We start from the raw sequence: 72089 nt of genomic DNA on the forward strand, positions 1-72089 counted from the left end.
ACCATTTCAGTAAACAAAATTCTAAACACCAAAACGGCATGCATTGTTGTTGTTGTTGTGTTTCAGGAAACAATCATTTCTGGACGTAAAAGCACATACCATAAAAGGTAGGGAACAGATATGTTTCTTTGAGATACCAGTATGAATCTTTAATGTACTAATACGCACTCCTTAGGTACAGATGTGTGACGTTTGAAATGTTACTGCCCCAGTTACAGCTTTTGGACTGAGTGTACATCTGTGTTGTATTTCACTTCTTATTTTCTTATCTGTACATGTACTTACTACCTTCACTTGTTATACAAATCACAACACTATACAAATCACAACACATACATAGGAAAATGTTGGCGTTATTTTGTCACTGGCTCCAGCTAGCATACTGCTCTCAATAATTCCCTTCCAGTCTTTGTGCTAAGCTAGCGGGGGCTGCGTCAGATAGAGTTACAGCACGCATGGAGACTTGAACAAGGGCAGTCACATGAAGGTATTGTTATGATTCAGTCATAACCATTCTCACTGGAAGTTCTGACCATTAACAAAAAACAAGTTTTATTTGGTTACTTGCAGTTGAATTTTTTCATGTTTTTTTGTTGTTAGGTTTGCACTTCACCACAATTGCATAGTCTGCAGTCAGCAGGATCCGGTATTATGTATCCAGACCATATCATGGACCTGTTTCCAGAGACAACAGCTATATGCCAGCAAAGACCATGATATCATTCAAGTCCTTGAAACAGATGTACTGCAAAGATCCTGTCAACTAAACAGCCCTAAATTACAGATCCAAGAGGAGTACAGAGGTACGGAGGAGTTGACCTCCAAGTCCTTGAACAAGCACTGAGAATATTATGAAATCGACTTCCAAAATAATCGTATTATTATTTCTCTTTATATAGTATTGCTATAGCTAGGGACACTCTTAACGGCTTGACGTGTACTTTTTTCTCAAACGGCACATATAAAAATGTTCAGGGACACAATGAAAATGTATCAAGAGACATCTGCAAATCTTCATTTTTTCTCTTTTTATCATCTCTCAAATATGGGTAGGTTTCTTCAAAAAATACAAAATTTTTATAGATAGATAATTGCGTTTTTGTAAAGGACTTTTGATAGAGAACAGATTCAGATCGATGATCAAAACCTACAGAGTTTGAACTGTTTGCCCTAAAGGGCTCATTATAGATGTGCGTAAGGTCTATGGCATAGTCGTGATGCCGTAGATTATGCATCGGTTTTCATTTATACTTCTGCGTCGTCTTCCACGTCGACGTGCAAACACACACCACACGCAGACTGCTGGTAGCAGGGCTTTACACTAACTTTTTGCACTGGTGCGCCTAACTATTTTTCTTGGGTGCACTAGCACAAAAGTTAGGTGCACCCAGATTTTTGACCGCATCGCATTTATAGTTTACCCAAAAATAAAAATTCTGTCATAATTTACTCACTTTCATGTTGTTACAAACCTGTATAAATGTCTTCATTCTGGTAAACATGACTGAAAATATTTTGAGGAATGTTTGTAACCAAACTATTCATGAGCCCCATTCACTTCCATAGTATTATTTTTTGCTACTCTGGAAGTGAATGGGGCTCATGCTCGGTTTGGTTACAAACATTCCTCAAAATATCTTGCTTTGTGTTCATGATCAGAACAAAGAAATTTATACAGGTTTGTAACAAAATGAGGGAGAGTTAGCCATGATTGGACAAAATATAAGGCATTGACAGCTGAGTGGTCAGCAGTGTTTGAACACTCATAAGCGCTTATATTTATAATTACCTGATAAATTGGTATGATTGCAGTGAATCCAAAGGGATGTCCAAAAAAACTCAAGTAGAATGTTAAATGTTTAAAGTTTAATGTCTCTTTCTCGCCGCCCTATGTAAACCCAGTGATGGCATACGCGTGATGAGCTTGCATCTTGCATTACCTTAAATTACCCTAAATTATGGTCATAATGATTTTTTTTATTATTTATGTAAAGTTACACTCACAATAATAACAAAACATTGTGCTTTTTTAAAATTATTAAAAAAGTGTTTTGTGCTGCATTGTGTCAGGACTCTGCCTTGAAGTCTTGTTATATTTGTATTTTGTCATGGTGGCAGGGTTCTGGCAGTCCCAGGCTTTTTGTGGAGGCTCATGTCTTGTTTATTGTGTCATGTGCCTCCGGTGTCTTGTCATTTGTCTCCGCCCCCTCGTTCTCCTGCTTATTGTTAAATATTACTTATTCCCATCACCTGTTCCCTCCTCGTTATCTTGTTTAGTTTCTCTTATATTATGTTCTCTTGTCATTAGTTCTGTGCAGGTTCATTTTGTATTGTCCGTGTGATCCAGTCATGTCTATTCCATTCAAAAGATCTAGTCTAGTTTATCTGTCTAATTGTGAGTCTAGTTTAGTGTTTAGTCTTTGTCTAGCCTCTTGTTTAATGTGTATACCCCCTTGTGGGCTTTTGTTTTTGTGTCACATAATAATGTGTTTTCTGTTAAACCCCGACATCCTTTTGCACTTGGGTTCTCTCTGCTGTTCCTGACACATTGGTTTTGGAGCGTGTCACACAAAAAATAAACTCATATAGGCTAGGCTACTTTTGAATTCGTTTTGTTCATTTGCAAATTATTTAAGTGAAACATATTTCGTGTAGGCTTATTTATTTTATTATTTTTTCACCAAAGACATACGTAATCATCATGTTCTATTGATTTTAACTCTATTTGCACACTAAACCCTTGGGGGAAATTATTTATAAATGAGTCAACAACGCAAATCAGGGTATAAACTTATATCTCTATTTAAGCAGTGCTTTAAGTGGGCCGGAACGCCCCGGTACTCAGTACCGCCACTTCTAAAAATAGCTCTTGAGCGTACCACCACCTCTACGTGCGCCCAGAACGTGCTTTTAGCGTACCGGAACGCTCATCTGTTTAAAAATCAGAGGTTTAATTTAATCATTTGGCTGCGCTCCGCTTTTCAGAGCGCCCTTAATGTACGCTTCCTAATTCGTTCCACCGAGAGCAGAGACTACATTACCCATACACCCTTGCGTTTACAAGTTAAAAGCGCATGCGTCCTTCAGTCAGTGTCAACGTGCTCTGGAGAGGTGTGTGTTTGTGTGTGAAACGCGCAACCATAGCTTCTCGGTTAAAATGAAAATACAATGAACACGTAATATATGCCCTCCTTGTTTTACACTCTGAGTAGTAAAAGAACAAGGTCAGAATCAGAGGACTCGCTGCCTGACATCCCACCAAGCCAGAATGATAGCTGCAGGTCAGACACAAGCCTTGTAGGTACGTGATAATCTCCGCTGTCGCGGCTGTCAGTTTGGTTCCCCTCGACGCAACTTCGGATTTCCTCAGGCGATGTGCAGAAAACACTCTTGAAATTGTAATATACATTTAGTTTAATTGCTAAACTAAAAGTAAACGAAATTTCAATGAATTTAAACGATGTGCACAGTAGTTTTACCACCCGCAAAATGGAAAACAATGGGACAAAATAAATGACTTTAATCAGAATTTCAAATGGCCAGTATTTTGTTATTCTTGACCCCATAGACATGGTCTTGGTGTCATTTTAAAGTTTTTTTTCAAGCTTTTTCTATCTGAACCACTAGTTTTAGCATTTAACCATGCTGAAAATTTTACTCACATATCTACCTTTTGCACATTTTATTTATGTTCAAAAACTCTTTCTACAGTAGCTCTTTCTAATGGTATTTTTTTCAAAATCCTTTTGCACATTTTAGTTATGTTCAGTAGCTATTTCTAGCTCAAGCAAATCCACAAATTTATAAAAGGATTAATTATTTTTTACAAGGTCGTCTGTTGACTGCTAAATATAAAACCCCTTCAATATAGGAGTCGAGTCAGCAAAAAAAAAAAAAAAAAAAATAGAGTACCGGCACCTCTTTTGGGCCACTTAAAGCACTGTATTTAAGACAGTCTGGCAGGGCGGTAATAGCGATACAGCAAACACCGAAAAGTTTATAGGATTAGATTTGAAAGTAAGATTATGATGAAAACAGCGGTCATGGCTTTTTTTCTGTAAATTGGGCGCACGCGACATCATTACTGTTCGTGTTTATGTTTAAATAATTTTTCTTCATAAGAATTATGCTCTGGCTCGGACTCAATTGTAAGAGGCTCATTACCTGATGCCGTCTTCGGACCAGGGCTCATTTGACGGGAGGTTGATGTCAGAGCATTGGTTATGATATTCGGATGGATCAGGCCTTAACTTAACATTCTTAACGAAAAAGTTGTCAATCGTTTTTTCCTCTTTTCTTATCATCCGTGGCACAGAGAATTGTACTTGTAGCCTAATCTCTAAATCCCCCCTTTAAAAAAAAAGACAAAAACCATCCATTTGCTTTTATTTGTTTTTGTTTTTATTTTTATGAAAGATTTCACTCTCCTTGCTATAAGAGGTCTTAAGGAAAACACTCAAAACTTGTGTGATGCTATTTTGTTCTTAGTAATTTGCCTTTAAAGTTTTTCTTGAGACTAAAAAATCAGATAACAATGCCCTCTTCTGGCCAAATCACGACATTGCAAAAAAATTGAACGAAATGGTGACTTAGCCTGTGAATAATAATTTTTGACTTATTTTTATTCACAAAATCATCCAACATGAAAATACTTTTCTGTAAGTATAACCTCAATATCTTTGGTGTTGGGCCAACAAACCTTTTTACAGTTTAATCTATATTGTAAAATTGCAATGCTTTTGTTACTCTGTTTGTGAAACACGCTATAAATACATTTAAATTGAATTAAATTAACATTAGAGGTTAAAATTAATAGGAAATCAGTGATTAAAATAAAACTTTATGAGACGTTAGCCTGGATTTCACAGACAGCATTACACATATAAAAATTGTAGAGTAATATGATTAATTTATCCATGTATTGTGACAGTCACATACTGTATATTTAGCTTAAAATCACAGCTCTGCAAGTGAGCAAATTCAGGAATTAATATATTTTGTGTCTAATAGCATGGTGCAAAAGACAACACTAGGCACTAACAACATTAAATAATAATAATAATAATAATAATAATAATAATAATAATAATAATAATAATAATTTAATAATAAATGTTGATTTAATTAATTATTATGAATCTATTAATATTAATATTAGATATTAATATTATTATTCTTATAAAATAATAATGAAATAGTAATGAATAAAAAGTCTCATATCGTATTATGAGATTAGGAGCATCAAAGTTTGATCTCAATGATTAATTTTAATCTTTGACATGACCTTAGGCAGTCATTGTAAAGATATCAAGGTTATATTTTCACACATTTTTTTACATTATGTAAGAAGATTTAGCTGGGTTTCACAGACTGGATCACATTTTAGCTGGTATCTTAAAGGTTCGGTACTTATGAATGTTGATATTTCCTCAAGCACACAGACAGGTCTTCTATACAGTGTACAGATCTATAGTTTTAAATCACTGTTTTAAGACTGTTTCAAAGTATTGTTAAACAATTAGGTTATATGAAGAGACATGACACTATTAGTTAAGTGATAACATTAACATGCAAAACTTTATATAACTATATTTGAAGAACAAAGGGAAAAAATGAAGATGGATAACAAAATGGTAATGATTTTAACAAAATATAATTGGTATAGTTTATTCAAGTATCATAGATGCAGTAAAACATACCACCAGTTTTCAATTTTCTTTCACACAATACATTACATTGTAACCCTATTTTAACTCATTCCCCGCCAGCCTTTCTTAAAAATTGCCCACCAACATTTTTTTTTTTTGATTTTCACAAAAGTTTCACAAAATGCCTTTCAGGAAAATTTTCTTCTAAAAATATATAGGCATACAAATATTTCAAATGAATGAACAGACCCTCTGCTTTCCAAAAAAACAAAACAAAAAAAAACCAGGAAAAAACGTTTCATCCTATGTATATTTTTTCTCTGCTTATAAACTCTTAAATATGGATATTTTTCATCAATTATTTTTAGCAAAAATCTGAAATAATTGCATTTGTGATAGAAATCAGATTCAGAACGATTATCAAAACATACACAGAGTATAAAATTAATACATTTTTTTTGCTTCAGTTTTTTTAATAAACTGGGTAATCTAGTGGATAAACGCGGTAGTACAGAAAACCAGGATACCTCATCAGGAACACGATTTTTTCATACAAATGTTTTCTCTTAATTGACGAGATAACTGGTCAATGGCGGGGAAAGAGTTAAAGCAATTATTCCTGAAACTTTTGTAAGCCAAACTCAGTAACAGAACATCCAGTAGGATATAGTTTATTAACTTGATGAGACTCCTGTCTTGTATAATGGTGGTCTTGAGAAATGGTTGGGATCAGATACGTGGTAAACATCTGAAAATGGTAATTTATACTGTATGTTATTCACTCTATTACTATTATTTGTTGGCAGTACTGACAGTCTATTGAACCGTTTACCTAAATAATACATGGATCACAATTTCACTATTGCAGTGACAAATGCTGTCACTCTCTTAAAACAAACTGTAACTTAAAATATCTAACCTTAATATATTATCAACAATGTGAATAATTATGCAGCATGAACATTTCCTTTTCCTCAGTATTTTTTATTTTAAAAATATGAAAAATTACAATGACCATGTGAATTATTATAGCATACTATTTTAAAATAAAAGTTTGTAACTTAACAGAGAGTGTGTTACAATTCATTTGTATTTAAGGGGTTAACATTAAACTTTCATCATGTTTTACAAACTATTTTTAAAACAAAAATATTTTATTTTTACTTTGATTTCAAATTAATATGTAAAATTGCAGTTTTTTATATAATCTCTGTATATTCCTACACTGGTTTAAACATTTTTTACTTACGTTTACGCCGCATCCATCCAAAGCAACCTAGTTTGACTGTAGACGATGGTCCTGTAGAAGTAGTGCTCTGTAACTCAGAAATATTATATATAAATAATAATCAGCCAACATTAAAGGACTAATATTGAGCTCATGAGTGAAGTGTTGCATTTTACCTTGGTGGGTCAGAACTAAGGTTTAGCTTCAACTTTCCTGCCAGTGACTGTTGGACCTGCAACCACAGACAACTTTGTTTAATTCTTAAAAAGAGCCTTTCTTTTTAGGAATAGGATTAACTTCATTAAAAGATGATACAACAAATGAAAAACTGTACATGTGATTAATATGATTTAGTACTTAATGAATCTAACTAAAATAAATATTTGTGCCAATATTTTAGATTAATGCCTATCATGGCATTTAAAAATAGACTTTGAATATACCTTGCTGTCCAGAAGTGTTCCAAACACTAAAACAAAGAAACCCTGTAGCAAAAGAAAGGTGTTCTGTATTATGAAACATCATTAATGGATTATAATCAGTCCCTCCAAAAATACGTGATTATGCGATCGCATGATTTAACGCATAATCAGCCAAAGTCTGTATTTATGCGCACGTTCACAGCATAAATTGCAGATTTGTTCGCAAAATATGGGGGGCTTGCATGAATTTCGTAGCAAATAGCAGAAAGTTGAAAAATGTTGCATTTACCCCAAACAAGTGCAGCCATGTCCCCTTTTGCCATGGGAACGTTAACGTGATTATGTGACGTGAACATCATTGAAAAGCTGCAAAAGCTAAAATTTTTTGCAAGTTCACGCAATTTCATCGCATAAAATTGCATAAATGTCCCTCATATTCCATCGCATTTTTTAAGAAAACATGCTGCAAGATCAAGGATTTTTGCCCGAAACAATCACACAAAAAAAAGAGTTTTTCTGGAAGGACTGTATAATGCATTATACTTAAAACTGTATACACTTTCCTTATAAAGGACACATACTGTAACTTTATAATAAAAGATAAGCTGAAACAATAAATGTTACCTGAAATGAATTGAGGATGACAAACACCACATGAAGGCCATACTCATTTGACACCATGGTTCCCACTCCAAATCCCCATGTTAGGCCAAAAATAGGAGTCAGAAAGGCCACACATCGGACAATGACAACAAGGGCGTGTTTCTCATCTGTTTGAGTTGAAGCATTGACATTTCTCCTAACTATTTTATATAAAACCACAATCAAAACCACAATCAATACCAGGAGGTTAAAGGCAACAATGGTCAGAGCTGGAATCACAAATGCCAACAGGGCCTTAGATTCAGACCAGTTCAGCCAACATGCATCTCTCATCCAAATATATCTACCAGCTCCAGCTGTGGATGCGACAGTAATAACCGCTATGAGCAAAGGTGCACAATAACCAACTGTGAAGGCAATGACCATCATTTTAGCCCTTGACATCTGAGAAAAGACCATGGCAGTGCGGTAAAGGAGGTAAAGGGCTGAAGTTAACATCCAGAAGAAAAGAGCCAGGTAAAAAAAGTGAATGAAGAAAACTACTGCACTGCAGGGATTCACCGGTGTAGACTCTCCTGGTTTAGCAATTGCAGCTCCAATGATAAAGCAGATGTCTGCGATCAGCAATGACACAGAGATGTTAACTACTGAGACGTGACGCATGTACGCTGTGTCATTTCCTGTCACTGACTTCCATACGATTATCTCAATAATGAGACATAAAACCAAGCTGGCCATTGAAATAGCTACACCAATGTATGTGATATAGGACAATGCTTTATCATCCATAAAAAACGGTGACATGAGGATTGAAAAAGAGGTTGTGTGGTTGCATTCACATGTAACTTTGCCATTCTCTGAGTGCTTGACTTTACACCCATTGGAATCCCATCGGTCCAGATCAAAGTTCCAAAAGACACACTGAGGATTTCCCAGTAGCTCATTCGTAATGTCAAAAGTAAGAGAAACATTATTAACTGTTTGGTTAACCTTTATCACAACCACATCTCCATTGATCCGGTTTTCGAATGTACCGGTGTCATTACGAGTTGGTAGAACATTGTCAAGATTTGAGAAGATTATAAGAGTTACGAAGGTCGGTTCAAGAACGTCTGAAAACATGATCTGGGTATTTGAGTTTGGCTGTTGTGAAGTTACATTGAATGAGTTGTGAATTAAGGTTTTTTCCAGCTGAATGGAGGATTCATTTATAGCAAAATTCACATCTGACAGACGATTGCTTGTTACCTCAATGGCAAACAAAAGTACAGTGCTGGTATTTGATGGTGTGTTCCCATTGTTTAATTCTCCCCATATGTTATTAGTTTGATTTGATACAATAATATCCACTGTTTTAAGATATGTCTGCAAATACAGAAAAATACAGTTAGTAAATTGCGTATACTGCACTGATACATTGTCTGAAATAAAAAAAGTTACATTGCACACACAGTGCAAACATTATGTTTGTCTACAATTACAGTAGGTGTGTGAAGTTCTAGCTCAAAATACCATATAGATCATTTATTAAGACATGTTAAAATTGACATTTTTTAGGTGTGAGCAAGCATGTGCCATTTTGGGTGTGTCCTTTTAAATGCAAATGAGCTGATCTCTGCACTAAATGTCAGTGCCGTGGTTGGATAGTGCAGATTAAGGGGCAGTATAATCCCCTTATGACATCACAAGGGGAGCCACATTTCAATTACCTATTTTTTCACATGCTTGGCGAGAATGGTTTACCAAAACTAAGTTACTGGGTTGATATTTTTTACGTTTTCTAGATTGATAGAAGCACTGACCCAATTATAGCAATTAAACATGGAAAAGTCCGATTTTTATGATATGGCCCCTTTAAAGTGTTTTTCTACAGTACATATACAGTAGAGAATAAAACTCAATTAATAAAGCAAACAAAAAGGGCAGTTTCCTGGACAAAGTTTTTCCTAGTCCCAGACTAAAATGCATGTTTGAGCTGTTTTAATTTTAACATCTTGCACTGACATGTCTTAAAGGAATAGTCTACTCATTTTCAATATTATGTTATTACCTTAACTAAGAATTGTTGATACATCCCTCTGTCATCTGTGTGCGTGCACGTAAGCGCTGGAGCGCGCTGCTACACTTCGATAGCATTTAGCTTAGCCCCATTCATTCAATGGTACCACTCAGAGATAAAGTTAGAAGTGACCAAACACATCAACGTTTTTCCTATTTAAGACGAGTAGTTATACGAAAAAGTTTGGTGGTACAAAATAAAACGTAGCGCTTTTCTAAGCGGATTTAAAAGAGGAACTATATTGTATGGCGGAACAGCACTTTTGGGAGTACTTCAACTCGGCGCAGTAACACCCTCGCTCTCCCATTATGAGAGGGAGAAGAGGAGCGGATTTTTCAGGCGATTTGCACCTTGTTCTCTTCATGTGTTCAATACTTATTCCCAGTGTCATTTCACTTTATTTATTACGACTCAACTTGTATACTTAAATGTTTTGATTTCTTTGTATGAATTCAATATTTTGCTTAATGGCTACATCTGATGGAAATTTTATGTCAATAGCCCATTTAGAAATCCCCCTACTGATCAAAACGCTGATGTGTCAAACACATACTTTTCCGGCTGTATCAGTGCCATTGTTTTGTCTCAAGATGCACACCAGTATTTTTTTTTCCACTGATTTCACAAGAATTTATACATATTTAATGAGTTGGTTAATTTGTATGAATGAGTTTGATGTTAATTGTGCAAAAACATATGATTATCATAAAAACAATAACGAAACCCCGTCCCTAACCCCAATTCCCAGGGGTCCAGGGAAATCATACAAAAATTTATGAATATGGTCGTACAAATTAGCCACCTCGTAAAATACATACGAACTGGCATGAGATAGCATTAGTAAAAACTGATTATAATTAAGTCCTGAAATAATCAAAATCCTGTCAGTAAAACCGCCCATATATGAATAAAATATACAGGTATTTGTAAATGGCAGAAGAAAAATCAATTACATTCATCACAGTCTTATCAATGGTCATGCTTGTTGAGATGATAGTCAATTGATGGAGCATATCAACAATTGCTTTGACATCCGAGGCAGACTGTGATATCTCGATGCTGTTCTTCACAGTGGCATTGCTGAGGCTTTCCAGAAACCCTGGAATTTTTTCCTCAGTCAAGACCTACATTACCATATAAAAAAATGTGCATATATTATACATTTTAAAATGAAAAGTCTTCTTCTAACAAATACATAATTAATCGAGTACCTGAACTTCACTTTGAAGGGATGCAAGAATAGGAAGTACACATTCAATCTGTTTCTTCCTCCAGCCACCTAATTGACATTGATAAGTTATGAAGCCTATCCTGCCATTTTCACACAGTCCATTTACTTTATCATCTTTTTGTCCAATTCCAAGTGTTTCACTTGTACAGTCAAATTCTGGATTCGAAAAATATAAATTTAGTAAACATCATCCGAAGCAACAATAACACAAGAAATGATCTGAAGACTAAGAAACTAAAAGCTTACTTTTGTCACTTGTTTTAATGGTGACGCTTTTCCTGCTGTAACTGTAACCTTGTAGCTCTTTCAGGTCTTTGAGTTGACATGTAAAGGTTTCCACACTCCCACAATTTATTTTCAGAAGTTTATGTTGTAATATGATGCAGTTAGTTTCTGGTTGGTTAAACAGAGAATACAATGATTGATAAGTGTTTTTATAATGTTTTGATGAATAAGTTAAAATATTTATATTGCCTGTTTGCATGTACAACCTGAATTTTCCAGTTGATCACCATCAGGAATCAGGTCCCACTTAATACTGTAGAGCGCAGCACAACATTTAATTGGGACAGTCTGATCCTTGCACTCAAATACTCGATCAGCGTCAACTTCAATTTTGGGACGTTGTTCAATAACAACATCTTGCCACTGAATATAAGGCATAGGGTTCCTATTTATGATACATGAGTATCTACCTATTAGTGGATAAATGTTATGTTAATATTATGTTTCTCCATCCATCTGTCTATCTATTCAAGGATTTTCGATCAGTTTTTTTGCTTATAAAGTTTTATAACTTGAAACAAAAGAAATTGTATAACTGATTTTGATACCAATATCCGCATATAAAACTGCTGTTCTAAAATCAGCCATTATCTGTTATATTGTCATGAAAGATATGATAGACACGACTCACCACTGTCAATTTCACTTGCATTCTTCACAGTGAGAGTGCTACCTGTGTCACTGTCAATAATTGAGTATCTCGGATCTAGTGCAGGATTAATCTTATTCACGCTCCATGTTATTGCTCCCGCAACAGATGCTGGGTGTATACATCTCAGATCCAGCCTTTGCATTGGATATATTTTATTTGTGGTGTTGAAGAGGTGTGCTGGCACTAAAAGAAAAATGAACACAGCTATAGAGGGTATGCACGTGACGTCACCTTCGGTGAAAGAGACTGTGGTTACGCCCACTGAGTGGCAAAAGAGTGTGTACAGTGTGAAATCAGCGGAAACACGAGGAAAACGTGTCTAAATGGGAAAAAGCTATTGTGCGATAGACTGTACTAACAGATTAACAAAAATTCGGAGCTATTGTTTTACAGACTGTCAAAAAACACCAAAAGGAGAAGTAAATTAATCGTTCATGCCAACGTCCACAGACCACAGATTGGTTGACAAGTTGCTATCAAGCAGAGGTTTTACTTTCTACTTTAAAGTATTTTTTCAAGTATTTGTATTTTATGAGTGTTTTTCCTTTGGAAAACATACATTCCAAAGCATATTATCATAAGTTTTACTCTATTATATTTCTTAAATGCAAGTTTTTGTTTTACATTCATTATTTAAGTACATTAACGTATTTTTACACTGCAAAAATGATTTTCAAGAAAAGAAATCTTAGTATTTTTGTCTTATCTAAAAATATCTAAAAATTCTTAAATTAAGATGCTTTTTCTTTATTAGCAAAATGACCCAAGAAAATAAGTCTAGTTTTTAGACCAAAAATATCAAATTTAAATGATTTTGTGCATAACACAAGCTAAAAATTCTGCCAATGGGGTAAACATAAAATCTTGAAAATGTTTCTTAAACATTTATTTTAAGATTATTTTGCTTGTTTTATGCCCGAAATCACTTAAAGGAACAGTATGTATGAAATTTATATCAATTAATCATAAATTGGCATTGATATGTCACTAGAGATTAAGAAATCATTTTCATTTCAAATACTTATATCACTGAGAGAACAGTGGTCCGGCCAGGATATTGTCATTTAAAAAGTGGAGTTGCAGCCCTCAACTGATGTTTATGTTGTCATGTTGTGTATTGGCCACCAGTGGTGTGATTGCAGTACCAGTTTTAGCCACAAGTTTTGTGATTGCAGTAGCAGTTTTGGCCACAATCCTACATACTGTTCCTTTAAATTTGATATTTTTTTGTCTAAAAACTAGACTTATTTTTTGGGTCGTTTTGCTCATCAAGAAAAAACATCTTAATTTAAGAATTTTTTTATATTTTTACTGAAAACAAGAAAAAAAATACTAAGAAAGAAAGTCATTTTTTGCAGTGTAAACCATGTGCATCATGCGTCTTGTCAAAATATGTGCCTGCTGCACACACTTCGAAAGGATTTATGATAAAAAAAGATGCTCATGTTCACAAAAAACTAGCAAGACACTCACTTAAAACCAGTGTTGGGAACGTTCACTTTCTACATGAACTTCAGTTCACAGTTCATATTTCAAAAATTTAAACTAGGTCACAGTTCCAAAAATGAACGAATTTATAGTTCTTTTTCCCCATATATATATATTTTTTAATATTGCCTTTATAGCCCATATAGAACCACAGACAGGAATTATTTTATCAGTTTTAACACTTAAGCTAAATGCATCAGATTTCATCTTCATATCCAACTTTAAACCCTCATCCAACCAGGGTTTACGAGCATTGACTGTCTTTTAATTTTTATTTTTGCTTGCATATACCTTGAAAAGCTAGCCGGGTGCTTCAAGGGGTCGCACATCGGGCGAGGAGCACTGCGAGGCGTTGCGTGTATGACAACTCGCAGGTATTGCACACCGCACGTGCACGTTGAATAGCGTGAGCTTAGTCAAAGTCTATTTCAAGATCCAGAATATGCGTAAGCAGCCTTTGTTAATCGTTAACGATTTAGGACAAATATGATGTTATTTAATGTTAAACTATTCGAGTGGCGCGGCAGGGATTTGGGTTTCACCAGCGTCCAGTCAGTGTTGTTTTGATGACGTATGCAGCCTTGTGGCAGTGTTGCCAGATTGGGTGTTTTTTCTGCTACACATTAAGGCCTGTTTACAGTGTGTTTTAGACGGGTTTTCGCCTGGAAGACTCTATAGAAATCTGGCACCCTACTGAATGACGTTAAAGTGAGAGAACATGCCGTTCACAAGCCCCAGAATGAACGAGTTCACCTTGCGTTCATCAGGCAGTAATACAGTACGTTCAGTTCACGTTCGCCAAAAATATGAACTAGTTCATGAACTTTCGTTCAATGAACTCGTTCAGGCACAACACTGCTTAAAACTAAACTCTGAGATTAAGTGAGTATTCGGCAAGCGTCTTTTTTATCATAAACCCTTTGAAGCAGGCATTTATTTTGCTGCACATGGTTCAAATGACGCGCAGAACACATATTTAAAAATGACAAGCTGCACACGACGGGCTAAATACATGTTGTGACGAGCTTCGCATCGCCTTCGAAAAAGAAGTCACCGATTGCCATTGGTGCCATGTGTAGAACGTCAAAAATAAAAAGCAATCTTTGATACATAACAGCACAAAAAAAAACTATAAATGAATAAACTAGATCATACAGTAGTAGCATAATAGCTGAATTAAAAAAAAATCACTACCCTTACCACTTTCAGCGAAAGAATTGGGATCCACAGGGAGTCCTGCCTGCTTTAGACTGTTGGCAAGCTGTATGTTTGCAGATGTAAAATCGGGGCTGCTAGATGTTGCATTAATTGTGTAGTCTACTATAATGCTACCAGACCTATGGAAAACACACATTCTTAAGAAATCACTGTGTCAACAAGTTTTACAAAAAAATTGCACATATAAAAAACATATGTGACGCTTTCAAGCTAAAGTCTTCTAATGTTATATTTTCACAGAATGTTATTTATGCATGAAGATTTCATGTAGAAAACAGTAAATCACAAAAACTGATTTAGCTGGGTTTTTACTGACTGCATCACATATTGTAGACCTCACCTGAAATTATTGACTTTTGCAGACCCAGGAATGTAGTCAGGTACAGTTTTGTAACATTGGTCAATCTGTAACCAAAAGTATATACTTAAGGAAATGCACTACAGTACTCATAGGTATAATGGACAAACTTTGGGGAATTAAGAACCTTGTAAGACCATTGTAAGAAATAGGATGCCTTAAACTTTGATGGGTGGTTTCCCAGACAGGGGAGCTATATATATATATCGAATACATAGTATATCCTCTCTCTTATAGAATCAGCTGTGTCTGGCTCTTTCTCAAGGGGGTTCTCAAGGGTTTTTTTTTCAACCCCTGGGGAGTCAGCTGACATTGGCTTAACTTAGCACCCCCTTCTACATTACATTATTACCACCCTCGCTACGGTCTAATCTTAGCCAATGTATTCTGCTTATGTTGTCCATCGATATGTCTGTGTTTTCTCCTGCATCCATTAATGTAAAGCTGCTATGAAACAATTAACAATTGTGAAAAGCACTATATAAATAAAATTAAGTTGACTTAAAACTAGTTATATTTCCTAATTAAACTAAGGCCTAGTCCTGGTTTAAAATAATACCTGGCTGTCCAAGAAACCACCCAAAAAAGGTACAATCAAACTGGGTTTACATTTCAACTTGTAATATCAATGTAATGTAATATAATGTAATTTCAACTTAAAGGAACAGTATGTAGGATTGTGGCCAAAACTGGTACTGCAATCACAAAACTTGTGGCTAAAACTGGTACTGCAATCACACAACTGGTGGCCAATACACAACATGACAACACAAACATCAGTTGAGGGCTGCAACTCCACTTTTTAAATGAAAATATCCTGGCCAGACCACTGTTGTCAGTGATATAAGTTTTTGAAATGAAAATGATTTCTTAATGTCTAGTGACATATGAGGGCCATTTTATGATTAATTTATATCAATTTCTTACATACTGTTCCTTTAAATATCAATATTTATTTTATTATATATTTTTCTTTCAAATGATTGTACTTCCACTAGGGGTGGCACGGTTCACAAAACCCTCGGTTCGGTTCGTATCACGGTTCTATGGTCACGGTTCTCGGTTCAGTATACGGTTCTTGTTTTTCTTTTTTCTTTTCATTTTAACACTCCATAAATTTATTATCTTATTAATGTATTAATTATCCATAATTTAGGATACAGTATTAAAAAAGTTATATCATGTAATAATGCACAAACTGAATTTTACTTTAAGCACATTATTGGGACCATCTCTGAGGAAAGCCAGGTTGTCACGGTGATCCGTGTCATGTTTTGTGTCTGTTCTATATTGTCATCACCTGGACACTTGTTAATTATCACATCATTCATTCCACCTGTGTGTCATTAGTCTTTGTGTATTTATACCAGTGTTTGTGTCACAGTCATGCGGGAGGAGGATCGGCCCAGGCGGTCCCCCAACGGTTGAGTCGTCGTCGACGGTCCCTCGGAGGACCACCACCCTGCTCGCAGGGGGATCCGGAACGGACCACGCCCGATCATTTCCCCGGGGTGGCTACCGAGCGAGGGTCTCCATTTCCGCGAGGGGATGGGAGATGATTTCCGGGGGCATCTGATCGTCAACGATTCCCAGGAGGGGGGTAATTCGTCTGCCTCGGTTCTCGGAGCGATCGCTCCGGTTCTCCTGGCGCAGTCCGGCCCACTGTCCTGTTGGTCTCATCCCGGCGGCTGCCGGCTTCGCCAGGGTCCCCAAGCCCTCCACCCCTCCCTTGGACTCTCGCTACCAGACTTTGTTTTTGTTTTGTGTTCATGTGAGTGTCTGGTAGCCACTCGTAGAGGGAGGGGTTATGTCACGGTGATCCGTGTCATGTTTTGTGTCTGTTCTATATTGTCATCACCTGGACACTTGTTAATTATCACATCATTCATTCCACCTGTGTGTCATTAGTCTTTGTGTATTTATACCAGTGTTTGTGTCACAGTCATTGCCGGATCATTGTCGCTGTTCCACGTCTGTTCCTGTTGTTCTCTGTTTGAGTGTTCCTGTGTTACCTACCTGCCCGTTGTTTTACTCCTCGTGTTTTGTTTCTGTTGGTTAATAAATGTTATTTATTCATCGGAACCTTGCGTTTGCGTCCTGTCCTTACAACCCTGTCGTGACACAGGTGAGATTTTGATACAGCAAGAGGGAAGACATTGATGATTTTAACATGCTTTTCATTTATTTGGCAAAAAAGAGAATGTGTATTGCCATCTACATGAACTTTATGTGCCTTTTTAGCACACAAAGATAACTTGCATTTATCAAAATGCCAACTTCAGTGTAGCTTTAAGATTTATCACTGAGAGGCTGCTTAAATACTGCAGAGAGTATATGTGGACGAGAGAGAAATATAACGTTTACACCTGTAATATTTAAATCCGTCTCTTTTGTTCACTTTTGACCACTTCTGTCCTGATTACTTTGAGGGGCAATTTATGAAATAAGATCGCTCAACTTTCGCACGCTAGCAAAATGAAACTACGCGGAAATCAGCCGTTTTCGTTTGATCAATGAAAGGCTAAAAATAGAGCTGAATACGAAAAGACGTAAAACATTGTGTTCAGTACCTCAGATTAGATAAATGGTCGGAGAGAAGGCTGTCGCGTGTGGCTGTTCGATCACACATTCAACCCATAGACTGCAGTTCTATCTATTGTTTTATTTCCGCTGTTATCATAGGTAACAAGAAATAAAAAATGTTTCCACACACCAAACTAATACGAACCGTGCAACGCACACGCGCACCGAGAAAAGCGAACCGAACGGTTCGGATTTTTTTCATGAACAGTGCCACCCCTAACTTCCACTTATCAAATTAAGCACTTATCAAATGTAACATTTTTATAAGTTAAAGCAAAATTAGATTTTACCTAAAAACTTAGTGAACGTTATATCATGTAATATTTGTATTTAATATTTGTATGTAATATTGTTGGAGTGAATGGAAAATTAACAATAAGTACCTCATAGTTAAAAAAAACACAGAAGCTTATATTTATGGGTACACCGTTATAAAGGTTTTCCATGCATACTTACCATTGGTTGAATTTTATTTAAAAGAGTTCTCCTCTCTTCAGTATCAGCGGCAAGGCTGGTATCAAAAACTTGGGCTATTGTCATTGACAATGACATTAGCCTTTTAAATGCTGCAAGAAATAAAGTTATTAAGTATGATCAATGCTTTGTTGTGTAGTTGTCTACTTTATTTTCCAAATCCTGGTGTCCATATAGCAAAACTGATCTGTTGTTTATGTGTGGGTCTGTACTTTGTTTTACTAAACAGTAAGACATTCATAGTATTGCACTTATTAAAACCAAATGTCAAACATATTTTTAACTGGATTTAAAAAGGTAAACATTACCCTTACATGATTTACTAACTGTATGGTTTGTAGCTGATTGTGTTGTTGTTGTTGTTGTTGGTGTTGTTGTTGTTGTTGTTGTTGGTGGTGGTGTTGTTGTTGTTGGTGGATATGTTGTTGTTGGTGGTGTTGTTGTTGTTGTTGGTAGTGTTGTTGTTGGTAATGTTGTTGTTGTTGTTGTTGGTTGTGTTGTTGTTGGTGGTGTTGTTGTTGTTGTTGGTGTTGTTGTTGTTGTCGGTGTTGTTGTTGTTGGTGGTGTTGTTGTTGTTGTTGTTGTTGTTGGTGTTGTTGTTGTTGTTGTTGTTGTTGTTGTTGGTGTTGTTGTTGTTGGTGTTGTTGTTGTTGTTGGTGGTGGTGTTGTTGTTGTTGTTGTTGGTAGTGTTGTTGTTGTTGTTGTTGTTGTTGTTGTTGTTGTTGGTAGTGTTGTTGTTGTTGTTGGTGATATTGTTGGTGCAGTTGTTGGTGCAGTTGTTGGTGCTGTTGTTGGTGCTGTTGTTGGTGCAGTTGTTGGTGCTGTTGTTGGTGCAGTTGTTGGTGCAGTTGTTGGTGCAGTTGTTGGTGCTGTTGTTGTTGGTGCTGCTGTTCCGTTTAAGCCTGAAAAAAAATGAAGGACTTAAAGTTCATATGAATGCTTGGTCCATGTTTTGGGCAACACTTTATCCAGCCACATGTTATTGCAATGTAAACCTAGACGGCTACATAATTGGACACTAAATAGCGTTTTGAAATATTTCATTAGCTTATTTAACACTTTTAACATATATGAAGTATTTTTCATAATTATGAAATTAATTATTTAAGAGTATTAACACTTAATTTCATTTTAATGACACATTGTATTTGTACTACTGTAGTTGAGGTCAAGAAAAATATTCATAACGCTGTTATAAAATTATATGACTAAACGAGGGGCAACCTTCCGATCTCTCCGATGAAGCCAATATATAAGTGATTTAAAATGCAATTCATCGACTGGCCACTAAAGGCTGGCTCCAAAAGAGAGTCACACAGACCTCCATGCATTGCTTGCGTTTTTAAGAGTTGTTTTAACTGTCGTACTTTAAAGTCCGAAGTGTATTCTAGCTTTGAGATATTGTCCTTTCAACTAAAAAGGGACAAAAACCTGGCCTTTGCTGTTATATATCGCCTTCCAAAGCTAAACAGAGACTTTTTTAATGAATTTGCTAATTTTATAGGTTGTATCACCACACAGTCTGAAAGGCTACTGATTGTTGGTGATTTTAATATTCATGTTTGTTGTGATGCAGACCCCTTTGCCAAGGAGTTTAGTAGTCTTATTGATTCTCTCGGCTTAACGCAAATGGTCACGGAGTCTACACACTTACGTGGCCATATACTTGATCTCATTTTGACACATGGGGTTACTATTAACAATATTGAAATTGGTGATCTAAGTTTCTCAGATCACAAGCCTGTGATGTTTACGTGTTCTATTGTAGAACAGGTTGTTTAAGTCAAGAAGCCTATTATTTGGGCTCGTGTATTTAAAAACACCTTTGCTGAGGAGTTTTCTTTTCGTTTCAATGAGGTTTATAGTCTGGAGAATAATTCAAATATTGAGCAACATCTTATGCATTTTAATTCCACCTGCACTGAAATTTTAGACTCTATTGCACCTTTTCGAAGAAAGCAGCTTAAACCTAAGACAGAACCATGGTTAGATAATAATATACGGGAGTTGCGACGAGTATGTCGGCGTGCTGAACGAAAGTGGAAAAAAGACCACTTACATGTCTCCTTAGAAATACTACGTACCTCCCTAACTAACTATCAAACAGCCGCCAAGGAAGTAAAGCAAAATATTTTTCGGACATTATAACAAGAAATCACCAAAGTCCTTTTTTCTATTATAAATTCCACCTTGAACCCATCTGTGGATATACATTATGATGACCCACCCATTATCTGTGAAAGATTTCTTAAGTATTTTACAGATAAGATTAGTGATATTACACAACATATTGTGCATAATAATTATGATCCTTCATCTCCTTCAGAGTGTAATGTTTTTTTAAGTGTATTTGAACCAATTTCCTTAAATTCTCTGTACGACTTAATTATGAAGCTAAAGTTGACTACATCTGCCACCGATATTATTCCAGCGCGCTTGCTTATGCAGATTTTTAATTCTGTTGGCCCCTGTATACAATCAATAATAAACCAGAGTTTATCAATAGGCACTGTTCCAGAATATTTTAAGCACGCTACTATCAAACCTCTGCTGAAGAAAACAAATCTGGATGTGAATATTCTTTCGAATTTCAGGCCAATCTCTAATTTACCTTTTATATCAAAAATTCTTGAAAAGGTTGTCTCCCTCCAAGTACTAAATTTTTTGGAGACAAATAGAGTTTTTGAAAAATTTCAGTCTGGGTTCAAGAAACTTCACAGTACAGAATCAGCCGAGTGTCAAATGATATTTTATTATCTGTTGATTCGGGCCAGTCCATAGTATTGCTTCTGCTAGATTTGAGCGCGGCTTTCGACACAGTCGACCATAACATTCTTATTTCGCGGCTTGAACAATGTGCAGGTATAAAAGGTCATGTATTGGACTGGTTTAAATCATTTTTGAAGGACAGAACTTTTTCTGTGTGTATAAATGGACATTTCTCCTCTAAATCAGCTCTGAAATGCGGGGTCCCTCAGGGTTCTGTTTTGGCTCCAATATTATTTTCCTTATATATGTTACCACTGGGTTCAATATTTAGAAAATATGGTGTGTCATATCATTGTTACGTTGATGATACTCAGATATATTTGCCTATCAAGCAAAATGATAAAACTGGTATATGTAGTTTAACTGCCTGTCTGGCAGATATAAAGGCCTGGATGGCAAATAATTTCCTGAGTCTCAATGAGAATAAGACTGAGATAATTGTGCTTGGTGGTCCTTTAGCCATCTCAGGCCGCGTACACCAAACACTGGGCGATCTATCTACCTATGTAAAGCCATCTGTTAAAAATGTGGGTGTGGTTTTTGATTCTGCTCTGTCCTTTGATAAACAGGTTCATTCTGTTGTTAAATCTTGTTTTTTTTTTCAGTTAAGATTACTGGCCAAAGTTAAAAATCTGTTAAACCCTGCTGAGTTTGAGAGAGTAATTCAGGCGTTTATTCTCTCTCGGTTGGACTACTGCAATTCGATCTACATAGGTATTAGTCAATCCTGTGTGGATCGTTTACAAGTGGTCCAAAATGCTGCGGCCAGATTGCTTACAAGAACTCGCAAATACGACCACATTACGCCTGTCTTACTCTCCTTGAATTGGTTGCCGGTAAAATACAGAATAGAGTACAAATTTTTGCTTTTTGTCTTTAAAGCTCTTAATGGGCTAGCTCCTGTATATCTTTCTGAGCTCTTATGTATAAATGCACCATCTAGATGCCTAAGATCTTCTACCCAAAATCTGCTGAAGGTTCCCAGAACGCGGCTAAAAACAAAGGGAGACTGAGCTTTTGCTGTAGCTGGTCCCAAATTATGGAACAGTGTACCGCTACATATAAGGGAAATTACCCATTTGTCCTGTTTTAAAAAAAACTCTAAAACGATACCTACACTGTACTACAGAAAGCGTACAATCAATGAGCACGTAATGTGTTTTTAGAAGGATCTCTTGACAGAAATCCAAAATACTATACAAAACTATATTATCAGGGGTGTATAAAGACCTTTCATAATGAACCGTTATGCGTTTATTAACTTAGAACGAGACCTTTTTATCTACATACACTGAGGGTCCCCTTACATCAGGAGTGGGGAGCCCTGGTCCTGGAGGGCCGCTGTCCTGCGGAGTTTGGTTCCGGCCCTAATTAATCACACCTGAAAAAAACAAATTAAAGTCTTCAGGATTACTTGGAAATGAAATTCGGGTGTGTTTGATTGGGGTTGGGGCTGGACTCTGCAGGACAGCGGCCCCCCAGGTCCCAGGGTTTCCCACTCCTGCCTTACATGGAAGTTGTCATTTTGTGCCGCCATTTTTCTACAGAAGCCCTTAACAGACAAATTTTTTTGGACATGTTTATCCGGTGGCGGCTACCGTAGCTTTTCTATGTGTTTCAAAAGCGAGGGGTGAGCAGTGGATTAAGCCGTTGGTTGCAATTTGTAACCTCACCACTAGATGCCGCTAAAATTTACACACTGCACCTTTAAGTTTAACGTAATATCCAAGAGCGCTGATCTTTGACGGAATAGTCGCTTCCGATTGGGATTCACAGACTGATTTACGAGCTAGTGAGCCAATGAGACAGCGCGTCTGTGTTTGTCCGTGTGTGCGTGCAGTTTTTCCATTCAGAGATGAGCCTGTTTAAAGGACCTCCATTCACTAGGTGGCGGAATGATACGAAAGGTGAAGCGGTTACTGTGCCGTTATCAGTAGAATATCGCATAGCTCTTAGCCAATCAGATTCGAGAACCAGAAAGAACAGTTGTATAAATTATATATCAAACATGTTAAAGTGCACAGAAACCATGCAACAGGAAGAAGCTGTTTTTCTCTTGGTTGATGCAAGTTATTTTTGTACAGTATTGACACACTTTTACTCTTATGAATATTGTACTTGTGATTTCTAAAAGTTATTTTTTTGTTTGTTTATTTTGTGTTACAGGAAACTTCCACCTGCAGTAAGCAGATGCTGAGGCCCAGATTTCCATGCCAAGCACTCCAAGGCTCATCATGCTCGGTATGATCCCAGCACTCGACATACACAATAGATGCCAATTTTAAGGGTTACTTCATCTATAAAGCGTATTTGTAACTAGTCACTGTGTGTGAACAAAGTATTATGTCATCTTGCACGTACATTCCAAAAATCTCTAGTGGTTATTGATCTAATAGGAAAGAAAGAGGTAATATTTACCATAAATTTCACTGTTGTATCACTAACTGTAAACATGGTATTGTGGCAGAAATTTGGGATATTCATGTATAATTTTATAATAGTATTAATGTAGACAGTTATTAAATATTAAATATTAGATTTTACTCCACAAACCACCAACAGAGCACATAAAAAATTAAAATTGTTTATTTAAAAGTAAAACACTGCGAAGTAAACTTTTATGTTTATGTCATCAACCCATCTCTCTTGCTTTTACATTAATAGTCAATTTCTTTCATTACAGGGTAGAGTCCAGCCCAGGAAGTCAACTAGTCCAGATTTAAAAGAATAATATTTCTGAAAAAAAGGTCTTGGAGAAAAACAATATTCAGGTTTGAAATCCTGCTGTAAATGTAAATCATTTAATTTTTATGCATTTGTAATTTACCAGAAACATTTTAATAAATATTGATTGTTTTGTGTGTTCAGAAAAAAAGTGTTTTGTATGTTCAGAAAAGTGTTGAAATTAAATGAAACATTCACAGAAAAATGTTAACATATTAAAAAATGTATATGTTCAAAAAAGTTTTGAGATGTTCACAGAAAAAATGTAACACAAAAAAATGTATGCTATGCTATTTTTAATTTATGAATTTTTGTAATTTAAAGTGATAAAATAAGGCATTTTTGCGACAAACAGTGTCTTTATTTTACAGTACACAAAATAAATGCAGTAATCCCTATTACAGTAGTAGTTATGAAATATAATACTGTGATTATTACTGTAAAAGAGTTTACAGTAGTTTTAATTTTACTGCAATTACATTTACAGTAAGAATACTGTGAAATGAAGTACAGCAACTTACTTGCTAATTGCTGCCAGCAAGTTACTGTATTTTTCAAAGTATTCTTTTTACAGTGAAGTGCAAAAATTATCCAGAAACATTTTTACATGTCTATTTACAACCCTAGAATTTGTCACTTTAATTAAATGGTCTATTTTTGCCCTATTTGAAAGGGTCATGAATAATAATGTTGAGCTCTGCTCTGATTGCTCTGCTCTGAGGCTCATGCCAGAAGATCACATTAGTAAACAGACATTATATTTTGAGCCCTTTTCAGACAAAAATACATTTTGAGTAACAACTTACAACTTATCAGCTAAACGCTAGCATATGATATAGCATTTATTGACATGTAGCGCTAACTCAGCAGTCACATCTTTGTTTTTAGCATTTTAAGGTGCCCTTTATTTCACTTGAGCCCCTGCCCCCCAAAATGTCTGTGCACGTCCCTGGGTCTCATGTCCTTACAAATGAACGAAATTAATTTCTCCTTTATGGCCTCAAATTACAGTACAACCAATTTCATATATAATCTCTAAGAATGATAAGAAATGACAAGTATGCAAACACTAGTTGGCTTGTTCGATTAATTTATATTCAACTACGACGTCACGTCGTGACCGACGAATTGGGAACTCGCTTAGAGGGACCAATCTGCTTCGAATACTACTAAAACGCCAATGAACTTGGCATTGAGATATTTGCATAATGCTGGCGCCGCCCCGCCAGGTGCATATATAAGCCGCACGTGCAAATAGGGAAATCAGCTTTTTATCGCTTCGAAAGCCGGCAGTATCTGCTACTGAGAAGCTACTCTACTCTGTTGGGATCGATTGCTGAAGTTGGTTGGACTAGCAGTACCACAGCGGACGCCTCGCAGTATTCCACAACTCTGCATCTTTTGTTTTGAGTTTGGTGTGTGCGTTGCCTTTCCCTGTGCGCATCATCAACTGAGCATCTGAGTGAATTTCCCTAAAAGAGTGATACGAGAGAGCTTTGTGCCTTGTTAAAGGCAGCCACTCTCTCGTATATCCGGAGATCAGCGTCCTTTTCAGGATGGCTTTTCGTCCGTGCGGGAAGGATATGGGTCTGAAGGACGGTCACGAGCATTGTCTCTCGTGCTTGGGCATCGAGCACGCGGAGGCAGCGTTTGCTGGGGGTAAGTGTTCTCACTGCGAGAACATGTCCCTTGTGGATTTGCGGAGATGGTTGTCTTTCCTCCGGGAAAAACGCAACCCGCGTCCTGCGAGTTCTGAACGCCGCCACGGCGTGGCCGTGAAGCTCTCGAAGGACGATCTCTGCATCACTGTGCTGAGCCGGTCGGGGGATTCGTCCTCCGGCTCTCAGCCTCCTCATCCACAGCCGGTTGATGTGCCGATGGAGACTTCAGCGTCGTGTTCTACGATGTCTGTAGAATCTGTTGTGCCTCCCTCCGGGTCCACGGAAACCGCAGCATCCGAGGGTGGGCCCCCTCCCTCTGAGGACCCTGACGTCCTTCCCCCCTCCGGACGGGTCGTGACGCCGGAGTTTGATCCAGAGATGGTGGACGTGCTCCCTCGAGCGGCGGAGACCATAGGGTTAGAGTGGGTTCACCCCCCTCAGCCCGAACCGTCCCGCCTGGATGATTGGTTCTTTGGAGCTGCCAGGGTTTCACAACCCTCTCCGCCGGTACCTTTCTTCCCAGAGGTGCACGAGGAGCTGACTAGAACCTGGAAGTCGCCGTTTTCAACTAGATTACGGACGTTTCAGCCCTCCCCCCTCACCTCCCTCACCAATGGAGCCGCTAAGGGTTATACGGGGATCCCCCCCGTGGAGCGTGCGGTCGCGATGCAGTTGTGTCCGGCCACCGCTCCCTCCTGGAAGGACCGCCCAACCCTCCCCTCCCGTGCTTGCAGACAGTCCTCCGGTTTAACGGGTGCTGCCCACCAGGCATGCGGAGAGGCGGCTTCAGCCCTGCACGCAATGGCGTTGCTGCAGGTTCATCAAGCTAAGGCCTTGAGGGATCTGCACGAGGGAGGACACGACTTGCCTGTCCTTTCGGAGCTCCGGGCCGCTACGGATCTGCCTGCTTCTCGCCGAGGGCGCCCTCCGGCGGCTGCCTCCACCCCCCCGCTAGAACATCTTCCAGGCCACGGAGGGGGAACAGCCGTCGGCAGCCCGCCCCGCCCGCCCCACCCGCTTCCTGTGGTAAACGGAAATCGAAGCGGCCCTGAGACGGGCGACCTGGATTTGGATGGGATCACTCAGCGGGAGACGGTGATGGCACCGCTCCTTCCACCGGTAGAGGGCCGGGTGGAAAATCTTTGGTTTCGTTTTGTTTCTGTTCCGCCGGCTTCTCAGCCGGCACCCACAAAACCACAAAAAGAGTGCATTCCTATTCCTTCTCCAGGTCTCCAGAGGATCGAGAGAGATGTGAGCCGGCAGTCAGATGCTCTTCCTCCCTCTCCTCTATCGCCAGTGGGTATTCTGAGGAGTTCGAGCTCTCCACTACGGAGACCGGACCACCAGCAACCCCTTCGTAGTCTGCGCTCTCCGCTGAGGAGACCAGACGACTGTCACCCTCAGCGGGCTCAGGTCAGTGTCACACACACACATACTATAGATGCTTATGCTGTCACAGCAGATGCACCGGCAGTCCCGCCTGTCCCGCTTCGCTGCCCCACCGCGGGTACACCAGTAGTGCCGTTAATTCTTCTTGTACGGTCCCTGGGGGCTTGGCTTCAGCTTCCCAGTCCGTCTCGTTGGGTTTTACGCACGATCCACATCGAAATTCAATTCAACCGGCACACACCCAAATTCTCGGGCGTACGTTTCACCACGGTGAAAGCGTCCGATGCACATGTACTGCGTGCAGAGGTCGATATCCTATTGGCGAAGGATGCGATAGAGCCGGTCCCTCTTACCGAGATGAGGTCGGGTTTTTACAGCCCGTATTTCATAGTACCCAAGAAAAGCGGCGGGTTACGACCAATTTTGGATTTGCGGGTTCTGAACAAATCTCTTCAGAAGAGGTCTTTCAGGATGATTACACCGAAGCAAATTTTCAATTCAATACGCCCCCAAGATTGGTTTGCAGCAATAGACCTGAAAGACGTGTATTTTCATGTGTCCATTCTCCCTCGTCACAGACCTTTTCTCCAGTTTGCGTTCGAGGGTCGGGCATATCAATACAAAGTTTTACCATTCGGGCTGTCTCTCTCTCCCCGTGTATTCACAAAAGTAGTGGAGGCGGCGTTAAAGCCCCTCAGAGAGAGCGGTGTTCGCATATTGGCTTACCTCGACGATTGCCTTATAATAGCGGATTCTCGGCGGACGCTGTGCGAGCACAGAGATCTAACGCTTCAACATCTCGCCCGTTTGGGTCTTCGGGTCAACTGGGAAAAGAGCAAACTCTGCCCCACGCAGAGGATCTCTTTTCTCGGTATGGAACTGGACTCGATCGATTTATCGGCGCGTTTGACAGAAGAGCGTGTCCAATCAATACTGACTTGCCTCGGTTCATTCCGAGGGAAGAATGCGGTCCCTCTGAAACAATTTCAGAGACTCCTGGGGCGTATGGCAGCAGCAGCGGCGTGACACCGCTCGGACTGCTCCATATGAGACAGCTTCAGCGTTGGCTTCACGATCGAGTCCCGAGGAGAGCGTGGCGTGCCGGCATCCATCGTGTAACCATTACACCTGCGTGTCGCCTAACATTCTCCCCGTGGTCAGATACCGCGTTTCTCAGGGCCGGCGTGTCCATGAGACAGGTCTCCCGGCATGCTGTTGTCCATACAGATGCCTCCGACACGGGCTGGGGAGCCACGTACGACGAGCTCACGGCTTCGGGGGTGTGGACAGCACCCCAGTTGCATTGGCATATCAATTGCCGCGAGTTATGGGCAGTATATCTGGGACGCGTACGCTTCCCTACGGAGCTGCGAGGGAAGGATGTACTAGTGCGCTCAGACAACACTGCGACAGTTGCGTATATCAACCGTCAAGGCGGTTTGCGCTCCCGTCACCTGTCGCATCTCGCTCGTCATCTCCTTCTTTGGAGTCAAAAGCATCTAAGGTCCCTTCGTGCCATTTACATCCCGGGCTCGCTCAATACAGCGGCAGACGCGCTTTCCCGAGCTGCGCGCCCCGGCGAATGGCGACTCCACCCCCAGACGGTCCAGCTGATTTGGAGGAAGTTTGGTCGTGCGCAGATAGACCTATTTGCGTCGCCGGACGATACCCACTGTCGCCTGTTTTATTCACTAACCGAGGGCAGCCTCGGCGTGGATGCGCTGGCACACAGTTGACCGCGGGGCATGCGCAAGTACGCGTTCCCCCCAGTGAGTCTAATAGCACAGATGCTGTGCAAAGTCAGGCAGGACGAGGAGAGCCTTTTAATGATCGCCCCATATTGGACGACCAGGAATTGGTTTCCGGAACTAATGCTCCTCGCGACAGCCCCTCCCTGGCGGATTCCCCTGAGGAAGGACCTTCTTTCTCAAGGAGGGGGCACATTATGGCACCTGCGCCCCGACCTGTGGAATCTCCACGTTTGGTTGTTGAGCGCGCACAAGGTTTAAGTGATTTACCCCAGGCGGTATCTAACACTATCGACGCGGCACGAGCTCCGTCTACGAGACGGGCTTACGCGTTTAAATGGAACCTCTTCGTCACTTGTTGCTCTTCGCAGCGCGAGGACCCCAGAGAATGCCCTATTAATATCGTGCTTTTATATCTTCAACATAGGTTAGACGGTAGGCTGTCACCCTCCACTATTAAAGTTTATATCGCCGCTATATCTGCTCATCACTCACTTATCAACGGCAGATCAGTTGGCCAGCATGATTTGGTTATTAGATTTCTAAGAGGCGCTCGCAGGCTAAACCCCTCGCGCCCTCCTTCTATTCCTCCCTGAAACTTGTCCATGGTGCTGAAAGCACTTCAGGGACCACCATTCGAGCCTTTGCAGTCTGCGAGTCTGAAGCTTTTATCAATGAAAGCTCTGACCCTGCTAGCATTGGCCTCAGTGAAGAGAGTAGGGGATTTACATGCATTCTCTGTTGACGATTCGTGCCTTCAGTTTGGTCCTGCTGTCTCGAGTGTAACATTGAGACCCAGACCAGGCTACGTGCCCAAAGTTCCCACCACTCCTTTCAGAGATCAGGTGGTGAGCTTGCAAGCGTTGCCTTTGGAGGAAGCAAACCCAACCGAGGCTTTGTTGTGCCCCGTACGCGCACTGCGATTCTACGTGGACCGCACGCAGAGCCTCAAGACCTCGGACCAGCTCTTTGTTTGTTATGGTGGCCAGCAGAAAGGGAAAGCTGTCACTAAGCAGAGGATGTCTCATTGGATAGTTGATACTATCGCCCTGGCTTATAATCTTCAGGGTATTCCTTGCCCCTTTAATTTGAAAGCGCACTCCACACGGAGTGTTGCCTCATCTTGGGCTCTCGGTCGTGGTTCCTCGCTAACAGACATCTGTAGAGCTGCTGGTTGGGTGACACCTAATACGTTCATTCAATTTTACAGTGTTCGTATCGAGCCTGTATCCTCTCGTGTTCTTTCCTCACCAGGGAGGGCACGGAGAGCAGACTCGCAAGTCGGTTTGCAGCCTCCGACTGAGGCTCCAAATTGAGTTTCAGTATGGAAGGCCATCAGAGCAAAAATGCGTAATGGTTTGAATTGCTCTCCCTCCGCTGCCTTGGCAGCCTTTGTTGCGGAGCATTGGCTGTCAGCCTTTCACTAGCTGTATTCTTACGAACCTACGTGTTTGGCTTGGGCTCCACATTGGGTCCCATCGGGTTCCTTTGTGAGGATTATTCCGTGGGGTTAATCCTGCCAGCCCACGTTTCGCTTAGCAGAGCAATGCTTTGCTTACACAGCCACGGCTGTCCTTATTACTGTTTATTTAGTCCACCATTAGCCCTTAAAGGCGGAGTCCATGATGTTTGAAAGCCAATGTTGATATTTGGGGTCACCTAGGCGGGCACGCCCCTGCCCCGGTAGAATCTGGACCTTCTGTTGATGGACCCGCCCCACACATGCGCAACCCGGCATTTGATTTGATTTGATTGGCTGTAAGTGTGTTTTGGTAGTCGGGCCGTCTCCTTTTCCAACGCGTTTTTCAAACATCGTGGACTCCGCCTTTAAGAGGGGCGGTGGCTTCCGCAGCGTTCCTATCCCGCTCTGGTAGGGCGCTTCCCAGTCGCTGGCACTTCTGTGGGGTTAAAGGAACATCTAGTGCCCGGCCTTTCTGCCTTATCCTATTTCTCCATTCCCTTTAGGGGAGTTGGAGGATTTTTTGCAGACACTGGAAGAGGTCAGCCCCTAGTGGCGTTTTGGTAGAGATTCCCAATTCGTCGGTCACGACGTGACGTCATAGTGACCGACTGAAAGGGAACGTCTCGGTTACGGATGTAACCCTCGTTCCCTGAAGGAGGGAACGGAGACGTCACGTCGTGACCGACGAATTGGGAATCCCTACCAAAACGCCACTAGGGGCTGACCTCTTCCAGTGTCTGCAAAAAATCCTCCAACTCCCCTAAAGGGAATGGAGAATGGAATGGGAATGGAGAAATAGGATAAGGCAGAAAGGCCGGGCACTAGATGTTCCTTTAACCCCACAGAACTGCTGTTACGGCCGGTCATTTTCCGGCTTTCTCAGCGAACAGAAGCTGATTTCCCTATTTGCACGTGCGGCTTATATATGCACCTGGCGGGGCGGCGCCAGCATTATGCAAATATCTCATTGCCAAGTTCATTGGCGTTTTAGTAGTATTCGAAGCAGATTGGTCCCTCTAAGCGAGTTCCCAATTCGTCGGTCACGACGTGACGTCTCCGTTCCCTCCTTCAGGGAACAAGGGTTACATCCGTAACCGAGACGTTCTTCGGCTTGGATTTTGTGAAATAATTTTCTAAATAAACCCAACGTATAGTCCACTGTGACTTATACATGTTATTTCATCTTAATGATGCATTTTAGAATGATGCGGCTTATACTTATAGTCCGAAAAGTACGGTAAAGTATATGGAGATGTAAAAATCACAATTTAAAACAAAAAAGAATAAAGACAGCTACAGATGTGCAGTTTTTATACATTCGTAGGAACTATCAAAACAATAGCAAAGAATTGTCATATTCTGTTCAAATTTGCATCAACACTAAATCATATAGAACAAAATATAAGCAAATTGTTTCTAACTTTCTCTGGTATAAAACAGTGCACTGGAAATCAATCCATGTACAGTATAAAGCAAGGCGTCTGCTAAATGCCTACATGTATTTAAATGTAGGTTTATTATTTGTGATTAGAGAACAAGCAAACAGATGTGAAGCCAGATCTCACCTGTGCATGTGTTATTGATGCTGATTTTGAGATTTGGGGTTGTTGCATTAAATCCTTTCAAACACAAGCAATTATAACCTCCATTTACATTTATGCAGATGGAGTTTGGACCACAAACAGATGGATACAGGTGACATTCATCCACATCCAGTGTTGGGTGTAACTAGTTACAAAGTAACATGTTACTGTAATAATATTACTTTTTTCAGTAACTAGTAGTGTAAGGCATTACCCGTCTGAAAATGGTAATATTATCACAGTTTTCCCGAGCTAGTTACTTGAGTTACATTCGCCAGTAGCACCTTCATCACACAAGGCACACAACACAGAGAACAAAAGGGAAGGGGAGAAGGGCGTGAATGGAACAGTGATTGGTCTAAGTTTGGCATGAGGTATCATTTACCATCACCGATTGGTCGACACCCGGTAGCCAGCAGCATAGAGCGGCACACTCAAAGACAGATTGGGAAAATGGAAGCGTCAACAACGGCAAGCTCTTTTTCAGAGGAAGGTTCCCAGCAACAGAAAGCTAGTTTCGACGGGTGGAGATTCAGTCATAGTTTATTATGTTCAACGGAAGGAAAATAACTTGACGGTGAAGTGCACACTCTTTAATGTTTCTCCGAACGCTGTGCCCCGCGTCCGGTGTAGCAGACGATCCTGTTCCCCTCGGAATGTCTGTTCCCCTTGTCGCTTTTTGTACACCCAGCTGTTTTTTCTGAATATTTATTTTATAGTTTTAATTGTTGTAAGCTGTATTAGGTTGTAGAAACTCTGTAAATATGCTATACCATACTAAAAAAATTAAATAAATAAAAAAACACGCAGATATTTAGGTACCTGCGCCTGCGCTGTCAGCAGAAACACTTTATCGACTGGATGGGGGAACACAAATTCCGAGGGGAACAGGATCAGCTGCTACACCGGTAGAGGGTAAGAAGCCAGCAGTAAATTTTATGTTGTATTAAAAGGTGGTGTATTTACGGTGGGTTTTCTTGCTGTGGAGACCTTGATGAATGTAAGGTTATTCCACAGTCTCCCGGCGCTCATTTCATTGTTTGTTTGTATGTAAGCGGGGGTTGCGTGCAGGTTGTTTATCCCATCAATTTTGTATATCGTTTTTACTGTAATTAACGAAGGCTGTGTCTTTAGCTTGAGTGATATTAATGATATTTATTGAATTGATTGTGTATTTATTACTTTGCGGTGTTAAATTTATATATTTATATGTTTGGGTGTTGGATGAATTTGCTGTGCATTGCTGTGTATAGTGGGTGGGTAAATAATATGCACTAACATCATGGTATCCCCCTGCTAAGAATGCAGAATGCCTTGGAAGTCTTTATCAGGAAATAATTTATTGTGAACCGTCATTCTTTCATCAGCTGTCCATTTAAAAGTGTCCATCTAAAATGAATAGCAACCTGTTGTCATCCCTGTATTTTGAATTAGTAAAGTGTTGTCAAATTTAATCTAATAAAAGTGTAACTTTTTATTGATTTGGGAGTTTTGTGTTTGGATATTTTCTTGGCCGTGGCTTGCCCAAATAAACATTCTTGTCCAGAAAAAAAATTTACTAGTAATATAACTAGTAATATAACTAGTTACTTTCTCCAGGGAGTAATAAAGTAAAGTAAGGCATTACTATTTTTGAGAGTAATATGTAATACGTAATATATTACTTTTTTGAGTAACTAGCCCCAACACTGTCCACATCTGTAACAGGAATGACACAAACATTCAAAAACATTTCCTAACAGAAAACCCCTCTGAAACCTTAAATCAAATATTCAATAAATTACCAGCGAACATTGATAAATGATTTAAACACGTACCAGTGCATGGGTTATTGTTGTTGACAGATTCATTCATCTTTGTAACATTATATCCACTCTAACAAGAGCAGGAGTAGTTCCCTTTCAGTCGGTCACTAATTGGGAATAGAGCATGGATACCCGAACCGAGCCCGACGGGACCCGACGGTACCCGACGGGCCGGGCCGGGTTTGGACAGATATTTATAATTTATGTTCGGGTCGGGCTCGGTCTCGGTCACGTCAGCGGCTCGGCGCTGCATTGAACATTTGAAAATTTACATTTGAAATGTAATATTTTAATATATATATATATATATATATATATATATATATATATATATATATATATATATATATATATATATATATATACTAATATAATATTTTTTTTACATTCATGTGTGCGTAAATTTGTTTATGTTGCCTGTGACATGTGCAACATGTGCGTGGCTGCGTGCATATTACAAATTCGGCTACATGTGGCTGGCAGCGCAACGATGGAAGACGTTAAAAAGAAGTTGGCCTCAGGAGATTATAAAACCACCGAAAATGAAGGAAAGTCTACTGTATGGAAGTATTTCTACATAGTTGTCAAGGCCGATAGCAATGAACCTCTTGGTTATGTTCAATGTAAGGGTTGCGGAGTTCACATGAAATATGACAGCAAAAGGACCGGGAATTCCGCCCTGCAGCGTCATGTGGATAGAGTCTGTAAGTCACCTGGGTTACTGCAGCCGAGCATCACTGCCTTTGCTAGTACCTCAAGAAAAATTCCTCAGCAGGCCAAACAAAACTGACAGAAAAATGTGTTGAGTACTGCTGTAAAGATATAAGGCCATTTCGTTCGATTGAAGGAGGGGGTTTCATTGAGCTGGCTCAGCAGCTTATTAACCTCGGTGCTACATATGGTTCAGTGGCAGCGCAGGATGTACTGCCTGATCCCACTACTGTGTCAAAACGGTGCCGTGAGCTGACAATAGAGAAACGCACAAAGCTCGTCGAGCAGCTAAATTACACTTTGACTGAGGTGAATTAAATCGGAATGACAACGGATATCTGGACGGAGGACTACCACAAATTAAGCTACTTGACCATCACTTGCCATTTCGTGACACAATCATTTAAAATGATAAGCACCGTATTGACAACAGTCGCATTCCCACCAGAAGAGGCTAAGACAGGAGAGAATATTAGGAGAGAAATCATCAGACTTCTAACGGAGTATGATCTGGATATGAGTCTGCTAAATAAAGTGGTGTGGGTGACAGACGAAGGCTCAAACATCATCAGTGCCCTCAGACCATATCGAAGACTTGACTGCCAAGATCACGTCTATAATACAGTGATGCGACACGCACTGGACCCCACACTACTGGCCCAAGATGCTCCAACTGTTGCAGACTAGTGTTAATTTCGTCAGACGGGACGAGACGAAATATGTTCATCAACGACCTTTTTTTCCATGACTAAGACGAAACGATGACGAGACTGCGCCAATATTCAAAAACGCTGACTAAGACTAAATTAACATGCATTTTTGTTGACGAAAAAAGACGAGACTAAAATGTTTTGCATAAAATAAAAACTAAGATAAAATCTCTCTTAATTTTCGTCTACAATCGTCTCTACTACATTTTATGCAATGAGGTCATATTTAAATGTGAATTCATTCATAAAAAGACTGCGTGCTCTTATTATGAAACTGCGTGTCTGTCATAACTCACTCCAGACAAGCTCGCGCTGTTGAAATCTCCATGCTAAGCGTTCACAGTATAACATCCATTTGCAGTTTTAGTCCATAAACATATTCCATATGAGAAATATTGATATTTCTCTGTTGTTTCCATCGGATTTTGTATCAAATAATCTTCATATGGTTTTTCAACAATTGCACGGACACGCAGCGCGATTCTAATATGGAAAAGGCATACGCGATCAGGTCAGTAAGAGTATTATGAGCTCACACACATTATGATTAATATTTCACAAACAGCTAAAAAGTTTAGTGTTATGCAGCATTGTGTTGATGTTTTTGTGTCGTATTCTCGTGCACCTGTTGTCTTCAGTAACTTAGACGGCTTGTCTTTCTGATCCACATTCGCTATTTACCAACATTGTTGCTGTACCTAACATTATTCAAGTATTCTGAATGTACAGTATATTGTGAGGACAAAAGCTTATTATTAGTAACTGATCGCTGTCTGGGTGCTTTCCTATCGCCCATCACTGAATGAATGGTGACGCAATTTACATGCGATAGAGATACGTCACCGCCATTAACAAAGTTTCACTCAACAAAAATCATTCAACAATTGTATTTTGTCAGGTGGTTATGACATTTAACCAATATTTGAGATGTGTGTAACACTATTTGACTGAAATGGTTATCAGAAATAATCTCAGAAATAATTTATTTTTAAAAAGACAAAAATGTTTTAACTAAAACTTAATTTATAAATAAGATAAATTAAATAAGTCTTTTTTTGACTAAAATTAGACTGAAATAACAAGAATTTTAGTTGACTAAAACTAAACTAAAATGACGAGACTTTTAGTCGACTAAAACTTGACTAAGATACCTTGAGTTGTCTTTTGACTAAAACTAGACTAAAATGATGAGACTTTTAGTCGACTAAAACTTGACTAACAAAAAAAGATATGCACAAGACTAAGACTAAGACTAAATTAAAAATAGGTGACAAAATTAACACTATTGCAGACACTCTGCAAGCTACCAAGGCACTGGAAAAATATGTAAAAAAATCGGGCATGGCAGCTTTGCTGTCTAAAACATTCATTCAAATGGCAGACACGAGGTTTAGCACGGTATATCTGACCTTGAATTCTGTCCGCTCGGTTTATCAAGAACTGCGCGAAAAACTAAATGAACGCGCAGAGGGCTGGCGGATAGATGCCATATCTCCAGATGTCCTTGACTTTCTTATCGAGTTCCTGCAACCATTTTATGATGCCCAGCGTGAACTTGAAGGGGACCAGTACCCAACCATAAACCTGGTGTTTCTGTGGTTTGAGCGACTGAAGCGTCACTGCAACAAAAAAACGACTGACAGCCCCTATCAAGCCATCATACGCGAGCGGCATCTCAGTTGGATTTTGCGTAAAGTGGAGATCCAAGAATTCCAAAAAATTGCAACTTTCCTTTGGCCTAAATATAGTCAGCTCCGAATGTTGTCCTCCTCAGAGAGAGACAAACTTCACCAGGAGGTTCGGAGACAGCTCAGTGACCTCCGCAGTGAGGAGACCGCCACTGAAGGACCCACGCCCAAGAAAGCTGCCGTTGACTTTGAGGAGTGGGAAAATGTACCTGTGTCAGATGCCACGGATGAAGTCGAGATGTACTCAACTCAAAATCATACAATGCAGGACGACAGAGATGTTTTGGGCTGGTGGCGCGATCATCAACCCAACTACCCGAAGCTTAGTGTCCTTGCCCGAGGCATCTTTACTATTCCAGCCAGCAGCAGTAGCAGTGAGTGCAACTTCAGTGCTGCTGGCAGGACCATCGAGCAGAGGAGGACAGCCTTGAAGCCATCCACTGTTGATGCAATCCTTTTTCTGCACAAGAACCTGGATTAGCTAGCCTGGGTGCCAGCCGATCTTAGCCCCGCCCACAAGAATTTGAGAACGGGAAGATCGGTCTGGAGTTTTTCCGTTGAGGAGCTGCTATGCTAGGACTAGAGCTGGGCGAACCAATCAAATTGTCAGGGCGGGCTTTATACGATGATGGACAGATAATCAACAGTAACGTAATGAACCACGTCACCAAAGAGCGCGTGTGTTGAATGGCTGCTGCTGTAGAGTTCAGATGTGTGGATTCTGACATTGAGTCTGTTCTAAAAGATATCGACAGAGCATTGATTTTAAAAGAGGAACAGAGAAACGCGAGCAAGGCATTTGTTGATGTTTTTGCCGTCCTTTCTATTCGGCAAAAGTTGGTCGCAACTGAAATGGGTAACGTTATCACGGCAATGCAACTCAGCGTGCACGACGAGGTGGATATAATTAGCGGTCGTTGCCAGCTTCTTTTCGGAAGCCCGGACTCGTGGTTGCTGAATAAGTGGAGGGACATGCTAGGCTCCAATATTTTCAAGCAAACGTAATGGGTATCGTCGTGGATGAAGTTCACCTAACGTACAAACGGTAAGAGATAGTCTTACTCTATGACTTAGTAAATACTTCATGTTGTGATATAAACGAAATGTTGTAAACATAATAGGTGTTGATGTACATTCGCTAACTCAGTATAATCACAATGTTAGTGTCATTGTAGCGAAATACTTCGGTCAGGCTGCAAAGACGTAATTTCAAAATATACTCACACACACACTCCGTTGCTCTGATTGGTCGTAGGTCTATCCAATTGAGTGCAGAGGCATTTTTCGGTTGAGACACGCCTCATAATTATAGCTCAATGGAGCGGTATCAGACTCAAATTCTGACTAGAATTGAGTATGACAACGTCAGGCTATGGATTAGCCTAAACATTTAAAAAATGATTTATTCAATTTACTCATTTTTAAGGTAAGCAATCAATTTATTTAAGCTAAATTTAAACAAAAGTTTTTTAAATGTTTTTTTCTTTTTTTGTTTAAATGTAGCTTAAATAAATTGATCAAGTAAATTGAATGTATCATTCGTTTCAGTGATAGATTATGTTATAGATACCATGTTGCAGTTTTATAAGCCACACAGTTTTTGAGAAAAATTTGTATTTTTATTTCAATAAGCTGCATTTGTGTTACGTTAATATTTTGTTCTGTTAGCTTGGGCCATTTCAGGTAGACCTACCTTTGTTTATTTAATTTCAATTGACTATTTGTTTTGGCATCTTGTGCGCGCCTGTGTTCATGTGCGCTTTGTTGGCCGTGTGCTTTGTTGGCCGTGTGCGGCGCATTCTGAGCTGATGCGCACATCTGTATTTCCGAATGCCTTCCAGTTAATTAATAAAAGCGGGCTTTCTACACAAACAAATGTACATGTGTCATTTGTATGAAAAGAAATGATATTTTTAACGGTGTCGGACTCGGGTCGGGCTCGGACATAAATATCTTAATGCACTTCGGGCTCAAGTCGGGTTCGGGTACTCGGACAGAAAAATGCGGCCCGATCCGCACTCTAATTGGGAACTCGCTTAGAGAGACCAATCTGCTTCGTACTCTACTAAAACGCCAATGAACTTGGCATTGAGATATTTGCATAATGCTGGCGCCGCCCCGCCAGGTGCGTATATAAGGCACAGGTGCAAATATGGAAAAGCTTTTTCGCTTCGAAAGCCGGCATTATCTGCTACTGAGAAGCTACTCTCTGCTCTTCTGGGAAAGGTTGCTGAAGTTGATTGACAAGCAGTACTAACACAGCGGACGCTCGCAGTATTCCACTGCTCTGCATATTTTTTGTTTTGGACCCCATCTCGGCAGCGCAGGGAAACCGGTCGTCAGCAGCTCGCCCCGCCCGCTTAGCCGCTTCCCGTGAAAATCGGAAGTTTGTGGCCAGAGACGGGCAACCCGGAGTGGCAAAGGATCACTCTTCAGGAGACGGTGATTCGCTCCTTTCCCCGGTAGAGGGTGGGTGGAAAATCCTTGGTTTGCATCTGTTCCACCGGCTGTCCAGCCGGTACCCACTTAACCACACATAAGAGTGCATTCCTCTTTCCTCTCCAGGTCTCCGGAGGATCGAGAGAGCCGTGAGCGGGCACACCAGCTCACCCTACCTCTCCTCTATCGCCAGCGGGTGTTTTTCCGGAGTCTGCACTCTCCGCGCAGGAGACCAGACGACCGTCACCCTCAGCGTGCTCAGGTCAGTGTCACACACACACATACTGTAGATGTTTATGCTGTCACAGCAGACGCACCGGCAGTCCTACCTGTCTCGCTTCGCTGCCCCACCGCGGGTACTTCGGTAGTGTCGTTAATTCTCCTCGTACGGCCCCTGGATGCTTCGCTTCAGTTCCCAGCCTGTCTCGTTGGGTTTTACGCACTATCCACCTCGGTTACGAAATACAATTACCGGCACTCCCCCAAATTCTCGGGCATTCGTTTCATTATAGTGAAAGCGTCCGATGCACATGTACTGCGTGCAAAAGTCGATCTCCTGCTGCCGAAGGACATTTCGAGCCGGTCCCTCTTACCAAGAATGATGATAGGGTTTTTCCAGTCTTTATCTCATAGTACCCAAAATATGCGGTGGGTTACGACCGATTTATTTACGCACCGGCTCTACAAATGTGATCCTTTAGGATGATACGCCGAGGCTCGTATTTCAATATTCAGATCGGTTTGCAGCCTTAGACCTGTAGACGTGTACTTCATGTGTCCATCTCCCCTCGCCTTAGACCGTTTTTCGCTCTGCGTTCGTGGGGTGGGCATATTAATACTAAGTACACCATTTGATCTGTCTCTCTCTCCCCGTGTCTCCATGAAAGTGCTAGTCATGGCATTAAAATCTCCGTGAGAGAGAGCGTTGTTCGCATTCTGCTTATATTTACATCAACTTATAATAGCTCGTTCTTGGCAGACGTGCGCGAACACAGAGATTTAATGCTTCGGCATCTTGCTCGTTTAAGTCATCAGGTCATCTGGGAAGAGAGCAACTTTGCCCCGTGCAGAGGATCCTTTAATCAGTATGGAAATAGACTCGATCGATTTATTGGTGTGTTTTATAAGAGTGCACACCCAGTCTATTCTGACTTGCCTCGGTTTAGTTCGAGGGAAGAACGCGGTCCCTCTGAAACAATTTCAGAAGCTCCTGGCATATGGCAGCAGCTGCGGCTGTGACGCTGCTCGAGCTGCTTCATATGAGACCGCTTCAGCATTGGTTTTACGATCGAGTCTCGAGGAGAGCGTGGCGCAACGGCATACACCGTGTAACCATTACACCTGCGTGCAATTTCTATTTTACCCCGTGGTCAGACCCAGCATTTCTGATAGCAAGATATGCCCCTGAGTCGGGTCTCCTGGCATTCTGTAGCACATGCGTTGCCCCCAGCACGGGATGAGCAGCCACGTATGACGGGCTTGCAGTTTCAGGGGTGTGCATAGCACCCCAACTGCCACGAGCGGTGCGCTGTATATCTGGGACTTGTACGCTCCGCTATGGAGATGCGAGGGAAGGATGTAATAGCCGACACCGACAACATTGCGACTGTTGCGTTATTTACCGTTAAGGCGGTTTTTGCGCTCTCGTCACCTGTCACATCTCGCTCGTCATCTCCTCCTTTGGAGTCAGGAGCATCTGAGGTCCCTTCATGCCATTTACATCCCGGGATCGCTCAATACAGCGGCATACGCGCTTCCAGAGCTGCGCGCCCCGGCGAATGGCGACTCCACCCCCAGACGGTCCAGCTAATTTGGAAGAAGTTTGGTCGTGCGCAGAGATCTATTTGCGTCACCGGACGATACCCACTGTCGCCTGTTTTATTCACTAACCGAGGGCAGCCTCGGCGTGGATGCGTTGGCACACAGCTGGCCGCGGGAGACGCGCAAATACGCGTTCACTCCAGTGAGCTTAATCACACAGACACAGAAGAGCAGAGGATGTCTCATTGGATAGTTGTTATTATCGCCCTTGCTTATAATCTGCAGGGCATTCCTTGTCCATTTAATTTGAGAGCTCACTCTACTAGAAGTGTTGCCTCATCTTGGGCACTCGCTCGTGGTTCCTCGCTAACAGACATCTGCAGAGCTGCTGGTTGGGCGACACCTAATACGTTCTTTAGATTTTACAGTGTTCGCGTCGAGCCTGTCTCCAGTCTCGCAGGTCGGCTTGCAGCCTCCGACTGCTGCTCCAAACTGAGCTCATTATGGAAGGCCATCAAGGCAAAAACGCGTAATAATTTGTTTTGCTTTCCTCCGCTGCCTTGGCAGCCTGATGTTGCGGAGCATCCGCTGCCAGCCTCTCACTAGCTGCATCCTCGCGAACCTGTGTTTGGCTCGGGCATCCACATTGCGTCCCACCGAGTTCCTTTGTGAGTATTTTTCCGTGGGGTTAATCCTACTAGCCCACGTTTCCCTCAGCAGAGCACTGCTTTGCTTACACAGCCACGGCTGTCATTTATACCTCAACTACGGTTGACTTTCGCCCACCAATAGCCCTTAACATGGCGGTGGCTTCCGCAGCGTCCCTATACCGCTCAGATAGGGCGCTTCCCAGTCGCTGGCACTACTGTGGGGTTAAAGGAACATCTAGTGCTTGGCCTTCTGCATTAAAATCTAATTCTCTTTATCCTTAAGTGGAACCGGAGGGCTTTACGCAGACACTGGAAGAGGTCAGCCCTCAGTGGCGTTTTGGTAGGGATTCCCAATTCGTCGGTCACGACGTGACGTCGTAGTGACCGACTGAAACAGTCCCGTCCCGTCGCCACAGGGCTGCTCCCTGCTGTTTATCGGCCGGTCACACTTTCCGGCTTTCTCAGCGAAATGAAGCTAATTTCCATATTTGCACCTGTGGCTTATATACGCACCTGGCGGGGCAGCGGCAGCATTATGCAAATATCTCAATGCCAAGTTTATTGGCGTTTTAGTAGAGTACGAAGCAGATTGGTCTCTCTAAGTGAGTTCCCAATTCGTCGGTCACGACGTGACGTCTCCGTTCCCTTCCTTCATGGAACGTGGGTTACATATGTAACCGAGACGTTTCCACTGTTATTGTAACAATATGCATTTGGCCCACAAACCAAAGACGAGTTAAGACATCCAATGCTAACTGAAAGCAATGAAAAGAAACTTCACAATCAATACAACTAAAGAGTTTAAATGTGTTTCTGCAAGATGTATTCCCTTGTGGAGGACACAAGCATTTCACTTCATTTTTGTTCAGCCAACCCAAAGATTTGGCTTAAATCTTTGTATTTGATATATAATGAAACATAACTGACTATTTGTGTTTGTACACTGTAAAAAGTAAAAAAAAATTAATGCTTCAGTGAAAAAGTTTGCTTAAGTTGAATTTTTTTTTACCTTAAGTTTTTCACTTAAGTGAGAAATGGTAAGTTTATAAAACAACGTTTTTATGTATTCCACTTAAAGTAGGCTAAGTTATATTAAACAACAGGTCTTTCTGGTTCTTGAATCTGATTGGCTAAGAGGCGTGCAATATTCTACTGATAACGGCACAGTAACCGCTTCACCTTTCGTATTATTTCGCCACCTAGTGAATGGAGGTCCTCTAAACAGGCTCATCATTTTTTTTCTGGAGCTATATCTCTTATCAGAACGCGAAAACACCGTGGAACTGCAGGTAAGCACCGCAGCTTTTAAATGTGGACATTTATTTTATCGTGACGTGACTATTAAAACATGTTATGAGATATCGCCACTGGTATATTTATAAGCAGCATGCAAAAACATCTCTCTGACACTTATAAAAAACAGTTTTATATAGTACTGACAAGAACGAAGTCTAATACTAACCTAGTGCTCGTATCGCGTTAAGATGAAATGGTAAACCAATAGTAATATTATAGAAGTATAGTTTTATTAACTTTTACCTCGCGCCAAAACAATAACAACACAAAAAACACTAAATATGAATAAGAAAACAAGTAATAGTTTTATCATGACACTAAATACTGCTGATTTGATCTCATTTTTGACCATCAAACACAGACAAGGCCAACATGAGAGCCAGGGAATCCCTGTCAGAGATGTAGCCCAGAGAGGGCGGTGGTCAGCGGGGCGAGTGAACACTGAGGTCCGCTCATGCTTTGGTTCTCATACGTACCGAATCTCACTAAGCAAACGTTCAAACAGGCGCTATCTTTACTAATCGACTGTAGATTTAAATATAATACATATATATTCTCGACTGAACTAATCTTAAAACTACACTTTGTGACCAAGAAACGTTAATATAAAGAAACGCCTATCCGTCCATTGAGTTATTATGACTTATGAGATTCAAAGCAGCCGAAAGTGTTACCTGTCATTCTGGCCGCCCTCAAATCAGTGGCAGAAGAAGTAGTTCCCAAACAAAGAGGCTTTTAAAATAACTCTGTTGTTGTTTTCTAGTTTTCGTTTTTCAAACGTGTGCCGTCGAACTGTTGTATAAAAGCAATATCGCTCTCGGAGTCGTGTGATATAGCTCTATATCATCACGGCTGTGATTGCCTACGGCCTCGTGCCTCTGACTGGCCTAATCACAGCCTGATGATATAGAGCTATATCACACTCCTACTCGAGCGATATTGCTTAAGTACAGAGCAGCATTCACTTTTTACAGTGTAAGGACACATCTGATTTTGCTAAATAGTACACACTTGTTGGTGCTGTCATAAATATGTTAAGGATCTTTACATTTTTAAGATTTTCCTCTGATGTTGATTTGTTCTCGGTGACCTAATTAAAAAATGTCTTACTGCCTGTGCAACATTGTGTTTAATATTTTTCGAGGCGGACACTACTTGAGTATTTTAAGTAAAATTTCCAAGCATCTGTGCTTCATCAGAGTGTTTGTCTTGGGAAAAAAATACTTTACTAAAAATGTTCACTACATTCTAAAGCATACAATCATACTGTGTTCTCCATTATGTTGCATATTAAAATGAATTTAATACCAAATTACATAAAAATTGTTCACTTTTACTCAAGAAAAGTAAAAGTACACAATTTTATGTAATTAGGTATTACATACATTTTAATATGCAATATAATTGAAAACACAGTTTGTTGAAAAGTGCTTTTCACTTAAGTAAAAGTAAAAACAATACTAGGTGTTTAATGTACTTAAATATTAAATATAAACCAAAAACTTGAAATTATGAAATGTGGTGGAGTGAAAATGATGATGCTTTGCTCTCATTCTTTCCCTCAGGGGGGTGGCAGAGAGTGGGAGAATATTGACCAGCAGGATAAGGTCACTTCTGACATTGAGATTGTGTGTATCGAATTTTTAGCCGACAAAATGTAAGGAAAGCGAGCGGCCCTGATGGGATTTCACCTGCCACCCTCAAGTACTGTGCTAGTCAGCTATTTCCAGTTTTTACAGACATTTTTAATCAATCAATTGTTTTATGTAGGGTTCCGAGTTGTTTTAAGTCATCAACTATTATTCCAGTGCCGAAGAAAGACAAAGCGGTGGACCTAAATGATTACAGACCAGTGGCCCTTACATCAGTGGTCATGAAATGTTTAGAGCGGTTGGTTCTGTCACATCTTAAACCTATCACGGCACCTTATCTTGATCCACTACAGTTTGCTTACAGGGCAAACCGTTCGGTAGATGATGCGGTCAATTTAGGACTGCATTATGCTCTGGACCATCTTGACTCTCCTGGCTCGTATGTAAGGATGTTGTCTGTGGATTTCAGTGCAGCCTTTAATACCATTCTACCCGAGCGATTGTGGGAAAAGCTGTTACTGTTGGGCATAGGACCCTCTATCTGTCGCTGGATTATGGATTTTCTTAGTGATAGACAACAGTATGTGCGGCTTGGACAGCACATGTCTGATTGTCGGACTACTAATATCGGAGCTCCTCAGGGGTGTGTGTTGTCACCATTTCTCTACTCACTGTACACTAATGATTGTACTTCTAATAATGATTCCATCAAGCTGATTAAATTTGCAGATGATACCACATTAGTCGGACTTATTAAAGGGAACGACGAGTCTGCTTACAGGCAGGAAGGGTCCAAATTGGTTGCCTGGTGTGATGACAACAACTTAGAGCTTAATCAGCAAAAGACTGTGGAAATGGTGATTGATTTTCGCAGGACACCAGCCACCCTTCCTCCTTTAATTATCAAGAGTACTGTTGTGAAAAAGGTGGAGTCTATTAAATTTTTAGGCACTGTCATTACAAATGACTTAAAATGGGAAGAAAATAGTTCCTCCATTCTTAAGAGAGCTCATAGTGGACTGTTTTTTCTAAGACAGTTAAATAAATTGAACGTTTCCAGCTCTGTTCGGTCCAGTTTTTACAGAGCCACTGTGGAAAGCCTTCTCTCAACATCCATTACTGTTTGGTTTGCTTCAGCACCAGCCCTGGCGAAGGTCAGACTACAGCGTATTGTGCGCACAGCAGAGAGGCTGACTGGACAGAGGCAGCTGTCACTTAATGGCTTATATGAGGCCAGAGTTAGGAAAAGGGCAGCTAAAATTGTTGCTGATCAGTCCCATCCAGCAAGTGACATTTTTAAGCTGCTTCCTTCAGGAAGAAGGTACAGAGCAGTGAGGACAAGGACCTCACGCCATCTAAATAGTTTTTTCCCAAGAGCCATTTCCCTTATGAATAGCTGATTTAGCACTGTTTTTAGTACCATTTGGACTATTTTATATTTAATTGATTGTCTCTGTCTTTGTGGCATGTTTTGGTATGTTGTATGTTGAGTTAGCCATATCAATTTCCTGTGTATCTGCTGATACATTTGGCGAATAAAGTGATTCTGATTGTGATACATACAGTCTTAGTCAATAAACTAAAAAAAACACAATGCAAATATACTGTAAGTTAATTCAGAGTGGAGTGATGTAGCGCATGAGTTTTGTTTGGTTTCTAAAAATGATATAAAAAAATATTGTGCACCTGTTGTGATTTCATAAATTGAATAATCTCAAAAATTTATTCAAGACAGTTTGTATAAGTAGAGATCAAAACAGACCTGCACGTTTGTTAAGCGTCAGTGGTTCACTTCTGATGTTTAACTGGAATAAAATAAAAAATTAAGTTTATTATTTCAATAAAATAACATAGACGGAATTTATTATTCACAAACACACTATTATTATTATGATGAATATATAACAATTTAGCATGTAAATTTACACTACTCTATGTTTATGTGTGTTATAAATGATAAAACATTGTAAATCAATCTTACATAGACAAGCAGGATTATAGAGAATCCCAGTAAACCAAATATTATGCGCGTTTCTGCGAAATGAAGACATTATTACAATCAAATCATTTTAGACAAAGAAAATATTTGCTCTGACAAAAAAATATGTAGCTGTCTACAAACATGAGTCACATGTGAAAAGTACAATTCCTATATTAAGGCTACTGAAAAACGTATTTCTCTCTACATGTGGGTTTAATCTACTGTAGGTCAAAGAGAGACAAAAATTATTCTGAGCCAATTTTTCAGATAAAGTAAACAAGGATGTTTTCTACTGTATCACTGGATAATACTGGAAATCATATAGAAAAATGTCATTAAACTGACCAAAGAAGACTTGTGCCTAAAAATTGCTGCAGAACTCATACAGAATTAAGCATACAGCAACATGCAATATAAAAATATTGTACCTCCACCGGCCATGTCTTTTTTTTGTTAAAGTGTGGAGACAGGATTCCTTGAGTGTACTTTTATATGTGTATCCGTATTCACTGTATCTGTAAATAGGAAAAGTCTCACATTAATTATAAACAAAAATAAAATGGCTTTTTTGTAAAATATACATAAATAGGCATAAACAGCATGACCCTAATATACAGTAATAAGAAGTTATTTACAGTTATCATTACAGCAAAGGGACCAATTATGCGTTTATGTTGTTTTTTATGTCAATAATAAACACAGTCATGCATAATAAAGCTGTATTTATTATCAAAGTAAAGTTTTTTGTAAAGAAGTGGTCATGTACAGTATATAAACTAAAATGCAAATGCATGTTTTACAGCAAACATTACCAAACAAAGTGTCATAATTTTGGCCAAAGAATTAACAGTATGCACATCCAACCAAGTTTAAAGTACAATTCTGTACTTCTACTTTACAGCACAATTCATAGAAAAAACCAATTCATTGGCGGTCTTACCTTGCCTCTGGAAAATATTCATCTGTCATCTAGTTTCTCACTGACTAACATTTGCTTCTCATCGCAACCATCCTAGAGTTTATTTATATCTGACAATTCAAACACGACTAGTATTTATTACCTTCCTTCTTCCTTGTTTCATAACCTCCATGTGTGACCCGGTGTTTATTCTTGCTCGAGAACATGACTGTGATAGTAGCATCCCCTTTTGAGAGAGTTCATGTGATTTTAAATGATTATGTGTGCGTTTCTTGAGCATGTTTGTAACAATTGGATCTCAAAAAACTTGTTTTTTTTTAAGCAAGTAAAACTTACTGCCAGTAACAACACAAAGAGCAGGGTTGACTCTTAGTTAAAAAAAATTTTGGTTTCACATTCTTTGTTACCTTGTTCGTAACATGTACTTGTGCACGAGACCATTACAGATGAACATGACAGCAGTTGAATGATTTTAAAGATAGAGGATGGTTCTGGCTGTTTCTTTGATTATGATACAATAACCAAAGTGTTTGGTTTTCACCTCAGTGTTTTAAATGTGAAATCATCTTAAAGCTATATAATTTATCCATCTGCACATTAACAAAAAATGTTCAGTTGTTACTTTAAGAAGCTAGACAGCTTCTAACGGACCTGACTTAAAAAAAATAATAAGCTAAAGGCAGACCAGTGATTTAATAGATGTGGTGAACACACTTTGTTTCTCTATCTATGCAGCCAGACAGCAACATTCCTTCATGTTTAAGATAAAGCCAAAACTATTGGCAGGGGATATGGTACAGTATGTAACAACAATAATGATAAATCATGATAATACTCTTACTCACTTAATACTATTAAAATGATGTTATTTGCAAGTAAGCTCTGGGATCGATTTGAGGGGCAATCCAAAGGGATCGCATCCCCTTTGAAAATAAAAACAAAAAGCATCCGGTCTGAACTGTCAGAAAAATATGACAAAAAATGGTCACAAGCTGTTACTGGGTCTCATATCTAAAAAGGCAAGAACCGACACCTGTACAAGCCCTCTATTTATTCTTGCTTTTAGGAACAAATGATGAGTTAAGGCATGTAATAATCACAAACTAATAAAGTCATCATCAATAACTACAGTACAATGTGACTTACTGTATGTGGATTCATACATGAAAAATTTCCACCTTACACTCTTAGAAATAAAGGTGCTTAAAAGGTTCCCCACAGCAATGCCATTGAACCATTTTTGTTTCTCACAAAACCATTCAATCAAAGGCTCATTGAAGAACCTTGTCTTTCATATATGTTCCCCACTCCCACAGAGAACTTTTTGTAAAAAATATTTATTCTAAAGATTTACTTTAAACAGATAAACAAACGTGAACAACAGTGGTCTCCTGTGGTCAAATAACACAATTGCAAAATATACAGTACTGCGTAAAAGTCTAATGCTGCGTTTACACCAACCGCGGTAGAAGGGTGAAGTCCGAGTGATTTCAATGTTAAGTCAATGTGAAGACGCGTTGACGCGCGTCCGGAGGTCCCGCGGTGCCGATGAGGCGTTTGACGCGGATGATACGTTTGACGCGGCGCGGAAGACGCGTTTCCACCTCATTTGCGCATCTAGCTCACGCAAAAGGCGCGAATTAAGCGTTGTGCGCGGTACGCGCAAATGATGCTTTTTGAGCATTTTGTGTTTGACGCGAATTGGCGGCTGACGCCCAAGTTGAAACATTTTTACTTTTACCAGGTTGCCTAATGTCCTCACTGACACTCTTCCAAGCGAGGTCCTTTTTATTCCTGTCTCAATAAAAATAAGAACTTGTGTTGTATAGCTCCGGGTGACTGCTTACGGACAATATCAAGCGTTCCTTCAGGTTGAATGAGTGACTCCAGACGGGGCTGCCGGCACAGCAGCAAGCAGGCTCCTGATTGGTTAACGCAACGCAAAATTCCGACAAAGTTTAAATGTTGGGCGTCAGTCGCAAATTCGCATCAAATGCACAAAAAGCACCATTTGCGCATACCGCGCCAGACCCTCAATTCGCACGAACTAGACGCGCGAATGAGGCGGAGTCGCGTCTTCCACGCCGCACCAAACACCTCATCCGCGAGACCTCCAGTCGCGCGTCAATGCGTCTTCACATTGACTTAACATTGAAATCACTCTTAAGACATCATAAGAAATAACTCAATAAGACATTGTTGATAACACAATTGCATGTACACTGTAAAAAAATTCTGTAGAAATTACAATGTTATTGCAGCTGGGTTGCCGGTAATTTACCGTAGATTTACATTTATGTTATTTACTAGCAAGAGTTTGTTCAAAGTTAAATGAATATTAAACATTTACAAGTCTTTATCTTTACAGAATAAAACTATACAATAACAGCCTCATGCAAAGCATTCTGGGAAAAAGAAATCATCATCAACCTTTTTCTGTTTTTTGCTTCAGATTTTGTTTCCCAGAATGTTTTGCCTGATGCTGTTTTTTTAGTTTTACTCTGTAAAGACAAAGACTTGTAAATGTTTAATGTTCATTTAACTTTGAACAAACTCGTGCCAGTAAATAACATAAATGTAAATCTACGGTAAATTACCAACAACCCAGCTGCAATTTCTACGGAACTTTTTTACAGTCACTGTAAAAAATTTGCTGTAATTATGCAGCTGGTTGCCAGTAACTTACTGTAGAAGATAAAGACTAAAAAGGTTTCATGATCATTTAACTTTAAACAAACTGTTGCCAGTAAATTACAAATGTAAAATCTACAGTAAGTTACTGGAAACTAGTTGCCAGTAATACCCAGTAATACCGTAATTTCTACAGAAATTTTTTACAGTGTTTTAATGATCTTTCTCAAGTGTGTAAATATTCAGAATGCTTACTGTATGCTGATGATATTGTGATTTTTTTACTCATTTCCTGTTGTCATAAATCCTAAATTAACATTCGACCTTTAGTGCTTACATGATTGGTTAAATAACCCTAACATCAATGTAAATGTAAAAACAACTGAATGTATGTATTTTCACTCACCTAGAAAAATTCTTTCTTATGCTAACCCTTACGGTGGCCGTCAGGGGTCACTGCCTTGCAATGAAAGAAAACACATGCAAGTAGAAAAAACACCAGCAAATCAAGAAAACATCTTCATCAGTTTGATAACACATACGCTCCAGATATCGCAACACATCCAAATACAAATTCTTACAACACGAACAAAAACAGAAACGTGTTCCAAATCTCACAACACGAACAATAACAGAAACGCGTTCCAAATCTCACAACACGAACAATAACAGAAACGCGTTCCAAATCTCACAACACGAACAATAACACAAACGCGCTGCAAATTGTTCAAACCACAACGGAAGTGTTTTAGGGGGATCACAAAAAGTGACGCACCGGTCTGAGAAGTGTTTGCAGTTTACATCGATCAAATGTAAGTTTTTCTTGTTTATTTTAATATCCTAATTGCATTTTTTTTAGCCTTTTCATTATTATTAGCCTATAGACTCAAATAACTTGACGAAATACATAATAAACTGTGAAACGTTGTGCTAGCTGGCTTAGTTACACAAATGTCACTAGATAGTGTTCTAGGAGGACAATAAATACCACATTCTTCATTAAAACAAGTAAAAATAACGTATGTGTGTGTGTTTACACACGTGTTTCTATGGGAGGTTTTTTGTGCTAATAATAGCTTATTGAACGTCTCACCAAACGTTTTGTGTGTGTGTGTGTTTTATTTTCAGGCAGCAAACATACTGTTTATAACTATATACAATAGTGTTAATTCAAGTTGTTTTTCATATTTTATGTACACATCTATCAGTTTTATATAATCTCTTTTATAAACTCTTTTATTATGTCTCAAACTTGTTTAATTTATATTGTGTGCTATGTGATTTTTCGAATAGTTAACATAATTATTTTGTATTTTGTCTTTTTATTCTTCTAGGAAAGCTAAAGGACCTGTTATTACAATGAGAGCATCCTGCCCAGATGCATAGTGTGATATGGTAGCATGATAGAAATGAACTGCAAGAGCCTGTAGAGAGGGATAAAGTCTACTACTGAGAGGAACACCACTGCCTTCCTTTACACATTTTACAAACTAACGCACCAAAATTAACCAGAGTTTTGGTAGGTAGGTATAAATTTGAGCTTGGGGCTTGGGTTAGACTGGTCTATCATTGTATCTATTCCAGAGCAAACTAAATATAAATTAAATTGTATTAAAAAAAACATTTGTTTACCAGCTTAAAACAACATAACATATAACAAATAACACATTTTCTAATTGTAACACAATTTTAAGTTAAAGTTAAGTATCAGGGCCATAATTTGTATTTTTCATTAGGAACAGCTTATGTTTTGTAGCCCAACTTCTGACGGTTTTGGATGCTGGTAGGTGAAAATCTGGTCATACAGATTTACAATGTTAATGCTAATCTGAGAATGGTGATTATTTGTAATTATTTCTCTTGATTCTTTGTAGACCACTGCATTGTATTTCATGTCATATCAGCGGCATATGAAGATGCATAAATCGGATTGACATTAAACATCTTGTTCAAAGATTTCTCTCCTGATTTTCTTACTGGAATCTGGTCCATATTTAGCCACCTCAGCCAGCTAAACCTTAAATGTAGTGAAGTTTACTACAACCAGAACATCAATCTTATCACTTTGACATGTACTTTATGACTTTTATTTGAATGAATAATACAGTTACTATAACACCTTACAATGTTGATACTTCTTTTTAGTTCCTGCTTAGAACTTCTCATAAAGGACAATGCTGTTAATAAACTTGCAGTAAAGCTGATTGATTGCCTATTTGTTTACTACATATACCATGGCTATATGCAAATACAGTAACAAAACTGTTTCTTTTCTATCATCCTTGGTAGGTTGTTATTTTCTATTTTTATCAAATTACTTACATTTTAAGATTATAAATCTTGCTGTTTCCTTTTCTTCCCTAAAATGAAAGAGTGTTTTTAAAGGAATTAAAGAAATTATTTTAAATATTCTCTCTTGAAAATGCAAATGAAAAATGCATTTGACGTTTAAAGCCTTTATTTTCATATGTATAGATACCTGTACAATGACATTCTTCCTTTTTTATTACCACATTGCATTCAACTGTGATTGTCATTAAATAATGAAGTAGAAAGAAACCTGTTATACAATATATGTTGTCTGTGCAGTGTAAGTGTGACATGCTTGCCAAGTATGCAGCGCATAATCAAAATGTGACCTCTGCATTTAACCCATCCCAGTAAGTGGTGAACACACACGGAGCAGTGGGCAGCTATTCTTTCAGTGCCCGGGGAGAAATTGGGTTTAAGGTGCCTCGTTTCAAGGACATCACAGTCGCAACCTGCCGGCAGAGACGGAAACTGGAACTGGCAACTTTCGGGTTACAAGTCCAACCCTCTAACCACTAGGCTATGACTATGTGTATCAAAACCTGCAGTATTGAACTAATGTTTGTGTAGAGATTAAAAAATGACAGTGATATTGTGGTCAATTAATGTTTTTGACATATTGAACACTGATGGCTGCTGGATAAAACTGTTCCTCAATCTTTACGTCCTGTAGCTTACACTTCTGTATGTATTGCCAGAGGATGTAGGTGGAAACAGTTTGGTATAAATGGGCATTTTAACAATGGAACCGGCTCCTTTCTGTACTGGTAGACCTGCAGGAAGGCAGTGGTGTTCCTCTCAGTAGACTTTATCCCTCTCTACAGGCTCTTGCAGTTCATTTCTATCATGCTACCATATCACACTATGCATCTGGTCAGGATGCTCTCATTGTAATAACAGGTCCTTTAGCTTTCCTAGAAGAATAAAAAGACAAAATACAGAATAATTATGTTAACTATTCGTAAAATCACATAGCACACAATATAAATTAAACAAGTTTGAGACATAATAAAAGAGTTTATCAAAGAGATTATATAAAACTGATAAATGTGTAAATAAAATATGAAAAACAACTTGAATTAATACAATTGTATATAGTTATAAACAGTATGTTTGCTGCCTGAAAATAACACACACACACAAGACGTTTGGTTAGACGTTCAATAAGCTATTATTAGCACAAAAACCACACGCGTGTACACACAAACACACACGTTATTTTTACTTGTTTTAATGAAGAATGTGGTATTTATTGTCCTCCTAGAACACTATCTAGTGACATTTGTGTAACTAAGCCAGCTAACACAACGTTTCACAGTTTATTATGTATTTCGTCAAATTATTTGAGTCTATAGGCTAATAATAATGGAAAGGCTAAAAAATCCAATTAGGATATTAAAATAAACAAGAAAAACTTACATTTGATCAATGTAAACTCACAAAAGCTCTACGGACGAATTGAATGTAAACCGCAAACACTTCTCAGACTGGTGCGTCACTTTTTGTGACCCCCCTGAAACACTTCCGTTGTGGTTTGAACAATTTGCAGCGCGATTGTGTTATTGTTCGTGTTGTGAGATTTGGAACGCGTTTCTGTTTTTGTTCGTGTTGTGAGATTTGGAACGCGTTTCTGTTTTTGTTCGTGTTGTGAGATTTGGAACGCGTTTCTGTTTTTGTTCGTGTTGTAAGAATTTGCAACGCGTTTCTGTATTTGGATGTGTTGCGATATCTGCAGCGTATGTGTTGTCAAACTGATGAAGATGTTTTCTTGATTTGCTGGTGTTTTTTCTATTTGTATGTGTTTTCTTTCATTGCAAGGCAGTGACCCCTGACGGCCACCGTAACCCTATTACTTTTGCAAATCAAGATCTTGTTGTGACAAAGACCTATAAATATCTTGAAGATGTGACTTAATACACATCTTACATACTGGGATCACATTTCTGCTTTAACAAAAAACTGAATCAGAAATGTTTTGTGTATAACAAGATTAGATCATATCTTTCCTTTTCTGTTTCTGAAATTTACCTATAAAAGAAAAAGTAATGGTCCAAGAATACTGCCTTAAGGAACACCTTTATCACAGGCTAAAGATTGAGATATTACATGGTTAATTTTAAAAGATTGCGACCTGAAAAGAAAAAAGCATTTCTATCACAGATGAGGACAAATTAAATAAGTTTGTGATTCACTGTGTCAAAGGCTTTACGAAAGTCAATAAAAACAGCTCCACTTATGTGACCTTTATTAGGTGCATTACTATTTTTACAGAACAAATACGTAATGTCGACACAGTAGATTGCTTCGCACGGAAAGGGTGTTGACAGTGGTTGAACCAGTTATAAATTTCTAAATAATAAATTAACTGGTTATGCAGGTTTTTTGTCAAGCAACTTAAACATTGCTGGAAGTATTGATATAGGTCTATAGTTTGACACAAGAGTAGGATCATAATATATAACTATTTCTCAGTCTCTTTATTAGAATACAACCAGAAAATACAGGAAATGTGTATGTAGTATTAAAAACAGTATAAAAGTATAAGCTGAAGTGTATTTAGGGTAAACTCCCCTTTCACTTGAGCAATAGCAGGCAGCTGCAGGATCTCCTAAACTTAAATGAAATCAAATCCTAATTTCTAATCGAATGACTTCAGGATTCAGTCTCCTCAAAAAAAAGCTAAAGATGTGTTTTATGCCAATAGAGGTCACACTAAATACTTATATATATATATATCGTCGCTGTCCGATGAAACTCACGTATGTTCATTTTGCCGATTTTGAGATTTTTCGCCAGATTGAATGTCCAGGTTCATTTCCATATACAGTATGCGTCACATACCTAAATAGCCAATGAAAAGTTGTGAAATCATGTCATCTGATTTTCACGTACCCGTTTGGTGTCAAAGCTGTCAATCACGCCGCATATCTTCCGCCTGTGAAGCATCTCGCCGGTCTCGTAAAGTTTCATCGAACCTCAGCACTGGATATAGCCGAATAAACATGACAATAACTTTCCTTCGAGGTAAACGTTTCACCCGGACGCCAGACTAACATCTAGGAGTTACTTAATTACGGTAGGACTGTGCAAACAAAGTATCTGTCTAGCATTGGTGATATTTACGCTGGGGATTTCCCCACCACTTTTTGAAAGCATTTGGTTAAAATATTCTGAAAAATCAAGCGATGCTTAAGACTGGTTTTGTTTTCCAGGGTCACATATGTTGCGTTGTATGCTTATGGTGTGTTTTCTTGTACATATGTAATGAAATTCATTGTAATCATTTATTAAACGCGCTGCTGTTTTCTACGGTATGGTGCTTTGGCACTGTTCGGTTGAGCTGGTGTTGCAGGGACTTTGTTGAGTGTTTTATGCTGAGTATTTTCTTGTTGTTGACTAGCCTACGCTATGCCCATTTTTGATGCGCCGTTATTCAATATTTTTCCCATCCTGCAGTAATGTTTTTATCTGAACTTTTGTCCCCACAACTTTTCAACACAAACTGACGCCCCTGTTGTGTAGCATTACCATGTCAGTGTATTGATTCATTGTCCCTTAATGGTTTGCAAGAGACATTTAATACACTTTTAATTAATATTAAATAAAGTAAGCGTATTTAACCAAGACGTAGGCTATTTAATAAACTGAGCGTATTCATCTGTCAATACGAAACGCGACTTGGGCATTCTAATTAATGATCGGAAGAACGCGTATCGATCAATGTTACTGTAAAATATGCACGCATGTCCATTTAAACTCAATTTTGGTCAAATGTGGATTATATCATGACACTGGCAAGAATTTGGTTACATGTAAATATGCCGTACCAAGTATGACAACGCTACATTCAACTGCTTTTGATATACGGTGTTTTATATATATATATATATAATTAAAACAAACAATCAAACAAACAAAATATCTATTAAATCATTTGCCAGTGAGCAGGTTCAGAAATTAACATGTTTAATATTTAATAGCATTGTACAAAGAACAATATTTTATTTAATAATAAAATAATAATGAAAAAATAAAATTACACATCGGTTGCCTTATTAACCCTCTGGGGTCTAAGGGGTTTTTAGGGCCTGTAAGATTTTGTTCTGTGTTTTCTTGTATTCTGTGTATTTTTGTTATTTGAACTTGTATTTTGTTATCCTGCTCTGTTCTGACTTTTATTTTGAAATACATCATGCCATGTCACAGTTCACACTTTCTGTCTGTTTTGTATTTAAGTCACTTCCTGTACACCTGTTCCTGGCTGAATATTACACTCGTAAGCCCAGCCTGTTATTTTGCAACCTGTCTGAATCTGTTTATCTGTATTTGTATCCGTTACCTGTTAATCTGTTTTTGTATCGATATCTCTTCCTGTTTTGACCATTGCCTGTATTCGGGATTTTGCCTGTTTTGCCGCCTGCCTTGATATATTGCCTGTCTCTGGATTACGTTTTGTGGATTACCCTCTGGATATGTTTGCTGGCCCTTTTGGGATTTTACAATAAAACACCTTTTGCACATGGATTCACCTTTTCTTTGCTTTCTTTAAAGCCAATCCGTTACAGGGCCCTGGGGAAGATTTGACATGCAGTGACATTTGTGCTTTTTTCAGTTGCTTAAAAACATGTTAATGGCAAAATTCTCATAACACTGTGTTCATCACAAACTGGGCTACAATATCATATAATCAACATGTACGCACATGTTTGTATTTTTGAGAAAAAAATGTTTATGCTTGGTTTTTGAAAAAAAAGTCACTGATATAAGTCCACAAAACTAATTCTAAACATGTTTTCCCAAGACTTTTCAAAACAGGATCTAGTAGTCTAGAGTTTTTTCTTCAAAATGATGTGAAAATCATTCGGCCTACTCATTCACACATATATATATATATACATGTATATATATATAATGTGTGTGTATTTACATTATATTGAAAAGTAAACCATATCATGGTTTTACTACAGAGAAAGTTACATTCCTGATGAACATCCCCACAAGGCTCATTATGTGGCTCATTATGCAACCCTTTTGTCTCTCAGCTGTCAATCACTGATTATTCAGGAGCTTTTCCCCCTCCACGCATACAGCCTTTCCAAAGCAAAAGTGTCTTAGAAATTGTTAAACATTATCTTGCTTTATGTGAATGAGTAGGCCGAATGATTTTCACATCATTTTATATATATGTGTGTGTGTGTGTGTGTGTGTGTGTGTGTGTGTGTGTGTGTGTGTGTGTGTGTGTGTGTGTGTGTGTGTGTATGTTTATGTATATATGTATGTATATGTATATGTATATGTACATATATGTAAGTAAAAATGAATGGAGCAGCTCGCCAAATTGGTTGCAAGGCCACCGGAGTTTCTTTCTGTCTGACTGCTGCGCGTGGGTCTGCAGAATGCACACACGTCAGTGCCGTTTACATTCGGTTCCAGTCGGGTTAAAAAAAAATTTCACTAGTTCGGGTCGGACTCGGGTCTCGGGTTTTCTCGGGTTTGTCTCGGGTCGGGTCTTTCTTTTAAAAAAAATTATTTATGCACGTCGGGTTCGGGTATGAAGTGATTCGGGTCATTTCGGGTCGGGGACATTTCTTTGGACCCGAGAAGACCTCTACCACACAGTCAGTAGTAGATCTGCAGTCTATAATCAAATAAAACCTACACATAACAGAGCATCTAAAAAGATGTAAGACAACTACAAGCAAAAAGCACAGGTTCTTCACTAATATTCCCTGGGCTCAAATTGATAATGCAATATTGATCTACAATACACCAGAGCACATGCAACTACCTGTAATGGTAAGGGCTGTGACGTTTACCGACAACACGTGGTAGGTGGTGTGCGAATCGCAACCCACTGGGCCAGCTAACCAATCTGAGCATATTACGTATTTCTGAAAGTTGATTAAACTTGCAAATCTAAGTGCAACATATATTTTATTTGACAGTGTGTGAAAAATAATGTTTTTTTTAATGAAGCATGAGCATGTTACTGTGCGCCCCATAAACACAATCAAACCATCAAAAACAGCCGGTTTACTACCCTTTCCCAAGGTTACTTTCCCAAACATTTACAAGCAACAGACATGGCCTCCCATGCATCTGTGCTAATCCCATAGAGAATCCATCGTCACGTTTCTCATCTCAATTATGCAGCTGGGAAAGCAGGTGTTGCCCTGTGACTGGCTGTTGGCCACGCTTCAGACAAGCCTTCCGTCAAGCGTTAACGCTTCCGTCCCGCGCAAATGTACCTTAAAGGTGACATAGAATGATTGAACGGGGTATTTATCCTTGTTCTGTGATGTGACATGTAGACAAAAATGTTTTTGTTTGGGTCTGTAATGCCTTAGAAGCTTCCTAAAAACCTCTCTCAGATAGCTCTATTAAGGTGGGGGATTTTAAACAAGTGGTTTTGCACCTATTTGGCTCCCCCTACTGGCTTAATTTGCAATCTCATTACTGATTGGCTGACTTTGCTGCCACTTTAAAAATGTAGCCAATCATTTTAAAGTGAAGGGGCAGCAAGATGCCTGTGATGTCATAAGCATCAGTTTTTCAGATTGGGCTGTTTTATGGCTGACATTTCTAAAAGAGGAATTTCTATGAGACTGAGATGTTTAGCATGTCTAGCACTTTCTGTATGTTTGTGAATGCGGGTAGACTACCATTATTTAACAAAGACAAGGTAAAAATGGTTTTTCATTCTCTGTTCCCTTTAAGCATTTGGCATCTGACTATTTGGCTTCATATACCTGAACAGGCTTCGTCCAGCTCGCTTTTGCCAAACCAGAGCTGAGCTCCGTGTATGGTGCATGTGTGGAACTGAAGTCGAAAAACGGTGTCCCTCTCAGCAGCCTGAACACGTCTGTGATAACATTTTACTTACAGGAGAGAGAGAGAGAGAGAGAGAGAGAGAGAGAGAGAGAGAGAGAGAGAGAGAGAGAGAGAGAAACAGACGTGATGTTAAAGGAATACTTCACCAATTTAGCATTCAGCTTTGTATCAGTAGAAACCTGGCAGTATTTCTGAATGACCGTGTTTCCCTACCTCATGTCCCCGTGAGAGGAGAGATATCTGTATTCTGGTTGTGCAAAAAAAGTCCTCCGATGATGCAAAATGACGATTTTTGCGTCATCGGAGGAGATTTTGGCCAGAGGCAAAGACTACAGCCAGTATTAGGAGCTACTTCTGCATGTTTTTTTCCCCGTCCATAGGGGTTGGACTGCGAGTCCATTCGGAAAAGCCCGAATCAAAACGAGAGTCAGCCATCTTTAATCTTCGCTAAGCTAAGCTAACCTGGATCTTGCTTTGTGGAGAAAGCAGAGTAAACAAACCACGACGGCAGAGTGTAGTTTTGAAAACGGATGGCAGAAGGGGATTTTGTTGCTCAGGATGACCTGTTGCTCGAATCTGATGGTCGTGGTTACCTGTACGAGCCGCAATACAACGAGGAGCAGAACGGATGATCGAGGAACAAGAGGCTGCCACCGCGGCTGCTGTAGCCGAGGTGGGGCCGGTCTGGTGGTTTTACGTGCTCTCGCTGTGCGCCTCGCTGTTGCTCGAATCTGATGGTCGTGGTACCTGTACGAGCCGCAATACAACGAGGAACAGTTACGGATGATTGAGGAACAAGAGGCTGCCACCGCGGCTGCTGTAGCCGAGGTGGTGCCGGTCTGGTGGTGTGAGCGCTCTCGCTGTGCGCCTATGGACACCGAAAGAGAACCATATTGCTGTCGCGAATTTCAGCGATGGCATTTTCTTCTTGAACCCCGCAAGGAGAAATGGAGGCATGAGTATAAAGTGAGTATTTTGTTTTTCATGTCCGTCAGCTGAGCTATGGTTGTTATATTTACACCTATGTTAGCCTATTGTATGTGAAAATAGCTTGCATTGCTAACGTCATGCTTGCTGTTTTTAGACAATCGACTTACATCCTATCGTCATTTCTTGGAATGAGTTTTGCAAGGCGAAAGACTGGGGAAAGGACATCGACTTGTTTTACCTGCCTGTGTTCGTTGTCCAGGACATCAGACGTAGATATCCAGCTCCTCACGGACATTATAGCGAATATAAATAAACGAATGAAGCTCTGGACGAGCTATAAGTGTGAATTGTTTATGTTTTTTAATAAAAAGTTAAAACTCACATTGATTGTGGTTCGTGTTATAGTCCTTATTGCTGCTACATTAGAGTGACTGCAATTTGAGGAAAGCATTCTTGCCTTTTTTTTAAAGTTTAAGTCTAAATTGTGTAACAAACATAATATTTGGCTTTATTTTTAACCCAAATGATTTTGTAAAGTATGTAATGACAGCTAAATCACAGTAACAGTAATCATTGCGCCTCTACAAGTTTATAATGTATAAATTTGGTGTACAAAAGACAGAGTTAGATGAAGATATTTATTTTCTATTATTCACAAAGGAAAAATATTGTGTCACCAGTGAAAAGAACACATTAAAATAAACAATGACATAATTTACATCTAAAAATGTCCTGCACAAAATAAAAACAAAGCAAAAATATATACAAAAACATTGTGTATATATACACACAGTATAAAATAATATAAATATAAAGAGTGGTGGCAGAATCTGATTAGACACAGCAATAGGACTCAGGGAAGAGGTGATTATTATTATTATTATTAGAAAGTGTCAGTCTCAGAAGCGACTTTTGAAAGAAGTCGTGGCAGCCTCCTTTGATGGTTTAGGCACTGGTGCAATGTTGGGTGGCAGCGCAGGCTGTGGCAAGGCAAGTGAGGACGTTGGCACTTTGAACACAATGTTTGGATTGAGTCTTGTCAATGGCCTTCTGGATGAGTTCGTCTACAAACTGTGTGGTGTGTGGTATGAAGCTTTTCTTCAAGACCCACTGCTTGGATTTCTTGCAGAACATTTGGTTCAACTGTGCTTCTCCTGTAAAGGGTAGGAAATTAGATGAGATTCAACGTTACTGTCATTATGCAGAGTACAAGTACAAAAAAAAAAAACAAAGTGTAATTTGTTTCCAACCAGAACTGCAAAAAAAATTTAGTGCAGTTTAGACAGTAGTATAATGTTTGTTTACAGAAGGTGGTTAGAGTAATATAAACAAAATTTAACTGTGTGCAGTTTATTAGCTGTTACCTTGTAAGAGCAGAATAAATATGGATTTGTCAAATGAAGCATGTATGAACAACATGTACAGATATGTGCGATTTAGTAGCAGTAACCTAAAAGTAGTATAAATAATATTGATGTAGTGTATAAACTGAATATATTATAAGAAAAACACAATAAATATTCATATTCAGCAAGAACCATATAGATAAGATATGTACAGCTATGGGCAGTGTGGTACCATTGTAGTGCAGGAACTAACATTATAAGAGTAGTAATATAATATTATGTTTAAGATATGGTGTAGAATGGACTTCCACCGGCATTTCAGTACCTGCATGAAAATATGATTATTATCAATAAGTCTAGAAAAATCTTTTTTCCTAAAAAAAGAAACAAATTAAAAATCAAATGTCTTACCTCGACGTCCCCCTTACTGGTTGCACAGGAAAACCACATATGATTTATGACAGACCTATGAAAGATAATACAATTAGTGACTTTGAACCTTGCAAACCAATGTAAAGTCTCCCACATTACAAACCAACACTGACCTGGTCCATGCAAGGAGGATTTCATTGTTCTTTTATCCCCTTCTTCTGCATCTTCTTCCGGAAACCTGTGAGTAAATGCAGAACAATACTTTTGCATTACTTTCACCAAAATAACAGCAGAAGTTTGACTTTGCATGTAGTTTTTGAATTTATCAACACCACCATATCAATAAAGTCTGAATAAGAATATGGTACGTGTAGTAAGCATAAATATTATTGAATTAATAATGTACATCTCGCAAATGTATCTGCAGTTATCTCATATAACTTTACAGCAACAGGCTTGCGTGGTAAAGTAAAACTCTAGAAGTAGCTCGGTAGCTAACAGTTGTTTTATGTTGAGAAAAGCCAACTTATATGTCATTGTCTATCTAGCGTTACTTTGCTAACTTTACTGCTTACAACTGTATCACTATGTAAAGGCTACTGTGTGATCAGAAACGAGTATTAGCAAAAGTCTTACCTCTAACGTAGACTAATGCGTTTGATGCCAGATGGCCCCGGCTGTTCGTCGTGTCTGTGAAGGTACATATAGACGGAATCGCAGTGTCCTTTAGCGTGTTTCACTTCATTCCGAGTACATTGGGTTCGATATCATCCAGCTTGAAATGGAGACTGCAAACCCTCAGGTTTTTCAATTTTAACGCATCGTTGTCTTCTCTGAACTTTGCATGGTTGATAGCCCGCAGCCATTGTTTACACCGCGGCAAATGATGAAAACTTACTGCTTGTCCTTTCCCGGTTTTGGTTGAACATCCCGTTACAACGCAACGTATCATCATTTCAATGCGGAAAAGGTAGTATTTATAATAATATATCAACTAAATCGTTGCAGACGTGTCTGTAAAAGTTGTATTTAGCCGAGTTGAATCTCCCTCCCTCCCTCCTGCCGTCTCGAACCGCTAGGCGTGACTAGGGAGTGGCCTCGTAAAGCAGCGAAGCAATGCATTCTGGGACTTGGTGTTTTTCATCCACATGAGCAAAAAAACACATTTTCTGACTTTTCTCTGCCTAGAAGGCACCAATTTCTAAAGTAACTCCACAGTTCTACTACATAGGTGACACAATTTAATAATATATTCAAATTTCAATTGGATGAAGAATTCCTTTAATAATGGAAAAGGTCTATAGTTTTGACAGTTGTAATATATCAGAGTCAGATAAAAACATACCATTATGTCTCCTTTTAACAGGAGTGCCGGCTCAATAGTAACAATCAGCTTTCAGCTTCCAGAACCCTGCAAATCACTGCAAAACACACACAGACAGATGGAGAGAATCATTCTCAAGGAAATACCAGCGCTGTTAAGTCCAAAACCCAAGGCAGATGCAGGAAAAGTGGTTTCCCAAGGCACCATAACGCAAGGCCGTTATGTAAACGGACACATTTTTAACAGATAGACCTCTTAAACACAGGGCCCAAAACAATGTTTGCATCACGCAATAAGCAATATAAGCTGTTAATCTCCTATTAATTCCAAAATTAAGTCCGAAACATCTCATTGGTCTAAAGCAAAGATATTGTATATAACAAGATTGAGCACTGCTATTAATACGAATAAAAAACATTAGGTGTGTTCGGCTTCACATTGGGGAACATGAAACTGATGCCTGGTAAATTAAATGAGGTAAGAGTTTCCAATTTTTACTCACTATATGCCTGATGTGTAGACGAGTTGCATGGACTGATAGATCTTTAGGAAGGGGAAGAAACCTGTCAAGAAAATAGAGGTCATGTCAAAGATTGAATTCAATGACTGAAATCAAACTTTGATGCTCCCCATAATTAGATTATGAGATTTAAGCCCGGATTTTACAGACAGGGTCACAAATTCACACATACACAATATGCATTGTGCGATAGGCTTTATGCCCAGCTGCACTACTTCCCGAACTTCAGCGAGCTCCTTGTGTCCTGTCTGCCATTATTGGACAAACTGATTAATCCAGGTGTGCCTGACCTCAGTAGTCACAACAACAATAATCAGACACACCTGGATTTATCAGTTTGTCCAATAATGGCAGACAGGAAACAAGGAGCTGGCTGAAGTTCAGGAAGTAGTGCAGCTGGGCATAAAGCCTATTATGTTAACCTTGTGTCCTCATTTATGTATAAATGATGTCATACTGATGTAATACTGACTGTCACCAAATAAGCCATCCACTCACCTCCATCTTCTTGAAAGTTTGGGATGGTCGGAATTAGGACCTGATGGAGAAAGAGAGGACTGCTGTTCATTTTGATGGCCCCTAAGAGAAGCCCTCCAAAGTAGCAGATATACCTGTAGCGAGACATAGGAGTCAAAGAATGTTAACAATGCAATGAAAGTATGTAGGGAGCACGAAGGTCAATTAAAAACAAATGAGTCAAATATGTGAAGAGACATGCCTGTTCTGAGAGGGCTGCAGAGAAGATGACACTTTATCTTCACAAAACTTCCTCATGGCCAGCGTGCTGAGAGCCTGATCTGCCCTATGTGTACAAAAGACTCTCACAGCATTACTTAAATGTAAATGAATTTTGAAAGGCAGTGAACATACAATTAAGCAATATTATTACATAACTCTCTTGAATGCTTGATTCGAACGCTTGATTGATATATATATATATATATATATATATATATATATATATATATATATAAGGGCCGGGATTCGATTAAAAAATGTATCTAATTAATTAGAGGCTTTGTAATTAATTAATCTAAATTAATCGCATTTTAATCGCATATAAATATTTGACCTGAGAACATTAAGAAGTAATTTTTTTAAATGGATTTTTATGACTGAATACATAAGCTTAAGCAACAAAATATTGTTTATTTTTGTTCAACCAAGTCGTTGTACCCGGAGTCGGGCTAATGTCCACGCTAGCTTCTGTATGTTTTGCATTGAGATGATACTTGAGGCTCAATGTGCTGCAGTGATATGTGAATTCCTTGTTGCATAGCTTACACACAACCATGCTCTTATCGACACTTACATCCGTTCGTTTTTAATAAAAAAAATTCCCATCCACGGGGCCAACCAAAGTGATCTCATCAGCCTCTTCGTTCATGTTCACTGTGGTTTGTTGTGGTCTTGAATGCTAGTTGGTGCTCCAGTATAATCGGTCTGCCGAAACTCATGAGAAATGTTCTGCGGTGCAAAAATAAGTGCGATTAAAATGCGTTAAAAATGTTTAACGCGTTATTTTTGTGTAATTAATTAATCTTAATTAACGCGTTAAAGTCCCGGCCCTAATATATATATATATATATATATATATTAGGGCCGGGACTTTAACGCGCTAAGAGGCGTTCAATATTCTACTGATAACGGCACAGTAACCGCTTCACCTTTCGTATCATTCCGCCACCTAGTGAATGGAGGTCTTAAACAGGCTCATCTCTGAATGGAGAAACTGCACACACACGGTCAAACACAAACACGCTGTTTTGAATCATTCTCCGTGTGTCTCATTAGTTCACTAGCTCGTAAATCAGTCTGTGAATCCCAAGTTATTATTTCGCCAAAGATCAGCGCTCTTGGATGTTACGTTAAACTTAATGGGAGTAATGTCTTGTCACATCATGTGGACGATTAACACTTGGAAAGAGGAATGGAAACTATTTTTTTCTGGAGCAATATCTCTTCTCAGAACGCGAAAACACTGTGGAACTGCAGGTAAGCACCGCAGGTTTTAAATGTGGACATTGATCATTTACTTTATCGGGATGTGACTATAAAAACATGTTGGGCCCTATTTTAACGATCTGAAACGCAAGTGCGAAGCGCAAAGCGCAAGTGACTATGTGGGCGGATCTTGGGCGCTGTTGCTATTTCCCCGGGGAGAGAAATAACTCTTGCGCTGGGCGCAAATCAATAAGGGGTTGGTCTGAAGTAGGTTCATTATTCATAGGTGTGGTTTGGGCATAACGTCAAATAAACCAATCAGAACGCTATCCAACATCCCCTTTAAACGCAAGGGCACAAGTTTCATGGCGGGTTGCTATTATTATGACGGATTTACCAGGCGCACACCAGGTGCGGTTCACAGCCGAGGGGACCCACGTTCTTGTAAGAGCAGTCAAAGACAGAGAAGTTGTTTTGTATGAGGATGGGAGAAACCCGCCCGAATCAGCGTGGGTTAAACAGGCGTGAGAGGAAATAGCCGCAATTGTCTCATCAGCTGCGCCAAGCACTACAATGATGTCAGGAGACGGGGGGATCCCAAGCTTGCCAGCATAAATCGGGCACGCCGGGCACACAGGAGTGCATCGCTGCGTCCACCCTCACCGCTACAAATCAAGCTCATAAACATTAAGGTTTCTTATGAAAACATTTTAATTATTATTTAGATAAAATAAACGTAATACAGCCATACAACAAACTTATGAAAATATTTTAATCGTTATTTGCATGATAATTGTTTAACACTGCCACACAAAATAAATAAAAACTATCACCACAATGCTCACCACAATGATTTCCCTTATCTCATGTGTTAATATTTTTATTGTAACAATTTATGATTTAATGATTTCCCTTATCTCATGTATTAATATTTTTATTGTAACAATTTATGATTTAATGATTTCCCTTATCTTATATTTTTTATTGTAACAATTTATGATTTGCAAAAATAACTGTTGCATCTGTGTAGATTAGATAAGCAATGCGCGTTGTGCACGCTATACATTATGGTCAAGCATGCGCCCTTAAAATAGCATAATAAACTACGCGCAACGCGCCACTGACTTTAGACTAGTTTTTTTTTGGTTAGTAGCGCAATTGTTTTCTGAAACTGCAAAATAGCATAAGAGATGGTTTGCGCCGGAGCACGCCTTGAGTAAATCGCGTTGAGTAAATGGGAAAGCAATAGTAACGTTATACAAGTATAGTTTTATTAACTTTTACCTCGCGCTAAAATAATAACAACCCAAAAGACACTAAATATGTGACCAGTCACAGAAAGTAGGGACACAAGTCGGATCTGGGGCATTTTGAGTTATTCACAGATTCTGAAAGTGCAGTTTCTAAGCTTTCCAACGATGTGTAACACATGGAAATCTGATAAGATTTGGAGAAGTTGTGGCCATTTGAATATAGGAACTCAGAAATACTCAAACTGAGAAAATCGAGCCGAAAGGGACTCTTCTTTCCAACTGGGGGAGACAATAGGGCTCATTTACATCTCATTAAGCTAAGCCATACCCTCTGTAAAGCCGTTGTGAGATACAGATGTTCCAACATGATATGTAGTATTTTATGACCAAATAACAACATGCAAAAATAAACATGACTCTTTTTACCTTTGTGGGAATCACAAGTTGAATCCAGTCTGTTTCAGATTATACAATGACCATTTTTGTCCACAAATGCGTATAATCCGTGAAATATAGATTGTTTACATCAGATTTCGCATAAATGTCTGGCAATACAATATAAAATACAATCTGAAGACGGGTATATGAGATTACACTCCGTTAAACACATGAACCCGCCTTCAAAGTTTGTATTTACAATAGTGAGGTAGTATAATAAATCATCCAAACAGCGCAGTCGAAAACGTGACGTCCTTTAGAGATGTTACCAATCGCTCGCTCGTTCGTCCATCAGCCAATATCTTCATGGAAAATATTGATAGACAAAGCATGTAGCCAATTATATAAAGAATACAACGATCTCTGTGTAACTTCTGTGTGTTTGGATTCATGCTGCGCTGCAAGAACTGACATAGAGATGACGTCAAAGTACCGCGAGAGCGAGTCGAAATTTAAGTACTTCGTAAGATTTCTTGAAGAGCTCTCGCGGTACTTTGACGTCATCCGACTGCGGCGCCACATAAAGTCAGTGACGCGGCTGACGTACGAGGCGGTTGACTGTTATTTGTACCGCCCCAGCTTCTTTTATTTTTCTTTTGTTTTGTGCGCCCGAGCTTTACAGTCTGGGGAAATGCATGCTATAAGTTTGAAAAAAATAAAACTTAGCAAACATGTCTGAGGAACAGGGCAGCCGCGTCACTACAGTCACGTGACTTCACGCTCGAGCCGGAAGAGAAGACTATAGAGCCATTTCTCAATACCAAGTACGCCAAACTCGGACTTGTGTCCTTCGTAGTTCGAACTTGCAAGTTCAGACTCGGAAGAACGAACTCCTGACGCAAAATGCATTCTGGGAAACTTCGCTGTCATAAGTCCACACAAGTCTCCTCTGCAGCATCCTCGATAAAATGGGCGGATCAAGAACACATCCGGGGATTTTATGTGAACTTGGGCTTGATGCGAACTTTGGTAAATGGTAAATGGACTGCATTTATATAGCGCTTTTAACAGACCTATGGCCATCCAAAGCACTTTACAATTAGCCTCACATTCACCCATTCACGCACACATTCATACACCGACGGTGGTGTCAGCCATGCAAGGCGCCAGCTCGCTCGTCGGGAGCAGCTGGGGTTAGGTGTCTTGCTCAAGGACAACTCGACACTTGGTCCGGTGGAGCCGGGGATTGAACCACCAACCTTCCGGTTTGTAGACAACCTACATGAACCACTGAGCCACTGCCGCACTTTGCATTGGAACAGTACTTGGGCCGCGACTGATGACGTTTCACAAGTTCACAAGAACGCAAGTAAAGACAAGAACGCATATTGAGAAACGGCTTAGGTTTGTTCGACTTCATGCAGCGCTGCGCAGACCGATCGGCGGCTGACTTGAAGCAGTGCATTCCGGTTAGTAACTTTGTCCAACTTAAGCTGGCGCTGCAGGCACGTGACTGTGTAATGTGGTTTTTAAGTACCGCGAGAGCGATTCGAGATCAGCCGCCTGAGTTAGCCAGCCCAGTTCGCGAAGAGGAGCTGCACGGGCTGTAATGACGACACAGCTGTTTCAAGATTGGTTGGATTCACCACAAGACAACAATCACCTGTGTTTCGTGTGTATTTTCACGCCCTCAGTTCCACAAATTCTCACAAATCTGTATTTTTATAACAGTTAAAGGTCTTTTCATGTAGTCGCGATGTTATATTGTGTCATCTTCATCAAAATAAAATGGATAAAAAACGTAGACCCCACAACATTGGTATTTAAATAATAATGCTTATGTTGAACTTTATTCTTGTAAAAACAGATGCTGTAACCCTCTCAGTTCCACTCATGCTCATACACGGACATTCAAAACAGTATAATTCACTTTTTATGTAGTTTACATCTTCAGATGTGGGTAGTAACGAATTAGATTTACTTCGTTACATTTACTTGAGTACATTTTTTGGGTAACTAGTACTTTTAGAGTAAATTTAAGGATGGGTACTTTTTACTCTTACTCAAGTACATTTCTAGTGAAAAAACTGTACTTTTACTTCGCTACATTTGGATTACATCACTCCAAGAGGTCAAAAAGAATAGTTTTATAATGCGATGCAAGCTTTGTTCAATAAACGAGCTGACATCTCAGCGTACAGGAATTCAAGATCCAACTTGAAGTGGTAAGTTTCAGTAATGTCTATTTGAACACTATTATGTGACACACTGTTCGAGTTTTTTTGCCATATGCACTCTTGTGCAAGCGATGACAAAACCTAGTGTAAGTTAAACAAACAGCACGTTCACATCTGCACATTTCCATATCATTTCCCCACAACTAAACTGTTAGATCTGGTCTCCACACCACAGACAAAATAAAAAAACGATCCAGCCCCGGACACCAGATCACGTCAGAAAATATACGATTACTTTGTTAAAGCATCTGTCAGATACAGAACTGATCAATTGTTGCTAGAGGAGAGCATAAACAGAGGCGTGAGACGGAGGTTTTAGATGATAAAATAGAACAGAGTTTTATTGATGGACAGTTAGTTTCAGTTGCATATGCCTCAATGTTCAAACCTCGTCTAACCAGGAATACAGCATGCACAGATATATCCAAAATTGCTTAACTGCATCATCCCTTAGACCTTGGGCTTCCATAAACATTCTCTTTATCTATCTTGTTTACAACACAGACAGAACAGCTCCATGAAACTTCCAAGTGTGAAACTGAACCACCAAGAGACATATAAAATATAGAAATACAATGAATTAATGAATAATATAATAAAATACAGAAATATAATAATGAATGAATAAATGAATAATGAATAAAAACAATAATGTAATAATAAAAATGATAATAATGAAATTGATAATGATAAAATGATATTAAATAATCAAATACAATAATTAAATGGATAAAAACTAATGATTATAAAATGATTATGATGATTATGTAAATAAATGATAAAACATAAAAAAACACAATAATAAGAACACAATAATAAGAACATTCTGCACGTGAGGATCTAAGGTAGGATCCTTCACTCCCCCCTCTTAATCATATATGACAAAATTAAATGATTATTGCAAGCAACCCTTCATAATCTTTATCAAAATGTATCTTTGAAAAGCTTGGATGGTACCTATCCATACTTTTCCCTTCTACCTATTCTTAAAAGAACAGGTCATTTCCGTCATTCCGCATACCAGCGTCGGTTGAGGGAGTGTGTCTTACACTGGATAATGGCCTTGATGGGCCTGTCACAGTCAAGTGTCTAATAAGACAAATCAACACTCTTATGACTCTTATGTACAAGAGCAAGATGACAAACACTTTTGAAATTGCGACTACCAAAAGTGGTTTTTAAATGATTCCAAAGTTGTTCTAATATTGATGTAAACCAGTCAGATGAGAAAAGACCATGGTTTTTATCTAGCTTAGCTATTCGTTTGTGCAGAACTTAGCCAGATTATGAACCACTTTCCCAGAATCTTCCAGAATGTAGGCAACATAACATTCGGCCGCAATTACAATTACATCTGCCCCCCTTGAGAAGCCAACAGCATGTCAAGCGCCATTTGATTTTGCAAAACAACTTTCTAATTGCATTTACTTCGTCCAAAATATTAGCAATAGAAATGAGAGTGGCGTTCGCTGTAGCCTCAAATGCTTCATGTAAAGCTTGTACTTCATTTTGTAAATCAGTTACTTCTCAGAATGAAATTTGTCTTCCTAATCATTTCTTAGTATCAGAACTCAAACGTTAAGTATGTCTTATGATTAAGTGCATAATCATAACTCACATCGCTGATAAAAGGTACAAATAACAGGTTACCTCTCAGCCCTTAGGAAGTAATGGATAAGCTTTTTTTACCACAAACGAAGTGTGTACCATTAGGAGCAAATAGTGTTTCATTTGTCATTATCAGAAGAGCTTTGTCACATCTGGAAAACTGGAAACGCATTTCTAGTTTGTAATGTTTACCCCGTTTCCTTCAATATCAGAAAGAATTCCCCTTAAATTTACATTTATAGCAAATAGATGGTTTGATTCAGTACTGTTGTACGCAGGCAAATACCAGGAATTACTTGAATAAGATAACTTTTTGTAGTGGCAAACACTGCTTGTGAATAGCAGACTGCTTTCCCATGAATAATCGACAACACATCTGTAAGGATTTGACATTATCAGTGGTTCAATAATCATACATTTGACACCAACTTCGCCTTATGATTTGGTACAATTAGAATCCCCCAAAGATTATGAAATATACTCTTTACCACCCCTAAGTGAATATGCTATGGCCATTTCCAACTTTAACAATTCCAGCCATTTTCAGCATCTCTTCCCAGCAATAGGGCATAGTAAGATAAACAAATTGTCTGGTAAGGTTGCAACTTTGATACCAAAACCATCAACTGGTGACTACCAGTTTTCAAAGATGGAATAGAGATGTCGATTATCAAATCAATTAGAATTTTACAAATGTTACCCATGTTACTTCGTTCAATGATGGAGATTAAATCAGACAGCGGTAATATACAAACATACATATGTAGATTTTTGAAGAAAGATTAACACCCAACAATTGGAAATATTAGGCATCTTAGCGTATGTATGAGCTAGAGTTACTGCCGAATTAAGATTACTGTGATTTCTTATCATGGATGGAATAATGGATATGAATCAGAATAGAAATCAACACAGCAAATAACATTGTGTTTGTGTTAATTTGGCTCATAAACTTCAGCGTCATAATTAAAAATGACCCATTTACCTGGTTTTAATTTGGATAAAAATCTTGTATAACAGCCAAATGCCTTAAATTTCAAAACCCCTGTACATATGTTAATTAATAGCCAATACAAATACTGAGTGCATACAGTTAGAGTGAATCCATGAATCATTCTGAACAGATGTGAAATACACATCACATCTAATATATCTCTGACTCTGTGTCATGTCATGAAGACAACACTTGCAACCATGTCAGTTGTGATTCTTGAAACTCAGAATGTCTCTGTTCATGGAATCAACCGGAATCCACGAAGTCTCGCCAG

General features: G+C 39.2%; 1 protein-coding gene and 2 long non-coding RNA genes across 3 annotated transcripts; all 3 read right to left on the reverse strand.

Annotated features, from left to right (window-relative positions):
* Positions 1-6199: 6199 nt before the first annotated feature.
* On the reverse strand, positions 6200-18659 carry LOC129429696 (adhesion G-protein coupled receptor F1-like). Its single transcript, XM_073856232.1, has 14 exons — positions 18564-18659; positions 18232-18341; positions 15175-15239; positions 14817-14953; positions 12108-12311; positions 11683-11886; positions 11438-11584; positions 11172-11347; positions 10914-11084; positions 7923-9266; positions 7320-7361; positions 7053-7108; positions 6898-6964; positions 6200-6396 (listed from the first exon to the last, which is right to left on the reverse strand). Exons 2-13 carry the CDS (start codon positions 18325-18327, stop codon positions 6925-6927), a joined length of 2682 nt encoding a protein of 893 aa, XP_073712333.1. The 5' UTR covers positions 18328-18341; positions 18564-18659; the 3' UTR covers positions 6200-6396; positions 6898-6924.
* A 27339-nt stretch (positions 18660-45998) lies between these two features.
* On the reverse strand, positions 45999-47316 carry LOC141350593 (uncharacterized). Its single transcript, XR_012358690.1, has 4 exons — positions 47159-47316; positions 46647-46733; positions 46219-46271; positions 45999-46042 (listed from the first exon to the last, which is right to left on the reverse strand). It is a non-coding gene; the product is annotated as an uncharacterized lncRNA (long non-coding RNA).
* Positions 47317-59033: 11717 nt separating this feature from the next.
* Positions 59034-62837, reverse strand: LOC129422444 (uncharacterized). The gene is made up of 4 exons (XR_012358686.1): positions 62194-62837; positions 61731-61795; positions 61597-61651; positions 59034-60993 (listed from the first exon to the last, which is right to left on the reverse strand). It is a non-coding gene; the product is annotated as an uncharacterized lncRNA (long non-coding RNA).
* Positions 62838-72089: the final 9252 nt, after the last annotated feature.

Source organism: Misgurnus anguillicaudatus, chromosome 18, assembly GCF_027580225.2.
Source record: "Misgurnus anguillicaudatus chromosome 18, ASM2758022v2, whole genome shotgun sequence".
NCBI lineage: Eukaryota > Metazoa > Chordata > Actinopteri > Cypriniformes > Cobitidae > Misgurnus > Misgurnus anguillicaudatus.

Excerpts from the sequence above, each read along its gene's own strand:
- LOC129429696 (XM_073856232.1), bottom strand. The coding sequence starts at position 18,327 with ATGTCATTGTCAATGACAATAGCCCAAGTTTTTGATACCAGCCTTGCC. Across the intron at positions 11,585-11,682 it reads TGATCAACTGGAAAATTCAG|AAACTAACTGCATCATATTA; the intron begins GTTGTACATGCA and ends TTAACCAACCAG. Across the intron at positions 11,085-11,171 it reads CCCTTCAAAGTGAAGTTCAG|GTCTTGACTGAGGAAAAAAT; the intron begins GTACTCGATTAA and ends ATGGTAATGTAG.